Below are 72,089 nucleotides of genomic sequence, written 5' to 3' on the forward strand. Positions count from 1 at the left end.
GCACAGCATTCTCTCTCAAGAATCTATCCACGCATTACATGACACCGCACAGCATTCTCTCTCAAGAATCTATCCACGCATTGTATGAAAAAACACAACTTTTTACTAAAAATTTGTCATCACTGATGCCATACTATATGGAAAAAATAAGCAAACCTACTAGGGGTCATAGGTGTTAGTCTTAGCAGTGCACACTCGTGGCACGAGTTATGGTTGCTTAGCTTACAATAACTGGTGAATTTCTGGGGTTTTTCGGTTTTTTCTTGTAACCATAATATGTTGTTATTAGTGCAAAGTAAATATAATGTCCCTTTAACAAAGTTTTTGCACGGAATTTGCTAGGTTTTTATTAGGGCAAGTGAACCATAACGTCCCTTTAACAATGTTTTTTCACTGAATTTGATAGGTTTTTATTAGCGCAACTTAATCATAACATCAGGTTTTTATTAGCGCAACATAAGAATAACGTCTCTTTAACCAAGTTTTTTCATTGAATTTCATAGGTTTTCATCAGTTCAACTTAACCATAACATCCCATTAACAAAGTTTTTTCACTGAATTTCATGGGTTTTTACCAGTGCCTGCTATTTCCCTACAACTTACTAATATCATACTTACCCCAATATAGCAACACTTCTGTCCAATGTACAATGTTTCACCTTAAAGCTCTGCCATTTCCCAACTTCTAGCATCATTTTTTACAGTTCTATACACGTTTTGCAACTCTTTCCACTGTTTTTGAATCTGTCAATGTCCACGAACGTCTGATGTCATCACAGACCTTCCAGACAGTGCCACGTGACCATGCGCTCGCACGCAGCATGATGACGTGTCTGCGAAGGCGTCCGCTCTTCGCGATCGGGTCCATGCTTTGAGAACTGTTTGGAAATTAATTGTTCGACTGACCTAGGAACTTTTAAGCTCAAAATGTACCCTTGCACAGCTCCTAGACCTATACTTACTCATTATACATTAACAATCTAGTACAAAGCACATACTTGGAAGAATAGTAGCAAAACTGCTATTTCTTTTAAAAATGGCATCAGCTTTGGCCATCCCCCCTCCCCAAGAGCAACCACCACCACCAGCTGGAGGACCTACACAACAAAAAAATAGCAGTACTTCCAAAGACGATGAAGAGGAACAATAAGATGAGGTAGAGGAAGTGCCTACCTCTACCACCCAGAGAGAATCATGGTTGTGGCAGTTCTTTACCACTGTTGGGAGTGTACCAAAGGCTGAAGCTGCCAAAGTGAAAAGCACTGAGTACAAATTTTTACTCAGTCGTGGACTACCTGGAAAGTACTCGTACGGGACCACCTCCATGCACTGCCACACTAAATCCAACCACTGCAATGCTCCGGAAAGGTTGTTCCTTTCTCAGCAAGTAGGCTGTCTTCCTCCACCTCATCTTCCTCACAAATACTGTAACCACACATCCTACTTCTGTGATACACAAAATCCCACCATCTACCTTGCAAGCAATAAACAAGGCTGTTATTCCATATCTCTGGAATACAACAGTCCTCTATATATACTGCAACACACCACTCTGCAGGGGGAAGCAATTTCGACGTGCGTTTGAAACTGTAATCAAGGCGCATGAGAAACACTGCCCACTACCTTAGAAGTAACACACACGCAAAATCTTCCTCTGTCCAGCTGCCCCTCCATGTTAGTGCTTGGTGACTCTTCCCTCATTTGCCTCCTCACCTTATGTTCTAACCTCTCCAGCAAAAAAAAATTCAGAGTTAAAAAATAGAACTAAAACTAAAAGAAATCTCATAGACTCCAACTACTTTACATTTCTCAGTAAAGTACATAGACGCTATACGTTTTCCCAACATTTCCATTAGCATTTTGTGTTATGCTAATGGAAATAATGTGACGTTCATCCCTGTTCCAGGGAACAGAACAGGAGATAACAGCCCGGCAGCCCAAATTATCAGCCCAAGCGAAGTTTGTCTGTGTGTGCCCTGATGTCTGTGGGATTTGGTGCGTTATTCAATTCAATTTATTAATATACATACAGCGAAATAGCTTTGTATATACAACAAAAAGACAATAAACACACAAACAAATACACATTAAAACAATTCATCCCATTAAAAAAGATAACATTTGTTAAAAAGAGTAAAATACTACATGTGGACATGCACATTCAGATTTCAAATAATACTGAATACAGAACTAGACAAAGGGCAAAGAAACCTAACCTTCATGGTTCATAAATTTCAAATATTTCAATACATTTTCTATAAAATCTGACCATATAAAAAATAAAATTCACATCATTACCATCCATAAACATTTTAAACAGGAGTTTGGGATCAACACAATTAAAACAGTTGCAATAGGCTTTCATACATTGATTTCTAATTGGATTCAAGCTTGCACATTCAGTCATTATGTGCTTGAGAGATTCCCGCGTGTTTTCTCCACATAGCCTACAATTACACCTATTACATCAGTAATAGGTATTCTCTGACAAACCCAAGCCTCAGGAAACGCCACAATATACATTGGCGAAAAATTTCTTACCATTATATATTCAGTAAAAGAACCGCCATGTGAATTAGTGCTAAGAAGGACCGTGTTATTTTCACGGTCCTACAATCTGATCTTGTTTTTTTAACCAGTATCTATTTCTATTAGTATTTAGTTCACATCCTTGTTTCCATTTATTGAAAACAGTGAATATTTTCCTCCATTTACCAAATTGGATGAAATTGTCAAGACTTAGAAATGCTTTAGCATAATCACTGGTGATGGTATTATTATTCAAAGTCATCAGATCAACAGCGCACATAAAGGATCTATTGATTACAATAGACTGAATGCATATAAACTCAAACTCAATATAGAAAAATTCTACTGAAACAGCTTGTGGCATGCAAAACAGCTTCCTAAGCATTTTTGCCTCAAATATTCTTAGCTCCTTAATTAAGCCATGACCCCAGATCTCTATCCCATATGTCAACACAGGTACAATTTTCATGGTATAGAGCAACAAAACAGTTTTACCGATAGTCCCCTGTTTCTTCCAATGAAACCACTTACTAAACCAACCAAATTCAAGCATTTAGTCTTGGTTCTTTCCCAATGAGCCTTCCAATTCAAATTCTCATTGATAAGCAGCACAAGATAGATATAGCTGTTAACATACTCCAATTTCTTCGAGGCTAATGTCCAGCTCAAGGACACCTTAGATTTTAAGTTTCCTGCAAATCTCATTATTTTGCTTTTTTCAGTATTTATCTGCAAACTATTCTCTTTTGCAAAGCTGCTTAGGCCATCTAGCAGGCATTGGAGTCCTTTAGGTGTATAGTCGAATAATAAAACATTGTCTGCATAACCAAGCCAACTAATACTCTGTGTGCCAACCTTTACTGGCTGTAATAGCCGTTGGTTGAAGGACAATGCCAAGTCAGCTAAATAAAGATTGAAATAAGTTGCTGCAACGATGTACCCTTGTTTGACTCCTGTACCGGTTGAGATAGATGCAGAGGGTAATCCCATACCATTTAGCCGAACCTTAACACTTGTGTCAGTATGCAGAAGGGTCAACATCTTTATAAGGCCACAAGAAATATTCCAATTTATTAATTTGCGCCATAGAATATTCCTCACTACAGTATCAAAGGCGGTGCTAAAATCTATATAAGCAGCATAAACCTTGGTTTTTTGACACATCCAGGAGTATTCAACTGATGATACTAGGGTCAAGATGTTACGACTTGTACTTGACTTTACTCGAAAGCCCGTCTGGTATTTGCTCAATATATCATGGTTTATTATCGATGTGTTTAACTCGGCAAGTAGAACCCAGGGTGCTAAAAGATAGATTTTTCTTCCTACAGCATCCCGCTGTAGGAAGGAAAATCCTTTTCCAAGATGGCCACCATTGAAAGGGAAGGTGGGGCTCTGTAAAGAGTCCCTCTTCCCTTTTCATGGCAGCCTGCAGAAACCTATGACCATATTACCACAAGCACATGTTTTTCCCTTTCAAACCGATACTACCTTCAAATAACTTTACCACATAGCCAGTCCCCGGGGGACATGGTCACTTTAAGACCATTTTTCTTCCCTAACGGTCATGGCCAGTAGCCAGATTGTCCACATCATGACCTTGTAACATGACCTCGACAATTTAGCCGCTGCCCATGGCCACAGGCTATTCCTCAGTCACCAAAGGTATATCACTATTTTTTGTACCTACATTACGACACTTGTCAAAAAATAAAACACGGGCACATTTGCAAAACCATGCTTTAATGTCCTTGCCAATGCTCCTTACACGAGTTTGCTTGAAATCCGCCTATGTTTTATTTTTTCAAAAGTGTCAAAATTAATGTGCATACAATAGTCATTTAACTTAGCTCCCACTTGTCAAAATCCATTCTGTCTTTACACAAACATTGAAGGTTGGGTCTATAATCTTTCTCAAAACGTTTGTCCACATTCATCAAACATCAACAAAATTATAATCCATCTAAAAATGTTGAGACCCCTCTCTAATTTCACCCCCTCTTGAGAAAATCCAACCAAACTTTAGAAAAACATCTATATCTCGATCAAAACATTTTTTGCAAACTTTTGTGTAGATTCGTCAAATAGCACCACATTGATAAGCCTTTACAACATTGTGGGATCCCCCCTCTAATTTTGCCCTCTCCTCACAGAATCCCACAAAACTTTGCAAAACCATTCAGAATTAGGTCTAGAATAAAATTCCATTACATGCAGTTTCATTGAGTGTCGCCAAAGTAATAAGCCATCCAAAAATTGCTTTTCACCAACCCTGCAATACAGAAATGGGCATAGATGTTGTAAGAGATTTCAATCCGGCACACACCCAAGTCTCACCCAGCGTGCAGTGCACAATTGAAACCCTTATTTATTTTATCTATAAGTTCAATATTCTGAACGATGTACCACTCATATCACACCCTTCTCCTGAGACCCCCTCGTCACACTGAACCAGGAATCAGGCTAGTTTGCACAGGTAAATATTTATTTATGTATTTAAAATGTAATCACAACATATTTTAATAGGTAACAACAATCACCAATGGGGTGACAGAACACTGAGTAATATCTTTAATAAACTAGGAATCAAGGATGAACATGAAAACAAATACAGCACAGAAAAGAATACTTTGGTTTGGAACAGATAGCACTATGGTTAGAGGTTCCCCCTGCAACACCCATCAACCCCACAATAGGCAATGTAAAGAGATGGGAGGAGAGAGCAGGTATTCAGGAATAGCACAAATCAAACCGAATATCAGTCCCACCTTCCCCGTTCAAACACAAGAGAAAAACGGAATTGACTTTTCACCTGTCAGATGGCTCTGAAATTGTCTTTGGAATTGGCTGAGCAAAAACACTAAATGTAGTCAAAAATACTTAAATTATTATAAATTCCTATGGGAGCCGCTTTGCACAGTTGCAAACAAGCACAAGTAATGATTTAGTCAGAAGTCCAAGTGGGAAATAAATTAAAGCTATTTCACATGTGTAAAATTCCTCAGAATGTAAAATCGCAGCAAACTTTTCCTTATGCGATATTCGCTATAACAGGAGAATCACACTGTTTTGCAATTCAGTTTCTATGGATAGCTAAGGATGTTAGGTACAAGTAGGAGTTGAAATTAGGTTTCTATCATAAAAACAGAAGAAGTTATAAAGGTTTTAGTGGGAGGCGTTTTTGCAAAATAGGCGCTAGAATGGAAAACAGAAATGCCCTTTGAAAATGAAATATGAGTTTGATTACACTATATTATGACTGGGAAAAAGAGGATGCCACACATGAATCTCCACAGTTACGTGGCCAGCGTAACCCTTCACGTGGTGTATAATTTCTTTCTGGGATTCACTTCAGAAAGGTTCTGACAATACTATGATTCTGAATTTAAAACGGGATGCATTGAGAAGGGGATAAGACAACGCAGATATATTAGGGCCACTTTTCTTCCTATTAATACTCACAGAATAAGTTATTAAATTGGACCGTCAGTTCTGGTCATGGATTGGATCTGGTCTAGGAAGAACAGCACATCAGGCACGGGATCGGATCAGCTAGGCCGGTCACTGGATTTGCACAGGATCTGTCCTTCTTATTTGTGGGTAGTTCAATCAGCTGTATAGCGGGTTCCTCAGGCAAGCCTTGTGGTAGCAAGCCTGAGAATTTCAGGGTACTGGTTCAAAAGTCCTTCTCACACCACAGCGCTTCACTGGGTTGCACGAATAAATTTGAGGATAAGGCCTTGCAGAAAGTCAATAGTTCTCTACTGCTTGCAAGAGTCTTGGCATCTGGATCTGGAAGGATGTTAAAGCTGGATGTAGAATGCTGGATCAAAGTGCTACGCCGGAATCAGGAAAGTGAGTGAATCAGTCAGTCCCTATGTGTTGTCAGTTGTCTCTATCCTTTAAAATGACATCACAAAATGGGTGTATGGGCCTGCTTAGCTAAGCTTGCCCCTGTGAGCTGGGTTTGGATAAAAACTCCATCTCCGCCTTGTATTTGAGTGATTGGATCAAGGCCGGATGATGTCACATTTTATGGTTTGCTTTACAGTTCTTAATGACCTCCCTTTAGCCACTGGTCTCATAATCGGATTTTATACTAAATACACAATTCTACATTGGTCACCTTTACACAAATCACACGCAAAGATTCCATATTGTATGTAGCATCTGTTCCTCAAAACCCTGCGGCTGTGGGATCTTGTTCCAGCTTTCTACAGAATGTTGTCCTTTTCGCTATGAACACAATTTCCAAACTTTATATACATTTCCACAAATGTGTGTGTTTAACCTAGGGATGTGTGTGTAAATTTTCACAATTCTAGTATTAATACATTTCACATAAAACCACATATATTACCTTTCCTGTCCAGAACATGTCACACAGTTCTGCCGCCTCTTAAAATGTGCAGCCAGAACCTAGACTAACAGATCTGTCCTTTGTATATTTTTCACCACTTTGAATCACAAGTTATGAGTCTCTGAAAATTGTTCATTGTTCATGTTTAACAGCAAATGGTCGCTTGGCTCCACCCCTTTGTCTCTCCTCGGAGTCCAGGAGCAACCCCCTACTTGGAGAACTTCCTTCCAGGAGCAATTTACAACCCTCTCACACCTTCATTTCCTTCGCTGAAGGGCCTGCTATTGTTCATTCTCTTTCTGTAGACAAAAGTTTGGGTTAAACCACATTGATCATCTCCCCGTGAATTTCAGCTGAGAGGATATTCCTCCCCCTGGGAGAAACCTGCTTGTTCACTTCCAAAGGGCTGCAGCTAAGACAAGCTAATTTATTCTTAATTAAAGATCCAGGAAACACCAAATGTGTTGCATCAAACATAAATACATTACTTTCTTAGCTTTAACTCTGTGGGATAAAAAGCAACTGAGATCTGTATTCTTTTTAGCCACAATCCTTTTTATGTTTGCTAATATGGCAGACTTTTTAATTTAGATCACTTTGAAGTTTCATCAGTAACTCATCGGACAGCTGTCATTCAGGTAGCCCAAAGTACTGCACCCAGATTCTGACAGGGGCTGTTAGTTTACAGACAATCCAGTTTTTCTGAAGAAATATTTTGCCCTTCATATTAGGACTTTGTATTTTCACAATGCTTCATTAGATTACAAGAATTTTAGCGCCAATCAAGATTTTGAATGTTGAAAAGTGTTGTGTTATGGGCATTTTGGAATTTTTAGCAACAAAGCACAAACCATTTATAGGCACAGTTTGGAGTTTCATTTGCCAAGCGCTGCTTCTATCTCTGCACTTTGTTCGCTGGTCACGGAGCCCAATGGCACATTTTCTGCAGGTTGTGCTCTATTCCACCACACATGCACCCTGGGTGTCCGGTTGTGCATCCATCTTTTTGTGTGTTTGAGAATGCGGCTTTTGTATGTTTTTGGCGCGCACAAGAGTTTTGCCACCATTGTTGCAGTTCCTTGCACCATACTATCAGAGTGATGCCGCATTGCATAGCGAAGTGGGTCAATACATCCCACAACGTCATAGGACATCTGAAGTGTCCGCGGCCACCACAGGACTGTCCCAGGACATTTGGCTTCTTATGGCCATACTCCATGCCATCCTCATCCCCCACCTCCCTATAGATTGTTTTTTGAGTTTGACAAGTGCAATATTGCATTTTTTTTTTCAGTGTGGTGTCCGCGGACACCGGCAAAAGTCTTTGAATCCAACATTGCGGGGGATTCAGGAAAACTGACGCATTTCATGTTTTTTCTCCATCCAAACAGCAGGTCCGCATGATGTCCGCGGACTTCACGCCATCCGGTGGGCCAATCAGATGGCAGTCCGTAGACCGAACAGGAAAATGGGTCTGCGGAGCAGAGCAAGATATCACACATTTTTTTTGACTTACGTTTAGCCTGTTTTTAAGAAAACTACTTGCCAGATTTACACCAAATTTACCAAAGCACGCTTTTGGGACCAACCTGCAGCTCTTACTGCATATTTGGTGAAAATCTGACAAGCGGTTTGGGCTGTAGGTGTGAGCAAAGTTTTTTCCCATCATGTCTATGGAGAAAAAAAAAATGTGGGACGCCCCAATCACTTTGCCTCCCTTTATGAAACCTCACTAACCTTGGCAAAGGAAGTCAGAGCAGGGCATATACTTGCAAAGTTTGGTGGGGATTCGTCCAGGGGGAGCAAAGTTATAAGCCACCCAAAAAGTGCTCTTCCTATAGGTTTAGCTAATTTAACCATAACTACTGGGCCACTACCGCAGGCCCAGTAATATTGGTGGCACCCCCTGCAGTCTATTCACTACGTATAGCCAGCCTTATGATTACTTTGTCTACTTGCGTTACTGCATCTGTACATTTATGAAATGGCTTTGCATTTTCTTCAGTGCTTCTTTGCACGTGCAATCTTCATTCCACACATGAAACGTTGCTCAATTCTTTACTTCACCATCAGATTCTATAAGGTCTATATTCTTTCTTCATTGGCATCTCTTCTGGGTGCGTCATTTCTGCTTCATGTGACGTCACCAGTCTTCTCTTTAATTAATCTTCCAACTTCTTCCGGAACTTCCTTCAGTAGACCGTCATTTCTCTGTGGATACATATAGGGTTTTCTCAATGGATACCTTGTTTCAAGGACTCTTCGTGGTATAGGTACCATTATTAGCTTTGCGCATGTCACAATTTACGGCTGCCAACATATAGGCAGAAAGGGACTTCTAGTAGAGGTGCTTGGCTCCTCCTCTAAACTATTTAAATCAGAATCGAGTGTGGGAGATTTGCAAATATATTTGCAGCCATTGCTCATTGTATAAAACTTCTTATCCAAGGTTGTAGGTCCCCCTTGTAAATTGCCAATTCAAAGGTATAGCAAGTATGTTCAAAGTCGTGGTGTCTTGTGTCGTTGGCTGGGGGGAGCTTCTGTGAACAGAGCATTATGCATTTAAGGCAGTTTTGTTCATAGGTATCTGTCTTTTCTGACTGGGTTGCTTCCAGGGATTATCTTGTAAATAAATAGGTGCCAGGGACCAAACATTGTTTAGCCTCTGCATACACCTAGTGACTGTTCCCAACTGCAGAGGTGCAGCAATCCCAGCATCATCCTGGCACTGACACGTATACATTAGCACGTCGAACTGCCTGCTGAACTAGTGAACTGCATCTGGTAATATGGCTGTAAGGTGGCTGGATGGCTGATGTCCCCACCACATAGCTAAGCCACCACCGTGCTGCAGCAGTGCTGCCAGTTAGCTAGGCTGTTTAGGGCATTTGGCTGGCATGACCTGCATGAGCACCCAACACTGTCACCTCCCACCTCATTCTTATCATGAAATTGAATAACTAGCACAGCAGCACTGGCAATGCACACACAGTTGTCGCATGTTCTGTGATAAAGAATGACATAGTTAAAAAATAAAGTTGCCCAAACACAACACTCTAATTGAACTGAATCTGAGACAATATATGTTGGTGCTCAGAAATAAGTGTCGGGGCTCAGCTCTGGCAAACACCCTCACACATTAAGCACTGGTTGCTTCTTAGAATCTGGCTTAATTTCAATGTTCCCTGCACATGCTAGATGGTGCTGGACCAAGAGATCAGTGCACCTGCTGAGGAGGCTGTCCAATTAATTGTATGAGAGTCTAAAAGAATGTGGAGACCCATATGATCAAAGCTTAGTGCCTGGATAAAGAATGCTTAGAACTGTTATTAGCTTAATGAGCTACAGGAAGATTTGCAGATTTCTAAATAGCAACTCCTCTTAAATGGCAGTAGGACTGGAGCTTAGTCAGTAATGTTTAAAACACATCTCTTTGAAAAACTGATGTTGTCCAGTTCTAGCTAAACGGATCAGATAAAGCAAGGGTAGGGTGAGTGGGTGGGGGGTAGAAAGTGCAGGGGTTGGGTAGGGGTAAAGTGTATAGGGGTAGAGTGCATGGGGGTAGGGTGTGTGGGTGGGGGTAGAGAGGATGGCAACAGGGAGAGTGAGGATTTTCAGTGAGAGAGCATGGGGTAGAGAGAGTAGGGGTAAGGTGGGTGGGCATACAAAGAGTAGGGGTAGGGTGGGTGGGGTAAACAGAGCAGTGTGGGATAGATGGGTGGTGAGCAGAGAGAACAGGGGTAGGCTGGGTGGATGGGTGGGGGCAGATAGAACAGGAGCAGGGTGGGTGGACAGGGTCAGAGAGAACAGGGGCAGGATGGGTGGGTGGGGGAAGAGAGGTCCAGGGTAGGATGGGTGCATGTTCATAGAGAGAACAGAGGTAGGGTGGGCCAGTGGGGGTAGAGGGATCAGTGTTGGGTTAAATGACAGCCTCAAATGACATGAACTTAAAGGCCAAGTTGGCTGCTGCTGCCAGAGGCATTGAATCTACTGGCAAGGCATTCTGTAGAAAATTACAGTCCTAAAAACAGTACTACAGTGAATGGGCCTGGTGAATGAACATATGTGTCTTGCTGAAGGTGACACAAGAAGCAGTGGATTAAGGAAAGTGTGTGTCTTTCTGCAGTTGAACCCAAGAGAATAATAATAATAATAATAATAATAATAATAATAATAATAATAATAATAATAATAATAATAATAATAATAATAATGCTGAAAAGTATAATCAGAGTGCAGATTGGAAAGGCACATCACATTTCTGACTGATAGATCAAATCAGAATTTTCACTGAAACTGCCACACATTGAAATGCAGGTACACTGAAAGGTAGGGGAATCTGGGTGTTGCATGTGAGAGTTAAAGCCAAGTAACATGTTCATGTAAAGCGAATAAGGCTCACCTGCCAATACAGAATACCTTCATTTAAAGTTTGCAACATTAATAAAAATTGCTCTGTGCCAATCAAGGGACTGAAACTGAAAAGTCCTGAAGTGGGTTTATTTTGCAGTTAAATCAAGACATGAAGCAAAAAGCGCCCTTGCTAAAATAGGAATATCAGTGAAAATACTTGGTGTATGTTGACAAGATGCGATGTATTGAAAAATGTATATATTATGCTTCACATGCAAAATACTGATAAACAATTGAAAAGAAAAGACCACTTTGTTTCCATGGTTCACATGTAAATTTCATTTAGGCCCAAGACAGACCCTGCTGCTTGTTGCTGGGCAGATCTTCAAAGGCCTGCCTGGCAACTTATCTGCCAGGAAAATCTCTGTGGAGCTAATGTACATTTCAAGAATTTACCACAAGGCCTGATCAACACAGAGCCAGCCCTGTATGGGGAATAATACAAAAAATAGAAGGTTTTGAGATCAGAATTGTGGTCATCTTCAGATAACAGGACTACGTGCCAGATGTCAGAATGGCCCTATAGCAGCACAGGGCTGAGGTGAACTGTCTGTTGAATGATAAGGATCTCCTCTGCCCACCAACTTCAAACAACAAAGAGGCTAATTGCTTTTACCACAGCCATTAAAAAAGACATTCAGTCCAGGAGGCTATGGTCACATGCTTGCCAAGAAATTAAACTGTCCTGGAAAAAGGAGAACTAAGATTTGCATACATGTAAAGATTTCCTGTTAGTTTAAATGGACTATCATAGCTAGTAATTTTCTCGGCAACAATAAGTCACACTGTGTCTATTCATTGGTCATTTAAAAGGTAGTAACAAGCTAGTTATTCTGATTTAAATGTGATCTACATGCTATTTTTGGAAATCATGTTATCATCTGAATTCTGTTTCTGGCTGCCCTGAAAATTTCCTGAATTTAAGAATTGGTGAGCTGATGGAGAGTAGAATTAGATATCTGGAGAGTAAATTGCATGTTCATAACTATTATACTCTTTGTATACATGGCAAAAAATGGCCATGCGCCCAGGCAACCTGGTGCAAACATGAGCAATGTCTAGCCAGATTTGTCACGATGAGAGGAGCACAATAATATAAAGATAATGATGGTTCTTTGTAAAATAAAAATAGCTATCATGTAGGGACCTTTTTAGGTGACATTTTGCAAAGTAGCTTACAAAAAATAAATGTCACTCTAGACAGTGGAGTTATCTCCTCCCTTATTTTTTTCCAAAATTCAATGTCACCGCCCCCAGAACCTATCAGTGGTCAGGGGGTGCAGAGAGAAGGGTAACTGCCCAATCCTGGTTGCAAGATAATAATTTGGCACCTCCTTAGAATATTACGTTTTTGGGTGTGATGAGTGGTATATGAAGTGAATGCACTATGAGAGAAGGGGAGAACTGCTAAACAATTACTAACTGACAGCTGCCAAAAATCACCAAAGGAGATCTGCTGAAATTGCATCTGTATGAAGCTTGGAAGAGGGCTGGAGCTGTCTATTGCTGGGGAGGCCTAAAAGCTGACTGGACCCTATGGCAAAGAGCTGGGGACCATCCTTGACAGTGGTATCACCAGGCCCCTGCCCTGAAATGTAGCTGGCTTTCCTGAACTTTAAACAGATTTTTTTTCGATGTAAGTATAATTGAGCCATTTCAAACCATATGTGCGGGGCAATATGCTTGCCTTAACTTGTTCCCTTAATAGTTGGTGGGGGGTGGGATTAGACCTTGAAGATCCTTACCACATTTTAATGAATATTAATGTAATTAATTCCCTTATAGCAGAACACCACAGGGTGATTTTTGTTCTCATTTAAGAAATTAACAAAGCTCATTCCCAGTGTACGCTAAACACTATTGCCTGTAATTTAATTGGGTAAACCTATTCTTCATTTTAACACACACTTCTTTAAAGAAGAGGGGTGTCCTTGTCCCTAAACTAAAATCCCTAAAACTGTCCACATTCCCCAATATGGACCTTTAAGTGAAGGGGGGTCTGAAAAACCAAAATTCATAATCATCCCCATGTTACTGCCCAACCTCCCAAACTCTGCCTTTAAGTGAAGGGGGATCTGAAAAAACAAAATGTATATTCATCCCCATTTTACTGTCCAAACTTCCCAAACGCATGCCTTTAAGTGAGGGGAGTCTGGACCATGAAATTAATAACTGTCCCCATTTCTTAAACCTGGCCTTTCAATAGCGGAGTGCTGTAAGTAACTGACTATCTTGTCTAAGGGTTGGGGCAGAAAAAGTGTTTCATCAAGGGTAAATTGAATAAAGCTTCTGATTAGAAAAGTGCCCTGTATACTAAAAGTGGGTTCAAGTAAGAGTTATATTGCTGAGAGCGCAGCAGCAGTCTAAATTTGTTTTAAATGTGACCAAGTTGAACCAAATTGCTAGCCTTTTTAAGAGGGGAGGAACATAAAAATTGCACAACAATGTATATGTAAATTGATTTAGTTCATTAACCAGTGTTTATTATTCTTCATATTGAAATCCGCAGAAAGTAAAATGTGCAACTTGTCATGTTTCCAGGTTCTGGTGTGCTCAATGCTATAGAAAAGTGAGCACCAGAAAGGATTGTGATTTGGGTTCTCCAAACCAACTTGTGCAAATTATTTATGTAAAAAATAAATTTCATTGTGAGCCACAGAGATGGTGGCACGTGCAGTTTTAGTGTGATCTTCATTAAAACTATAATTATACATATATGTATATACTTTCTCTACACCATCCTGGTTCTTGGCCCATTGGTTGCACAGGGTAGGGCTCTAAATGGCATGATATTAGTCTGAAATCTGACTGAACAAAGAATCCATTAAACCGTTTCTTGTGTGACACCTTGATTGGGGAGAGAAGGAACTCCCCGTTTTGAGGTTGGCCTCTCAACAAACCATTACAGCAGGGTGGGTGGGTTGGGGTAGAGAGACCAGGGGTTGGGTGGGTGGGGGTATAGAGAGCAAGGTTAGGGTAGCCAGGGTAGAGAGCGCAGGGGTAAGTGGGTGGGTGGGGGTAGAGAGTGCAGGGTTTTTGCATAGTGAGCAGGGTTATGGTGGATGGGGGCACAGAGAGCAGGGGTAGGGTTGGTGGGTATGGGTAGAGAGAGCAGGGGTAGAGTGGGTGGGGTTGATGGAGTAGGTTTAGAGTGAGTGGGGATACAGAGAGTAGGGGTAGGGTGAGTGGGGATACAGAGAGTAGGGGCAGGGTAGGTATTTGGGGTGGAGAGTGCGGGGAGTAGGGTGGGTGGGGGTAGAGAGGGGTGGTTAGAGAAAGTGTGGTTAGAGAGAGTGAGGGTAGAGTAAGTGGGTGGGGTATAGAGGGCAAGTTTAGGGTCAGTGGCAGGGGTTAGAGAGAGTAGGGGTAGGGTGCATGGGAATAGAGAGGGCAGGGGTAGGGTAGGTGGGTAGGCGTAGACAGTGTGGGGTAGGGTGGGGACTAGAGCGAGCTGGAGTAGGGTGGGTGGGGGTGAAAGAGCGAGGGTAGCATGGATGTGTGGTGGTAGAGATAGGGCAAGAAATAAAGAGGGATTGTGAGAGGTAGGATGAGAAGGGATGAATTGATCGGCAGTATTATGTTGCTGTGGATACTGGGGGGAATCGAGGTTCTGGGATTCGATTTTTGCCCCCATATCAGCACCCATGTTTACAGGGGGATGGATGCCTCATCCGTTTTCAGTAGTAGATATGTGTTAATAATAGCCAGTCATTATGTCTTTTGAGCCGCCATAAGAATATTTCTGAAGAGTGGCCCATAATACCCCGAAAGGGGTGTACAATGGTGTACAATGGATGAGTATAGATTGCTGATACTAGTGTGTGTCTAGCCGAATCCTAGAGAGTCAGCCCACAATAGTCAGGGAATGCTGGTTTACAACATTTTGTAAGTCCCAATTCATTGGATTTCTGTGCTCTTCCTCATAGTGTGTTTTCAAAAAATACGCTCCTCTCCTTTTTTCACTACCTGACTATTGTGGGCTAAATCTCTAGGACACGCCTAGACACACACTAGCTCTTTGAGATCCTAAAACCTCTTGAAAGCCCCAGAGCTTTAGTCCATCCCATCTGCCCCAAAGACCAGGACTGTGAGGATGTCCATCAGGCCTTTGCAAATAAACAGAGGATTGCACATAACAACATTGAAAATGAGCTGGGAACCAGCACTTCACCACCGATACTAGAATTTAAAGAACTACAACCTAAATTCTCATTTAAACATACTTTGATTGCCAAGATGGATAGAATCTTCACTGCAATACACCCCACCTCCTGCCGAGAAAATATCATCCCTGCGAAACTGATACTGGACAATAAAAAAGTCTTTACTCCATTTCTTACCAGACTGTCTGATACCTCTTTTGACCATAGCTCAGTTCCTGATGCCATTAAAGTTGTTACCTTCAACCCTTTGGTAAAGAGGCCGGACTGCATCCCAAAGATACAAATAACCTAGGCCAATTACAAATTCAAATGTTCTCTTGATAATACTAGACAAAGTAGCCACCAACCAACTGCAGGCCCATCAAGACTCATCTTCTATCTTTCACAGTAAACAATGTGGTTTCAGAGCCTATCATAGCACAGAGACTGCCTCAATCGACCTACAGACCTACATGCTTGAGATTGTGAACCAGGGGAAAACAGGGCTCCTGGTCCTCCTCGAGTTGTCTACAGCCTTCAATTTGCTTGATCATGATAGTCTGATTCATACCGTATCTGATATAGGGAATTTTGCCCCACCGATGCAGAGGTTGGATTAAATCATTTCTTTCCCATAGACAATCACTTGTAAGCAGAGTTCCACACGGGGCGTGCAATTCACCGACACTTTTCAATCTATATGTCCGACCTCTTTGTAATCTGCTAGAGACCCAAGGAATCTCTTTTACAAACTACACAGATGATACTCAACTGATCTTCAAAATCAGTGGGGATCTTGACATAGACTCTGTGAATGTGAATGCCATCTATGATGTGATAGAACGCTGGTTGACGGTAAACTGGCTCCGTTTAAATGGATCAAAAGCGAAACTCTTACTATTCAGGAGCCCTCCGGCTAGAACAAAACTAGGGAAGGAGTACTTGTGTTTCAGCGTTAAGGACTGTTCCATCCCTGTAGTGGGGAAAGTTAAGACGCTGGGGGTCTTTCTCGATTCATCTCATGATGCTAAGACCCAGACTAATTACAAATAAAATAATATCCACTATTACCAAAAACATCTGAAGAACATTAAGCCTTTTATCTCTGAGGGAACTGCTCCTCTTTTGTTCGTGCCATTATTATCTTACGTCTTGATTATTGCAACGCATTGTTGGTGGGGGCCAGCATAAAATCCATGCAACAACTACAAACCTTTCAAAATGATGCTGGTTGCATTGTTAAGGGTATTCCCAGGTGGGAGCACATATTGGCTGGTAGGCAATCCCTACATTGGCTTCCCATCTCTGCTCAGATTCAATTCAAGACAGCCTGTCTAGTGCACAAATGCCTGCAAGGTGCCGGCATACTTGAAGGATCGTATCACCCTCTACAAACCCAAACGCCCTTTTCTCTCTGCCAACCAGACACAGATTAATACTCACAGATTCAAAAGGGCTAAGGGCGTAGGGAGGGCTTTTCCCACACTGACAGCACAAGTATGGAATTCACTGCCTAGCAGACTACGTTTGGACAACAAATGTGAAGACCTTTGGCTCAGCACTGAAAATTCTACTTTTCATCTAGTACCTCTCCTCTGTAATAACAATCCTGTCATTTGATCATGAGTACTGTCTTATATGTTCCTAAATATGTGTTTGTGTGCGCCCAGATGCCTGTGGGTTCCCGGCGTGTTATAAGTAATAAAAAAATAAAAAAATAAAAATAAATATTGTGGGTGGAAGGAATAGAGGGGGTAGGGTGTGGTAAGGTTGGTGTGGATATAGAGAGAGACTTAGGATGGTAGAGAGAGCAGGGGAAGTGTGGTTGGGGGTAGAGAGAACAAGGGTACAGTGAGTAAGTGGGGGTAGAGAGGGTGAGGGTATAATGGGTGAGTGGAGGTAGATAGAGTGATGGTAGGGTGGGATTAGGGGTTAGAGAGAGGGGAGGTAGAGTGGGTGGGTGCCTGTAGATAGTGCAGGTGTACGGTGGGTGCATGGGGTAGAGAGAGCATGGGTAGGGTGGGTGGGGGTAGACAGTGGTGGTAGGGTGGGTGGGTGTTCATAGAGAGCGTATGGGGAGGGGTGGGGAAGAGAGCAGCAGTAGAGTGAGTTGGTGTTGGTGTTGGTAGAAAGTACAGGGGTAGGGTTTGTGGGGGTGGAGTGAGTGGGGGTAGGGTATGTGGGTTGGGATAGAGAAGATGGGGTAGAAGGAGTGGGGATTCTGGGGGAGAGAGGGTGGGGTAGAAAGAGTGGGGTAGGGTGGGTGGGGGCAGAGAGAGCAAGGGTAGGGTGGGTTGGTTGGGGTAGAGAGAACAGGTGTAGGGTCGGATGGGGTATAGAGAGCTGGGATAGAGTGGGAGGGGATAGAGAGAGCAATGGTAGGGTGGATGGTGGTAGAGAGTGGGGTTGGGTGGATGGGTGTAGAGAGAGCAGGGGCACAGTGGATGAGGTGCAGAGAGTGGGAGCACGGTGAGTGGGAGCACAGAGTGTGGGGGTAGGGTGAGTGGCATTAGAGAGAGTGGCGATGGGGTAGGAATTTGAGGTAGAGGGCATGGGGTAGAGTGGGTGGGGGTAGAGAGGGTGTGGTTAGGAAGGGTGTGGTTAGAGAGAGTGAGGGTAGCGTAGGTGGGTGGCGTATAGAGTGCAGGATTAGAGTGGGTGGTGGGGTAGAGAGAGTAGGGGTGGGTGGGGGCAGGCAAGGCGGGATAGGGTAGGTGGTTAGTCACAGTGGGGGTAGGGTGGGGGCTAGAGTGAGCTAGAGTGAGTGGGTGTAGATAGAGTGGGGTAGGGTGGGTGGGGGAAGAGATAGCGGGGTAAGGTGAGTGGGGGTAGCGTGGGTGTGCGGTGGTATAGATAGGGCAAGAAATAAAGAGAGACTGTGAGAGCTAGGATGCGAGGGGATGGATAGGGGTAATATGGGGGTAGGGTGGGTGTCTGGGGTTAGGGAGAGCAGAGGTATGGTGTGTGGGTGCCTTTAGAGAGAGTGGGGGTAGGGGTAGAAAATGGTGTCAAGGTGGGTGGGTGTTCGTAGAGAACGCAAGAGTAGGGTGGGTGGGGTAGAGAGCAGGGGAAGGGTGAGTGGGTGTTTGTAGAAAGTGAAAGAGTTGGGTGGCTGGGGGTAGAGTGAGTGAGGTTAGGGTGTGCAGGTAGGAGTAGAGAGAATGGGGCTAGAGATGGGATTTTGGGGAGAGAGGGAGGGTTAAACAAAAGTGGGTTTAAGGTGAGAGGGGTGGAGAGAGTAGGGTAAGGTAATTGGGGTAGAGTTAGTAGGAGTAGGGAGTGTCGGTATGGGTAGAGAGAATAGTGGTCGGGAGGATGGGTGGGGTAGAGAGAGTAGCAGTCAGGAGGATGAGTATGGGTGATATGATATGATAACACATTTATAACACGCCTATACACAAGTGTTTCAAGGCGTGACGAGGCAATGGAGGGGGAACAGAGGGAAGACAGACAATGATCCTACTAGGCCAGGTGTCATTCAGATCGCGCAAGTGCATGGGAAGGGGGAAGTAGGAAAGTGGAGGGGGGAAGAGGGAGGGGACAGTGTAGTACATGGGATAATAGAATAATTAAACAATAAGTAAATGTTCGGCCAGCAGGTGGCAAGTGCAAGGGTAAGTGCAGACAACAGGTGTCAAGTGCTCGTAGTGGGACTGGAGGGATACAGAAACAGTCCCATAGTGTGGGGGTTGCCAGGAAGGTAGTGCCGGGGTGCAACTGGCGGGGGAGGGGTCCTGGGCCCGAGATCAGAAGGTGGCCAGTTAACCAGTGCAGTTTCAGTTTCAGCCAGGAAGTCAGCAGGCGAGTGGACGAGAAAAAGCAGAAGCAAAGAGAAAGGTTTTGAGTGTCTTCCGGAACCGGAGATGATTCTCCTCAAGTTTCAGGGAGGCATAGAAAGAAAGAGATCTACCACCAACTTGTGGCTTGGAGAAGCGACTGACCCTGAGGGAGTTGGAGGCAGATGAGCAAAGAGCTTGGGAAGGAAGATATTTAGGAAGAGAGAGGTGAAGGTAATGAGGCCCCAGGCCCCAGAAGGCCTTGCGGACAATGTGGAGGGTTTTGAACTAAATCCTCGCAGCCACTGGGAGCCAATGGAGAGATTTCAGTCCTGGAGAGATACGATCCCTGGGCTTGAGGCCAAGGACAAGTCTCATAGTCCTGTTCTGGATGAGTTGCAGAGGGCAGAGAGTAGAAGCAGGCAGATTTAGAAAGAGGCTGTTGCAGTAGTCCAGCCTAGAGAGAACCAGAGCTCTGGAGACAGTGCACTTCTGGGGGAAGGAGAGGAAAGGAAGACTAACACTGAGGAGGTGCAGCTGGTAGTGTGACTTCTTAGAGATGTCAGAGATGTGAGGAGAGAAGGAGAGTCTGGAGTGTAAGATGACCTTGAGGTTCTTAGCATCACAGGTGGGAGCAGGAAGAGGGCCAAGAGAGGCCGGCCAGAGTGTGGCAGGAAAGGAGGGAGCGGGTGTGTCGATGAGGAGAATCTTGGTATTACTGGTATTAAGGCAGAGATCATTGGCAGCAAACCAGTCCTGGATGGCGGACAGTCAGAGATGAGAGAGGGAGAATAGGTGGCTGAGGGTAGCCTGAAAATGAGCTGAGTGTCATCCGCATAGCACTGGAAGTTGGGGCAGAGCGCGGCAATGCGGTGGCCAAGAAGTGCCAGGTATTGGTTGAACAGCCAGGGAGAGAGGTTAGACCCCTGGGGAACACTGCAGGTAGAGATAGAGATGGAGGAGAGGAAGGACCCAAGTTGAACCTAGGACGGTCGATCAGAGAGGAAAGAAGTCAGCCATGCCAGGGCCTGACCAGTGATACCCAGGTTATCGCGGAGACAGTTGAGCAGGATGGCATGGTTGACAGTGTCAAAGGCAGAAGAGAGATCAAATAAGATGAGGACACGGGGGGTTTTGGAATCAAGGTTGGAGAGCAGGTCTTCACGGATGTTCAGGAGAGCAGTTTCCGTGTTTTTGGCAGCTCTGAAGCCAGACTGATGTTCATGGAGACAACCAATAGATTAATTGTGAAGATTGAGCTGGGAGATGGGCAGCTTTTCCAAGAGTTTACCCAGGAAAGGAGTGATGCAGATTGGGCGATAGTTAGCCGGGCAGGATAGGTCGGCAGACGGTTTCTTAAGAAGAGGATGCACAAGGGAGTGCTTCATGGGGGCATGGAAGACTTCAGTGGCGAAGGAGTGGTTGCAGAAGTCGGCCAGAGCAGGAGTCAGTGAGTCAATGTGGTCCTTGATGGTTTTGGAGGAACAGGGATGAACCTGTTTTGATGAGACTTTCATAGATCAGACTTGTCTAGAAACCTTGTCTGGGGATAACAGGGGAAAGGCAGAGAAGGAGGGAGGAGAGGTGGCCGAAGAATTGCCAGAGCAAGAGCAGGGAGTAGAGGGAGGTAGGGGAGAGGAGGAGAGAGAGGACAGGATGTCCTGAGTATCAGAGATGAAATGAGAAGCCAGTGCCATGCAGAGGGCCTGGGAAGGCACAGGAGAGGTAGAGACTGCAGCAGGATTGGCTAGTTCCTTGCAGATTTTAAGAGTTCAGCCGAGTTGATAGATGTCACAGAGACGCGGGCTTGGACGTGAGCTCTCTTCTTTCTGAGGACAGAGAGCCGGTATTGCCTTTGGAGCAGGTGGCAGGCTAGTTTGTCAGAGGATGTACAAGAAGCACGCCATTTCCTCTCAGCCACCCTGCACTTCCGTTTAAGGGTGACTAGGTTTGAGTCCTACCAGTAGTTGCACTTGGCTTTGGGCGTCAGGCGGATCCTCATGACAGGGGCAAGAACATCGAGAGTATCAGATTTAGCAGAGTTGAGCATGGTCAGGGCTGTGTCAGGGTGGGTCAGCTAAAGGGGGAGGGTCAGAAAACAGTGGTAAAAGCCTCAACTGACACGCACTTCATGGGTCGGATGACCGAGAAGTTGGGTGGCAGTGATGGAATTGGCTTGGCCTGAGAGGTAGAGAGGGTGAGGTGGGAGGAAAGGAGAAAGGATCGCTCCAGGTGAGAGGGGTAGTGAGAGGGATAGAAAGGGGAAGGTCTGAGGAGATCAGAACATCCAGAGTGTGCCCTGCAGAGTGAGTCGGGCCAGAGGGGAGAATAGAGAGTGAGAGAGAGTCGCAAAGGTCGTGAAAGAGTCCAGAGGAAGGACAGGAAGCATCCAGGAAGGAGGAGTTGAGTAGTTGATGCCAGGAGGGAAGAGGAGAGGTCTGCCACTCAGAGAGGATGGAGGAGATCTGCCCAGGTGGCTGATAGATGGTAGCCACGGAAAGGGAATGGCTAGGAGAGAGAGAGAGAGCCTGCAGACGAGTCATTTGAAAGAGGGGTAGGCCTGCATAGGAATGACAGAGGCAGTAATACACTCAGGGAAGATCAGGCCTACACCCCTTCCGGAACAGTTGGACCTCGGCGCAGAGAGGATCTTGTAGCCGTAAGGAAGGAGAGTGGCAAAGCAGGTGAGATGGAGGACATTGAGGTCAAGTTCCTCCAGAAGGTGGCAGATATAGGAGGAGTGTTTGACAGCTGAGCGAGAGTTGAGAGTGGCAATATGGAGAAGGTTGCCATCCTTGAAAGACTTCCGGGGAGGGTACAAATGAGAGTTACGCCCTGCAGAGTTATAGAAGAAGCCCAAGGGGGGGCAGAAACGGAAGGTAGCCAAGGAGGAGTTACAGGGGGAGGCAAGGAAGCTGTTGGGGGGGAGGGACAACAGGAGAAGAAAGGAAATTGATGAGGCACAGGAAGCGTCTATCGAAGAGCAGAAGGTTGGCCTGAGGGCCTTGGACCAAGACGGTACCATTCAAATAAACTTTAATGATGACCTTAGAGGAGAGGAAGGAGGCCAGGAGGGCCTCCCACCGGATGCCACCATTCATGGGAGAAGAGAAGAGGAGAAGAGAGAGAGCACAGAGACAATATGTAGGGTTCATAGGTCTGGTGAGCAGGGCTTTAAGTGGGGTAAGAAATCGAGGAGGGCCTCATTTGGGGGCGTGGCTTGTGCGAGGGGCGTGGCCTAAAATGTACGCAAATCGTAAGGTATACACACAAATATATATAAATGTTATATATTTGTGTGCGTACCTTACTATGGTTTGTGTACTATGCAAGCCATCTTTTCTAAACATAGAAATATGTAACATATTTCTACATTTATAAAAGATGGCTTGCAAAGTACACAAACCATAGTAAGATACGCACACAAATATATAACATTTATATATATTTGTGTGCATACCCTGCGGTTTACCTAGTTTTCAGGCCATCTTTTTTAAACATTTCGGGTTTATAAAAGATGCCTTTGAAAGTACACAATTCAAGCCATCTTTTATAAAGCTTTGACTACGGACAAAATTGTCCGTCAGCAAAGCTTTATAAAAGATGGCTTGGAATGTGTACTTTCAATGCCATCTTTCATAAACCTCGAAAAATGTTGAGGAATCCCCAGGTTCGCCGAGGGTTAAAGACGCCTCGGCGACCTGGAAAAACAAAGGGACAGTTACTGCCTCTGGTGAACTCTCGCGTGAGGGGTCACCAGACGCAGTTACTATGACTGACGGAAGTGACAGCCAGCCAGGGATGCTGTGGCTGACTGCCACTTCTGTCAGCATGCCTGACTTCATTGCAGGCGCATCTCCCATCGCGGCTGCGGGATAATGCATCCCGCGATTCCCGCCAATGTTGCGGTAGGACGGGGGCCCCGGCAGGGCCCCGGCTCAGTCCCACTTTTTTGAGACTGCTGGGGCCCGGCCCCGGCAGGCCCCGGCCCACTTTAAGCACTGCTGGTGAGGGAACGAGAAAGAGGATGTCGGTGAAAGTTTGCCTGGAGGAGGCACTGGTATAGGTGTCAGCGATAGGGAGGCCTGGGTTGGAGACCAGGATGTCCTTTTTAAACTTCTTCCTACCAGTTTTAGTGAGGAGAGTAGGATAGTCGATAGAGAAGCTGTTGGAGAAGAAAGGAGAGACAGAGAGAACCATAGAGTAGGTAGGGAGAGGAGAGAAGAGGAAGGGAGAGAGAAGGGGATAGCACTAGGGAAGGGACACAGGGAAGGGTGCAAGCGGACGAGACAGAGAGAGGCAAGACAAGTTGAACAATAGGACAGAACAACAGACACTCAGATCAGAAAGACTGTCACAATGCAATTTTTTAAAACAGGAGAAAAACACACCTAAGTTTGAGAGTCCTGAATAGAGGGGAAATGGCCCAGGTTTCACAATGCAATTTTAAATACTTTCACAGTGCAGTTTTAAAACTTTCCAATGCCATTTTTTTAAAACAGAAGAAAACACACCTAAATTTGAGAGTCTGCTAGATGGATCGGGGTATGCAGGGGAGCGTGTGTGTCAACCCTGGTAGATGGCTGGCAACTGGCTTCTCCTGTGGACACCTGCAGACACAGACATGAGCCACCTCTATGGGAGCCACCCTTTGTCTAGGGGCCCTTAGCCATGGGGGCTGCCAGGCTAGCCAAGGGAGAGAGCACAGAGACCATATTTAGGGTCCAGGTTTCAGGTGGGTGGGTATGGCTAGAGCGAGTAGGGTGGGTGGGGTTAGAGAGCATAGGGGTATTGGTATAGAGAGTAGGGTTAGGGTGGGGTGAGGGTAGAGAGCGTCAGGTTAGGGTCATGTTAGAGAGAATGGGGGTAGGGTGGCTGGGAGTATAGAGTTTGGGAAGTAGGGTGAGTTGGTAGGAGTAGAGAGAGTGGTGGTAGAGAGAGTGGGCGTAGGGTGGCTGGGGATAAGGAAAGTGGGAGTAGAGTGGTTGGGCGTAAGATGGGCGGGTGGAGGTAAGGTGGTTGGGTGAAGAGAGGGTGGGTGTGGGTATGGAGACTGTAGATAGGGTGGGTGGGTAGTACATAGAAAGTGGGGATAGGCGGGTCCTACTGACGCAGTGCCTGCTCCCCTTCAGGATAGCTCTGAGACCTGCAAGAAAAGGAAACTCCATGGGAGACAGGTCTCAGAGGGCAGGGTGAGGAGGGGCATCGATACAGCAGAGGGAGGGACAAGTATCCCGTGGGTCTGGTTTTAGAAGTTTCTCTCAGAATGTGAACGCTCAGGTTCGCTATCAGAACTGTCAACAAGAGTTGTTTCCTCATCGGTTTCCTCACCTGATATATCCTGGGTGTACTTGAGAAAATGGCCCTTCCCCTTCTTCTTCCTAGTGTCCTTGCTTGTCTTACGGCTGGAGAAGAGGTAGGGTCTATCCCCCTTAAATGCCACAGCACCCAGATTGGGAACAACCACAGAGGCGTGGACTCTCGGTGAACAGCCCGTAGGGAAAAAAAGCCTTGCGGCCCCAAAAAAAACATGGGTTTTGACTCTAGGACAGGTTCTTGTTAGTCCTGGGCACAGTAGTAGAATCCTCAGATAGGTGGATAAATTCTGATAGTAGGAACACAGAGAATGCTTGAAACAACCCAGGTTTTCAGGTCCGGCATGAGTAACCAGAACCACTGGGAGCAGGAAGATACCTGGGTGGAGAGGATAGCCTCTAGAGGGGAGGATAAGGCAGTAGCCAGCAAACAGAAGAGGGAAGAAGAAAGGCAGAGTAAGAGTACTCACACAACCGTCAGACCCATCAAGGTAAGAGGCTTGCAAAGCAAGGAGCCGGTAAACTGAAATGTAATTACAGGTGATGGCCATCTTGGGAAAGACTAGACCGATCGTTAAGCTTCAGTGTTTGCGTGACGGTCTCAACCCAGAAGAGAGTTGCCAGCGGCTCCAGACGCTCCTTCAGGGAGTCATGACAGTTGCTGATGCCCTTGATGAAATATCCCAGAGCAGCAAATAGCTGCTTATGGGGTGAATCACCTACACACTTAGCAGGCTCTGAGTTTTGACTGCAATGACAGTTGCATAAATAAACACTGTCCTTCGAAAAAAGCTTTTCAGTGCAGTTAATGCACACATCCAGACAATCACACAAAAACAGCTTGTTCAGTCATACTGCTTCCTATCCATGGATTCTCATCACAGGATAAGAATCAATTTTCTCCAAAAAAGAAAGCAAACAAAGGGGCAACTCAAATATATCCCCGGCGCAATAAAGGTACATTGAAGAAGAGCACACAGACACAGCTTTACTGATAAAGTAGTAGAAAAAAGGTTGGATGCCAATGTTTACGCAGGATAAACATTACATTGTTTTACCTCATGCTGGAGCCACTGATCAGCACTAGAGTAGGCAGCCTCGGGAGGAATTTAAAAAAACAAAAAAATGTGTAGTCGAAAGTAGGCCAAAAAATCCCAATTGTACGTGAACCAGCCCCAAATAACCCACTCAATACACTGCAGGAAAATGGGAAGCTTAACTGACTTGCTTCTTACAAAGCTGCCGATTGGAGCTTCTCATTGGGTAATACGGTGGAGGAGTTCGGAAAAAGAGATTTTAGTGACTGTTTCAGTGGCATTGCTGGTTGCTATGCCAACCAGATACTCTCAAGAAGACAGAGTCCCATTTCACTCTCTCTTTCTCTATGTTGTTGCAAGGGTTTTGGCAAATTTGTGGCTTGTGCCACAAAAATTCGCCAAAATCAAAAATTACTCAGCAAAGAGACTATTGAGAGAGATGGCGAAGAGAAGTGCATCCATAGCAGTGAGAAAAGGTGGGTGAGATGTGAAAGCTAGAGATTATAATTAAAAGACAGGACAATTGAATGATATTTGCGAAGAAGCAGATACATTGGTAAACAATAATTGAGAAAAAGCAAAATTGTCCGTGAAAAATAAGTGAAAGACATCAGATAACCTTCCCCAAAATAAAGCAAAAGAAGCAACAATGCTTGGACAAAGCGTGAAAAAGCAGAGATGATGATGAAAAACAGCAAAGGGGGGGGGTGAGAAAAATGAGAGAGAAGCTGCAAGCACCCGCATTTCTTCTGCAAGTCTAGGAATGAAGAGCAAAGATCTTTACGCGTGTTTGCTTTGGCGTTTTGCATAATGCTCATGCTGGTGGGTGGTGCTTCAGAGTAAGGGGGCTGGGCTAGGGGTTAGACACAAATCCAAAGGTATCAAAAGCAAAACAATGCAGAGGTTCGCTCTCAAAAAAGTAAATGAGAAACAACAGAAGAGATTGTGCAAAGGAAGTTGGAAAGTTGATGCAGAGCTGGCACATCTGATAAGCTTGCACCAATAAGCTGATAAACAGAACTGGTGACCCATACAATGAATGCTAAAAGAAGAGTGCAGTGGGCATGTATGAGAGTCTGGTAGCTGTTGTATAGTGAGGTGAGTGTGAGGTAGAGAGGGGTGAGAGGTGAGGGTTTGAGACATAGTGGAAGTCGGTGTATGGTATACAGCTGGGTGCATGAGTGATCGGTGAGTTTGAGAGAGACATGGATGCGAGAGAGTGGCAGAGATGTGAAAAGGGGCAGGGAAGGATAAAGAGAAAGACAATGATGGAAAGGAGGTGGAAAGAACAAGGATGAGAGAGGTCAGAGGTTAAAAAGAAAACATGTGTATTTAAGATCGAGGAGTGCAAGAAAAGAGGAAGAGAGAGTGAGACAAAGGGAACCATTGGAAGAGAAGACAGAGGGCAAAGAGAGAATAATAGCATGATGTGAACCGAGCAAGGAGGTGGAGATGTTTATGTAATATGCCTAATGTGTCTACGCACGTAGATATATTTAATGTGATACTGTACTATTGCTTGCAAAACCGTTTTGTTTGTTTTTGGCTCATTTTGGTGTTTCACCACCATAACGCTGAACCCAGTTCTACTAAGAAAAGAGTAATCGATGGTGTTTTGGAACACAACGACTCGCTGTCATGGCAACTGGCAATGCTTGTATGCAATGGCCAATGCACAATTTGTGACTTTGAAAATGCCTTCCGCCATTTAAACAAAAGATTGATGGTCGTATATGCATTTGGCCAACGTGAGTACAGTTTGCTGTCAAATGCTCGCCGCCTCAGCAGCATGCAGTGATCTGGACTTGTGTGCCTCCAGTTGCTCTGTTCATGGCAGGTGGAGGCAGAGTAATGGAGCTCTGTCTCTGACTGTTGTGAAACGAGCAACTAGAGGCACACAGGGGAGGATGAACACATAAAGGAGTGTAAAAGAATGAGAGGTGGTGGTGGAAGTCTGGCCCGCAACCGATCATTATGGCACATAGACGCGCTGACTGAAGGAGTCCTCTCCGGAGAATCAGTGTGTCTGCATTGTGGAGGATAGGGCCATCCGGTCTTCATGGTGGCACATGGTGAGGGTGTGAGCAGGTAAGTGTTTTTTTAGTTCTATATGATGGGGCTCATTATGAGTGTGCCAGTCCAGAAACAACGGTGCCGGTAAGCCTACCTACTTTGTGGAGGGGAGTTCCGTCCGGCCATCTGTGACGGCACATGGTGATAGTGCGAGCAGGATTTTTTTTTTAATTGTATGAAATGTGCCTTTTCTAATGTATGTAATGTGCCTGCATGTATCCATATATACAGACAACAGATTCCATCAAATAAAAAAACAACCTTATCTGATCACACTCTCACTGTGCCCTGAGCTGCCACGGAAGTCCAGGAGGTGACCCTCAGCCTCCATGATGCAATGCAGACACGCTGACTAACAACTGTCAGTCAGCATGTGCGCACCGAGGAGGAGAGACCCCTCCGCGGACCAGTAGGTGCCTCCCTCTGCAAGGCAGAGCCAGCTTAATTAATCCCATGGTATTAGTACTAGATACTTATGCGGCCAATGCCATCAACCCCAAAGAGTTTCTTCTGCTGATTGGACCCTGGAAGAAATTCACAGGACAGGAGACTATGGCCATCTTGAAAATGAATGAGGGGGTGCGAGGTATGATTCCAAAAAAATCGGGTACAGCAGGATGCAAGTGAACTCCTGAAGTGGGCACTTACTGCCATTGCCTGTAATAAGGGTAGTTAGCTCACGAGCAAATCACTGATCAGTGACAACACGGCAGCCTGCCTAAGAAAGCTCTAATTCCGCCGCAAGATTGAGTAATACTAACACATGTTATGGCAGGGCTTAGAAGCAAGCTGAGTCACAGGAAGCACTATATAAGAGCACAAAATCGTATTATGTATTGGTCCTAGGTCTGAAGTCGCTTTGCCCCTTTTCCTTGCGGTGGATCTCTTGCTCTTTTCGGATTTGTACTTTCCCTTCGGGGTACATGAAGGTGGGCTTTCCTTAAATCTCTCATGATGTCGCCACCTTGATGCAGAACCGCTGAGCCGCTCCAGAAACACTTGACAAACCGGACTTCTTAACAGTCAGTTGCAGCCAAAGAAAATATATTATATCATATCCGTACAAAAGTTAAGGGGGGTGGTTATACATGGGGGTTTTGACGAAAACCAAAAGGGGGGATGACAGCCAGCTGATGCATTTCGTGTTGTGATTCAATTTACAGCTGCCAGTGTACATTGTTCGCATTTGATGTATGTAACCGGAGACTTACACGCATTATTTTTTAATTTTGGTGCAAGTTGGTAGGCATGTATAGAGCTGTCCCCGGTTATTGTATTTCTAATGGCACGTAGACACCAGGGAGGATGTTTCATTCTTATCAAACAGGGTCATAGGGTGCTGATGGGAAGCTGCACTGGCATATGAGCCTACAGTTATTGCACGCCCTGAAGGCTGGACGCATACATACATAATGCATGAGCATTCTGATTAAGAGCTGCTTTGAGAAGGTTATAATTATTACTTTGCAACTTAAAATAAAGGCAGCTGTAATTTATGTGCATCAAAGGAACACGCAGGGCAGTGAACTTTCCATTATTGTAGATAAAGGCGCTTAATTCATTAAGGGACGTTAATGAACAAACAGCCATGCAGAGGAAAGAGATGGCAATGAGCGTGATCAGTGAAACGTGGCAGGTATTGACTGCCGCCACACACTGTAACACATGCTCTGGATAACGGCGACAAAAGCCAGCACAGCAGATGTTTCCCCAAACAGACAGTAGCTCAGGATACATTATCTGGCGGATTGGCAGCATAAACAACACTCTGGCAAGGCTGCCAAGCCGCTGTATAACGGGTCACGCTCAGATAATTGTGTAGTTCATCAAAGCCAATAGTTAGCTGTGGATTACAAAGCCTTTGCAGAGGCAGCATTTCTTGTCTTGTTATTCCCTTGCATTCAACAGTCAGAATTATTACTACAAAGAGAACTTTCACCCAAGCATTCAGGGTAAACTGGAAGAAAAATGGTTGTATCTGATCACACTTTCCTTGCGAAACCCTAGTCATGTGTGTTAGTTTGTAACCCGCATTGCAACGTGGAAGCAGTAATTGGAGGAGAGGGGGGCTGAAAGCAGAACTCATCAAGTGACAGGATTGGGGACTATACACCAGTTGTGCAACTGCAGCTAACTATGCCTGATTTACAAACAGGGGAAATTACGAGGATGCCGCAGGATCTTCCAGATGCTTTGGTGCAAATGGGATTCACAAACATCAGAGATTCTCCAGGGATCTCGCATTCACTCCTGATTTGTGCTTTGTGAATCCGGGCGAGGGTAGCAGGTGCAATTCCGAGATACTAACAGACATCTACTTGTATGATCCAGTACAAATCTTTGTGATTCAGACACATGGAGCCTGACTTTAAAAACCTTTTTCTATTGGATTTTCCCCATTGAAAAAAGCTTTGGTAAATCAGGCCCACAGTATTTAATCTGGAGATGATTTTAGGCCCTCAAAGTGGCCGTTTGTACAACTCACAACACTATATTTTCAAAAGAGGCACTCATTTTCGGATTTGGACTAATTTCCTATTGTAACAACAGCCCGTGCTTTTCTTTTAGACCTTTTTGCACTCAGTATACTGCCACAATCTGGGCAATGAGGCCTGAGGAAGATCTTCAGGCCTGAGAACATGAAGTAAGCAAGGCTGTGGTTACCTGTGTAGGCTCCGCCTCCATCCGGCTGCTAGAGGTTCTCCTCCTCATCCCAGCTGGTGAGCCATTTAGCACCAACATGTGACTGTAAAGCCATGTTTGGGAGCTGAAACAATGAAGCATGTGGAAATGCAGATCTACCATTGAGACGAGACATGCCACCCTGAAGGATTGCAATGCCCTGATGAAGGCCTAGCCACTGAAGGAACTAGTTTATGAGTGGCCGAAACTTAAGTTGGCAAAAACAAAGACATTATTGCATTTCGAGTTTGCCCCAAAACTCTGTGTCTATATATGGAGGACTAGTGAACACTGTATTCATAAACAAGAGCACATGCATAGATTAAAGTGCTATATATAGACACATGTCCGGATTTATTGGGGATAGTGTCAATATACTCCTTTTGAAGAGTTGTTTGCATTTTCTCTCCGTGCATTTGTTTGTCATATGGTATATGACATAATTTAGTCCATTATACAGTGATATTTCGTCCTGGATAGAGGACGACTACTGCTGGCAGTTGAAAGGACATCTATTCACATTTGGGGAATGCTCACCAGTGAACCACCCAAAAACGACCCAAAACCTGCCTTTTGCAAGCAGCAAGAGATGTGCATCGAGCAAGAATACATAAACATGGTGTAAGACCTAAGTGCTACGTGCCATACCAAAGACAAACTGGCAGCAGCCATATGCATTTGTTTTTCCCCAGTCGGCAACGATATCTCCTGGAAGGCTAATCCCAAGTTAAATTATTTGGGACCAGGCGAGCGCTCACATGACACATGACGAACCACAGCAGTGGCATTTTGTTTGGGACTCAGTTCTTGGGCACCAGCTTAAGCAGACTGGTTACACGCCAATCTCTCCCCCCAGACTGGGAGGAAGCTCAGAGCTTTGTGAGTCTGTTTTCTTTCCTAATGTGTTGCTCTAACAAAAGGCACATATTGGGTAAACATTCCCTGGATGGCGAATCCTCATCTAAATCCATCTATTGGGGAGTGCATGAGAAGTCACGTGATGATCCACAGCAGTGGCCATCTTGTGGGAGACCTGGTGCTTGGAAACCGAGGCCATTACCTATTTTTAAGGAGCACTCCAGGGATGCCTACCACCTGCACATCTCTGGTAAGGGCGGACATTAAAAGGCATTGACCAACCTTCTGACAAGCCTCTTTGCCTCTTCGCCTATGCTCCTGACCCCTACCTCAGAAACCCCTGCACCCTATATGCTAACCTTTATCTAAGGCAAGTCTCAAGCCCCCTAAGGGCCCCTATCATATCCCCATTTCCCTTCCCTCTCTGTAGCAACCATCGCACCATCACAAACCTCCCATCTACCTTTCTACTCCTCCCTTCATGATGCCAATCCCACATGTCTACCTATAACCAACCACATAAACAACCTCCCAAAAATCACCAGATGAAAATATTGCAACACTTCCTCCACAACATAGACAGCAACACACTGGCACCTACCAGATAACACAAAACTAACATCATACTAGCCTCAAAGAAACTCAAAAACTGGATCAAAACCTTCACCTCTGTGTACATCACGCACATAATAACCTTAAACTCTTGCAGCAACACCATCACAATGTTCAGACCTCCTTATTACACCCTAACCACAAACCTCTACAAAACAGGGATCATACACCTCCAAGTTAAACAAACCTCTCTAAAAAAGAATGTTGATGGATACTCCAATCCCCACCCTACTACGATTTATCACAGTATCCAAAAAACATCAATAGCTCTTCACCCCACGAATCCCATCACACTAACTCAATACCTCACAACTCCTCCTGCCCACAATAGCCATTCAATACCCCCAGTGCCCTTCACTCACACCAGATCAAACACAAAACCACTACCACCAGTCCAGATCTACAAATCACATCAGAATCATACACAAAACACACTGTACACCCCTCTACAATCCAGCAACCTATCTTGACCAGACACCAGATCAGCATTCAAAAACCCATACAACCTCCAGCCACTCTTCCAAAATCCATCAACTTGATGGCCTAACCAGTACTGAAACATGGTTTAATCACGACCATGCCACCATCCCAGACACACTTATCATCCCCTAACTACTGCATACAAACTGCAAGCAGACTCACAAAGAGGAGAGAGAGCTCTTGTATCTAGAGGATACCACCAAAAAAACAAATACAAAAAAGCTCAATTTCATATCACGCATACATCAAGCTAAATTACAACGTTTCAAGCTCTTCGGAATATACAGGGAACTCTCAAACCCAGAAGCTATAAATAACCTCCCTGTGCCCTCAAAAACATGGACTGAAGAAATATCAACAACTTTCCAAACAGAAATGCAGACCATTGAAACTAAAATAAAGAATATTAATGCACAATCCCTAGACCGTACCTAGAACCTACCTACCCCCTCCTCCACTACAACCACACAGTATTTATGGCCAACACTCCATACTCTTCCAAACCTCTCACTTGCTACAATAATCTAAAACTACCTACCGAAGCCAACACCCCCACGTCTCTAAAACCCACATTCATCAACCTTAACCCTAGGACAGCACACAAAACCTGAACCATCATTGCAAACAGGAATCCCTCCTCCACACACACTTACTAATGCCCCCCCCCAATTTCATCAAAGATAACAGGGAAAGCCTTTAAACACTATTAGAGCACCTATGTAACACCAGCTTTGATGCTGGAATAGTACCCAATGACTTAGAAAAAGGTCGCTGTGCTCCCCTTTAAAAAAAAAAAACAGCCAAACACCTGACAATTATAGACCAATCTCCAACCTTCCTTTTGAGGCAAAAAAATATTGAAAAAGAAACCCGCATTCACCTAACCAAACTCGCAGAATTCCACAACCTACTTCAATCAAGCAATGCGGCTTCAAACATGAAAGAAGTACTGAAACGTCACTATTCTACATTACATAATACATCCTGCTCCCCTTAGACACAAATATCCCTGCATGCCTCATACTGCTAGATCTCACAGCCACCTTTGAAACGGTTAACCACAGCATCCACATCACCCATCTGCAAAACCACATAGGCCTCCAAGACGCAGCTCTCATATGGATTACATCCTTCCTCTTTGGCAGTACTATCACTATCAAAATTAAGGAATACCAAGCCACCCCCCTCAACCACTGCAGATAGTACTACAAGGTTCAATATTATCCCCCTCGATTTTCAATGCATATATTAAACGCCTCACAGACATCACTGAAACATTCACCAGCACCCAGCCAGGCCTTTGCTCTATCCCCAGAAACTAATGTCAACAATACCATTACCAACTGCCTGCTCACAATGCAAACATGGATGGGCCATAATAACCTGTGTCTCAACGCAGGCAAAATTGAAATCCTAGTTTTTAACCAAACTCCCATCCTCAAACTGTCCTTCACCTGGCTAGAAAACTTAGTACCTCCCTCTACTTTAGCACCAGAAGGAAAACTCATAGGCATATTTGACTCCGAATTTAAACTCACCCCTCAAAACCAATCTATCACAAAAAAGCAAACACACACATCCTCACAAAATCCGCCCATACTTAAAATTGAACCAAATGATTAACATTACCGTAGCTCCCCTACTATCAAAACTAAACTACTACAACACGATATACATGGGCACCACCAAGGAGAATATCAATGCCCTTCAAAGAGCACAAAATAAAGCTAGCAGCCTTATGATGGGACTAAGACCACACAACCACATATCATTGGGAAGCCTGAAACCCCTCCAATCCTCAGTGAAACTAAAATTACAAACCCATACATTTTGGCAAAAAAAAACCCACCCAGGAACACACCTTTCCACTGTTGCCCCCTCCCTCTGGTATTGCCCTCCTGACCACCTGAAACTGGAATCTAAAACCTACACTTTTAAGAAGCACTTAAAATAATTGTGTCTTCACAAATGGTTACAGGAATAGTTGAGCCGTCTCTAGAAGCTCCTAATCACACCTTTCTCCTACACTGCACATGCTGTCTCTACACAACACTCTCATCTTCCCCTGCCTCCCCTCCTCCCCTCTAGCAAAAACCCTAATTCCCCACCTGCCTCTCCTTCTAGCACTCACCCAAACCCAACCCATTATCCATCCACATCCACACTCCTAAGACCTCTATCAACGATCTTCTTCCACCTCCTACTAGCATGCAATGCTTTCCCCTCACCTCCTCTCCTCCCGCACTCTCCCTCACCTCCTCAGACGCCACTACATATAGACGTACTAGCCCTTTTCTAGGCCTAGTCACCCCTTTGCCCCTTAAGCACTTAAACCATGCCCTTACCAAATCCCCCTCACTTTCACCATGTGTCACACTACCCTCCCACCCCCTTCTCCTTCCTTTGCTGGAGAGTACCTCTCCACACCAAGAAAGCACCTGCCCCCTTTCTACAACTCCCTTGCTAACCTTTTGACTAGTTTCCCTCTACTACCAAAGTACCTGCTTACACCTACCCTTAAAACATTCACTTTTTGTATGGGCCTTTTTGCATTTTAATATACCTCTGAAAGACACTTATACTTGACCACCTGTTCTTTCTGACTACATATAAATGTAATGTCTAACATTTGTATGGAGCCTCTTCTCCACCTACACAAAATCATATGTACCTTGCATGGTATAACATGATGCAATACAAACATTCAAGCCATATGAACATTATAAATAAGCAATTCATTAAGTTTGAGAAAACCTCTAGTCAAGACGTTACCGAATTATCTACTGTTGTTCTTGGATCATAGGACCAGAACAACATATCTTCGATTCAGTTCAAAATTACTATGTACCCTTTGATGTGATGGGACCCCGGCGAGGGTTATCTCACAGGGATAGACAGTGTTGACTCTGCAAGGTAAAAAGGGAGTCTTGGAGACATCTTATTGTACAATGCCAAGAACCCAGTCTCCTTAAGGATCGATGGCTTCAGAAACTTGTATATGACATACCAGTTGATCATAATGAATCGTTAATGGGCGTTTCTGTTTTCTGGAAACAACAACCATACGATTATCAGGCTTGTGCACTTTATTAAGGGGGAATACCAAATGCTTGGTGAAGATTTTATTGATGGATTTTAGATATTGTTAACAGATTGAATGTATGTACAGTCATCTTGCCATGAAAACATGAGTTGCATTTGGAAGTGTAGAACATGTAATTTGTAATATACAATTTGTTTATCGTTTTTATCGTATCATGGTTAGATTATACCGGTAGTGTGAAGGCAGACGTTTGGATGCTCATAAACTCAACTCCTCAAACTTAAGGGTCCCTCAACTTGTGTCAGTTGTGCAGCATCTCACTGCTGACACTATTTGTGAAGGCATCATGAAGTAGGCATGGATAAGAGACGTATAGTTTTTGCTATATACATTTATTAAATGAAAAGAAGGTTGGGGAAAAAGACCTAACTTGCCCTAAACCAGGGGGACGTTTCCCAACTAACAGACACTAAGAAATGCCTGTGTCAGGATGTCCACATTAAATGTTCTGCTGTGGCAAAACCGAACCTGGCCCTCACTTAATACTTGGAAACATGTGTGCCGGTTTAAATATCTAAATAATAAGTGTTCAATAACTGTTCAGAGCTTCTCCCAGCTCTGGGCTTGCAACAGGGTTCTCTGTTCCACACTTCAAGACAGTTCACAATGTCAGAGGATTCCCTTCCCCAGGTTTCAAGACAGTTCACAATGAAAAGTGGTTCCTTACCCCAAGCTTTCAAGTCTCTCAACTTCATCAAAACACAGTTACGAGAGATGAGTTCCGGCTACTATGATTTGGTTACTTTTCACCCGTTTCACAAAGGTACATTTCACCGGATTCACAAAGCAAATGTTTCTTTTCTTGAAACAGAAAACTTCCTTTATATTCAACCACAGGTTTGTCTGTCATTATTTGAGTGGCTATTTAATAGGTATCTGTCCTCGGTCTAGGTGCAGTTGTTTCACCACACGGTCCACCCATTACACGTCACACAACTGATACACATTAGTTGACACTTCTCATCTGTTACTTGTATACCCGGTACCACTACTTTGCCATCTTTCATCTGTTGCTGCTTTTATGCATTCATATGGCTTTTGGCAATGTTCGTTCTCACAACTCATTCCTTCATAGATTTAGAAAAGGCTGTTTTCCCAAAAGTCCCCTTTCCATTTCTCATGGGGTGTTTTAAAAGGTTTATCAATTGCTCTTTAATATTTTCACTTCAATTTGGTATTCCAAAAGTAATTGCTTTGGTTGACATTGTTATTCAAAAGTACTGGCTTTCATTCATATGGGGATTCAAAAACAAATGGCCTCACGGATTTTGAGCCCATCTGCTGTGCCTGGTGTCCCCCTTATAGGCTAACTCACTGGTTGTTGCATACAGCGATGAAGCAAGTTTTCTGACCGCAATGATCAGGGCTGGACTGACCCACTGGGACACCACGATTTTCCTCAATAGGCTTTGGGTTAAGGGCTTCTTTTGCATAGCTGAAGGATCCAAAATTAGGCGACCGAACAATGAAGTAACAAACACATCATGAACATCAAGCCAGCCTGGGTGGTTCCCATTGAATTGGCTGCACATTTGTTTTCTTCCCAGCGGGTCTGGGATGACGCTGACCAGGCTCACGCCTGTGCATGGTGAGGGGACACTGCCCAGGAATCGCACGTGCCCTGCTTGCTGGCTACAGCTGGTGGTGTATGCTCGCAGTCGAGTCTGTACACACATTGCGCAGGTGCAGCAGGGTGGCTAACGGGCAACGGTAAGTGGCATTTAAGTTGATTTCAGGTGACATTAGAATTAAGAATGGAATAGATTGATTGGTGGTGGTTCCGGAACGAGGTGTGAAAAAATTCATTTATTATACATCGATTATCGAAGTATAATAAATGCAATTATTCACACCGTTCACACGTTGAAAGAGAAGGAAGAATCAGGAAATAGATTGCTTGGTGGTGGTTCCGGTGGGTAGGGCGTGGGGGTGGGTGTACATTGTACTGTTGTTGGCTGGCCTGGGCTGGAGGGAGCAGCCAGGCTGTCCAGGCAGCTCAGAGCTGCTTTCCTCACTCAGACTGGCTGTGGCATGGGCGTAGGACATGGGAGACAGGGGGGACAAATCCCCACCACAATTTTGAGTGGGGGGGATATAATGGCATTTATCCCCCCCAGAATATGTCTGTGAATCTTTTAATGGAATTAATACATTTTATGTAATTAATGTATAAAGCGCCAGAGGGCCCTAAGGCGTAAGGGTGTTGATCTACAAACACTGGTGTAAGAGGGATCCCCACATCCCCTGCGATGCGGGGGGCCCCACTAGCCCAGGTCCTGGGAGTGGGCCCCCACCTGGAGAAAAAAAAAAGAAAAAAATATATTTTTTCACATTTATTTTTAAATGTTTCTTTTGAATTCACTCTGCCTTCATAAAGCCATTATTTCTGTTACAGACAGAAATAATTTCTTTATGAAGGCAGAGAGACTACAAAAATAAAATTTCTTTTTGAAGTCCAAGTTCTCCCCCCGCCTCATGACATGGAAGGCCCCAGGATGGAGCCCTCCATGTCATGGGGCCGGGGAAGCCCTACAACTTCAAAAAGAAATTGTTTATTTTTGAAGTCACTCTGCCTTCATAAGGAAATTATTTCCGTTATGGTTCGGTCCTTAACGGAAACTATTTCTTTATGAAGTCAGAGTGACTTCAAAAAGAAACAATTTCTTTTTGAAGTAATAGGGCTCCCCTCAATTCCATGACGGGTGCGTGTGTGAGTGTATTTAGAAAGGGTGTACACTTAAATGTGTAGGCGGCTGCCTGTGTAAGTGTATGGTGAAAGGGTGCACACTTAAATGTATGGGTGGGTGCCTGGGTGTGTGTACCTCTATGGTGAAAGGGTGCACACATAAATGTATGGATGGCTGGGTGTGCATGTGTGTACATGGTGAATGGTGTGTGTGCTTGTGTTCAGGGGCGCAACAAAACCTACATTTTGGCGGGGCTAATCCTTCAAATGTTTGGGAGAGACGCTAACTTCAAGGGCGTTGGGGAGGGGCAAACTTATTTGTGTGGGGGCATCTAACTTCTTTATGCATTTTAATGAGACTGTTCTAGTGCAGTCTCAATGTTACAAGCAGTTAACTCTCTCCTTTAAGTCTGAAAGCACCCCCTTATGGACTGCTGTGAGATTGACCGCTCTCATGCTCCCTCTCTACCCTTCCAATCACTCCCCTCACATGCAAGTACTAAACGAGGAGACGCGATCTATGCATCTATGCAAGCAGAGGTAAATTATGCTGTTTTCAGAAAAAATCTGAAAACCTCTGTTTGAATAAACCAACTCCCTAGACTCTATAATTTTGATGTTTGTATGTTTTGCGCCCTGATGCCTGTGGGCCATGGCACGCTAGAAATGCAGGTACTAACAGTGAAATGCTTTACGTTAGTAATTGCTGGGCCCTTGTTAACAGTGAAACCCAAGGTGCCGTTTAACATCTGTGTCCTGTTCTGTTCCGGCAACTGCTCTGAAGGTCAGCCAGGTGGAGTCAGCATAGGCCAAAATTTCAGAGGGGGTGGGGAGGTGCTGAAGCCCAATCAACTCAATGGTGTTACTCCACTACTTGTGTTTAATTCCTTGATTGCTTATTGGTAATCATCATTACTCCTAGCCCTATTCTTCCTCATCCCTGTACTTGTGTATGAGGCAGTACTTGTGTATGAGGCACTCTGCCTCATACACAAGTACTGGGATGAGGTGCAGGTACATGGAGGTAATGCCTGACTTAGCTACCTGTAATCTTCATTACTCCTAGTCCCACTCTTCCTCATCCCAGCACTTACGTGTGAGGCAAGGAGCCTCATACGTAAGCTTTGGGACAAGGAAGAGGAACGTGAAGGTAATTCTGGGCCAAGGAGCTGATTTTGGAGGTTGGGGTAGGGGGTGGGAGCGAGAGGGGTTGTTTGGGAGTGGGATTGTGCGATAAATCATAATGGTCGTCCATGTCCAGTCTAAGCAGGCACAATATGTGGTATTAGAGGCTAAACAGGCATTTTGGTGCAGCCAGTCAAGTAATTCCTCAGTTTGGTATGACTTTTTTTTAACTGCGCATTTCTGTTAAAGCAGTCCTGCTAGGTATAATTACCTGGCTAGACTGGCATTTTGGTGCTGTCAGTCAAGCCGTTTCTTACTGCGGCATTGTTTATTGTTTCATTTTTTTAATTATTTTTTATTTTTATTTATTATGGTTTTTTCAAACCTTTAAAAAAAGAAAAGCAACGACCAAGAAATGTGATACGCACAGCAAGAAAATACATATTTTACATCCACATCCATAGATGAATCACATCTTTCGTCGGCAGGGTGCACTTCTAAACATCCCCCTCAATTAGAGGGCAGGCTTTGTGTCCAAACGATCTTTTATGACGCGAAGAAAGGAGACCAAGGCATATAACACAGATCTATTTGACCCGTCAAACATGGCTCTCCACCAATCTTCCCGAGAAACAAGCGTAAATCTCTCTGGTACTGGGCCAAAGATGATGTTTCTTTCTTGTTCTAGCCCAGAGCACGTCATTGTCATATGCTTGAGATTTTCATTTGTGGTTTTGCAGAGTCGACACACTAGATCGGAATCATTTGACTGGGACCAAAAGCATAGTTGCTCCTTGGTAGGCAGTACATTGAGCCTAAACTGTAAGTATATCGTTCTAGACCACTGATCCAGGAAACAGGCCAAGTATTCTGGGAGATGGCCATAAGTTCTCGCCTCTTCAGGAGCTTCTTTCATTGTTCGTGATTCCGATCTTAGTTTACAAGTGTAGATCCAATCTGTTCTCCACAACTTCAATTTTGCAGAGTCAGGATCTTCATTGATACAAGATTGTTTGGGCTTTTTCGGAATCTGGATTGTGAAGTATTGCAATTTGTGAAGGCGGATTCATTTGTATAGTTTTCCTGAAAAGACTTAAAAGATTCCAGGCAACTCTTGCTTGAATTGAGATGTACCTGAGTTTGTATCTTACACAGGCTGTGGAAGTCCCCTTAGGGAGGTGTAGAACTTTGGACCAAAAGGTGTTTTCAAGCGAGTTCCACACCTCGTGCCCACAGCCAAATGAATTTTCTCCACCATATATCAAGGATGGAACCACCTTTTTTTTGGAAAAAGGTTACTATAGGTTTTAGGGAGAATTTACCAAATTTTTTGTTGATCAGCGACGCCTGGCATGCCAACTGCCAGCATTTGCTCTTCGCTCTCTCTACCCAGGGTGCGTCATTTCTACTGGCACTGATTCTCATCCCCAGATAGATGGTGTTCTTCACAATCCTGATAGGTTCTTTGTCCAGGTACCAGTTTAATTTCTTCTTGTTTCCTTTGGAGCCCTGCCGTTTTTCCACAATGCTCTGTTTACGTTGGAGTCCTATTGCTGTTAAGTCCAACAGAATAATGTCATCTGCATAAACCAGGTAGTCAATGTGAGTACCATGTATTTTCGGTGGAAACGTAGTCAGTCCTTTGAAAATGTCTTTGATATCTGATATGAACAGATTGAAAATGCTCGCTGCTAGGGGACAACCTTGTTTAACACCTGTAAATGTGTCAATGGGGCCAATAGATTACCCTTAAGGTCTAGTCTGACCCTGATAGAGGTGTTTGTGTGGAGTTCACGAATGGCGGCAAACAGGCTAGGTGGACAGTTCCACTCGCTCAGTTTCCCCCATAGTACGTCTCTATGTATACTGTCAAAATTCTGAGATAGATCAATTAGTGCCAAATAGAATTTGACCGGTGGGCTTCCATCTTCAGTAAGTTTAACAGTAGGAGGTTAACGCAGCATCCCACACCCTTGACAAATCCTGTCTGTCTCGGGTCCACACAATTACATTTAATAGACCATTCCAGGAGTTGTTGTTGGAGAAGGGAGGCATACACTTTCCCCAACACGTCAAGCAGGGAGATGGGTCTATAATTCTTAGGGTTTCTACGGTCTCCTTTTTTGAAAATCAGTATGATCACTGCCGTTTTCCATGATTTAGGGGTCTTACAACATTTGATAATTCTATTGAACAAAATCTCGCAAAAGACTGACCATTCTTCCGGGTGACGTTTGATAGAAAAGTTTGTGAGCCCGTCCGGTCCTGGTGCTCTAGAATCATGCACGTTCTTAATGATTCATAAGATATCTTCATAGTCAAAGGTGAGTTCCCAGTGTGTTAGTTTTGGGGATATATTGTTTCTGGGCATCTGTGTATAAGTCTTTCATAACACGCCTGTACACAAGTGTTTCTAGCCGCGACAAGACAAAGGAGCAAAGATAGAGGGAGGACAAGACAAACGATCTTACTATGCCTTGTGTCATTCAGATCGTGCCCGTGTGAGAACGAGAAACGCAAGGGGAAAGTGAGGGGGGGGAAGTGCTCTGAGTAAGTGCAGCCAGGGCAGAGTGGTTCTAGGTACTGCAAGGAGAACAAGGGACTGTAGGGTTACAGTTACAGCCCCTAAGTGCGTAGTAGGCCCAGAGGCAGTGCAAGGGTGACTGATTAAGAAAGAGCATGGACCCAGTGAGACTCTGAGGGTAGCCAAGCAACCAGTCAGTACAGCAGACTGGTAGGTCAGCAGCAGAGAGATAGAAACAGAAAGCATAGTAGACGATGAACATTCTGAGCTGCTTCCAGAATTTCAGGTGGTCCACTCAAGTTTGAGAGGGGCAGGGAGGCCATTTCAGAGGGAGGCACCTGCAGAGGAGGAAGATCTACCCCCCACTTTCTGCCTGGAGAAGCGTCTAACCCTTAGAGAGTTTGAGATAGCTGGGGGAAGGGCTCGAGAAGGAAGGTATTTTGGAAGAGAGCGTTGGATGTAGTGTGGGCCCCGACCCCAGAAAGCCTTGTGGACAATGCAAAGGGTCTTGAAATTGATCCTTGCAGCCACCGGGAGCCAGTGGAGAGATTTCAGGACTGGAGAGATACGCTCCCTGGGCTTGAGGACAAGGATAAGTCTTGCAATCCTCCTGTGGATTAGTTGTAGCAGAGGGTGGAGAGTAGAGGAAGGCAGATTGAGGAAGAGGTTGTTGCAGTAGCCCAGCCTAGAGAGAAACAAGGTTCTGGAGACAATGAGCTTCTGGGGGAAAGGGAACAGTCCCTTTGAGAAGGAGCAGCTGGTAATGGGACTTCTTGGCGACATCCGAGATGTGAGGAGAGAAAAAGAGAGTGGAATCGAAGGTGACACGAAGTGTTTTTGCCTCATAGGAAGGCGAAGGAAGAGGGACCAAGGTGGGTGGCCAGAGTGAGAGAGGGAAAGCAGGGGCAGGAGTCCCAATGAGAAGGATCTCTGTTTTACTGGCATTAAGGCAGAGATCGTTGGATCGTGAATAGTCAGTCAGGAATGCGCGAGAGAGGAGAGGAGCCCGAAGGAAAGCTGAGTATCATCCGCATGACACTGAAAGTTAGAGGAGAAGGTAGAGATCAGGTGGGCCAAGTAGAGGTGGAAAAACCAGGGTGAGAGGATAGAGCCCTGGGGAACACCACAGGTAGCGAGAGAGGTGGCAGAGAGAAAGGGAACCAGTTGGACCTTGTAGGGGCAGTCCAAGAGGAAGGAGGTCAGCCACTCCAGGGCCTGATCCATGATGCCTAGGTTCTCACATAGTCAATTGATCAGGATGGTGTGGTTGACTGTGTTGAAAGTAGAGGGAGGATCAAGGAGGATTAGGACAGAAGGAAAGCTGAAATCAAGGTTAGAGAGACGATCTTCACAGGTGTTCAGGAGAGCAGTTTCTGTGCCTCTGGCAGCTCTGAAGCCAGACTGATGGAAATGGAGGCAAGCAACAGATCCAGTATGGCGAGTAAGCTGGGAGATGGCCAGCTTTTCCAAGAGTATGACCAGGAAAGGGGTGATGAAGATTGGGCAATAGCTTGCCCAGCAGGGAGGATCGGCAGACGGCTTCTTGAGGAGTGGGTGCACAAGGGAGTGCTTAAGGAGAGAGGGGAACGTTCCAGTGGCGAAAGAGTGATTACAAAAATCGGCAAAGGCTGTAGCGAGGGTATCAATATGGTCCTTGTTGGTTCTGGAGGAGCAGGGGAGCACCTGTTTGGACGACACTTTCATAGATCAGACTTGTCTAGAAACCTTGTCAGGTGTTGTCACTGAGAAAGAGGAGAAAGGAGGAGGAGAGGTAGAGATGGCCAAAGGGGGGCACTCTCTGGTGTTTTCTTAAAAAGTGTGCTGTATATTGCTTTAAAACACATATTTATATCTTTCTCCTAGTACAGTGTGCTGCATAACCTTTCAGCAGCAGGTTTGTACGTATTGTGCAAGCGTGATCATCTAGGCCGGCACAGAGTGTGGCACGACCCATGATTTGTTCCGAGTTGGGGGGGGCCCTCAGCATGGCTCGGGGGGGGGACCACACATCTTGTGTTACGCCACTGTCTACAAACATGTGCCACTGGCACCATCTGAGGAGCACAGTGGCACAAGTAAATGTCTCTTCCGCTACTAATGAGGAACAGCTCTTCGATCATGTTTTGCACGGGCTCTGGCATGTGTATCTCATGTCATTCAGCACCTCTGCACTATACATGGAAGACATTAGGTACCACAATGCTATACGATGATAACTTAAAGCAGTCATATGTTTATGATTTTACACCACATTGGCAACTTGGGATCTGTGCAAGCTGCCCTATAGGTCGCACTACCTTCAAGACATAGATACAACCTAGAAGGGACCGTGTGATGAAGTCACTTACACGAGAGAATTGTTTGCCACAGACATGTATCTTGCAGATATGCATAATGTGCAAAACGTTTCATTTATACAAAAAAGTCAATATGGTTTATGCGCGTCAAAGAAGCAGAAATAAAGCAGTCCATGTTTTAAATCTTTTAAAAATAGGTACGAACTGATAATTAAACATGGGGCTTTGAAGAGCAAATTGTCATTTGAACTGCTATTGACCCAGACTTCAAAACTTAACCAAAAGCAGATATTTACATAGACAAGGTTACTAGAACATTCTTTGTGGTGTTAACTGCAGCCATTTCAACCAAATATTGTGAACATTGTGATTTTCAGGCCCTCTTGAGACGGGTCCACGTCAATCATGTCTCACACTGTGGCAAACTGCACGAAATGTAACAGGCAACACTGGCAGTATTGAGTGAAGGTACCGACTATCAAGCTGAAGGCTGGAAAAGGTGCACAGCATCACAGAAGGAGGCGCAAGGCAAGTTTGGCTCTGGTGATCATCTGAGGAAACTCTACCAGTGAGAATAGGTATGAGGCTTAAACATTTGACAGGAACCCTTGGCTGCCTGACGATGGCAGCCAGCCCCTCTGAAGTCTGGTGTGGGCTTGGGGAGCTTTTTCCTTTATGTTCTGCATGGACTGCGCGCACCACATGCTTCAGTCATCAGCAGCGTGGCCACTGGGGACACTTCGAGGCAGTGTTGGGGGACAGCTGGCTGGAGGTGGAGTAGGAGCTAGGATAGCATTCTCTACCTTCCTTATATCTCCCTTTTTACCTTTTTCCTTCTCTCCCTCTGCCCTCTCCCCATAGTTTTGGTGCCTTCCTTTGTACGGTTTGCATATTATTTGTTTCATTTTCTATAATGTTGAAAATGTTGCATCAAAAAGCATTCATCAATCCTCATAATACTTTGTTCTCTTTATTTCCCATTCTCTTGCCCCACTTCCACTCTTCAGTGATTCACATCTCGTACAGAGTATCAATTCTGGCCTCTCTGTTTCAGAGTAAACAACATTATCTTCTGGGGGCCACACCGCTCTATCACCATTCTTCTCCCCCTTTTTGCTTCCTCTCCTTACCACCTTCCCTTTCTCCTCTCACACGCCACCCTATATTTGCAAAATGGCTTCTGTCATGCTGCAGGGCCATGCATTTGTTCGGTGTTCACTCCGACTAATGGAGCGTGACACCTGTGTTTGCATTTAATTCGCATATAATTTCCACCTGTAACTGTGAACCAGTCAGCAATTAATTGTACACACTGGCTGTAATGTTACTCTAAATGCACGGTCGTCGTTTCCTGCACAATATAATATCCAGGTTAAGGAATTTGTCTATGGAAGAACACCAAACTGACCAACCAGGTTCAAAACCCACTTACATATAAAAAAGAGGTATAATTGTTTGTCATTGTAACTTTCATATTTGATGTGGTTTCTCGCCATGTTCTTTAGGGCAGATTTGTGATAATATTTTTTTCAGCTTTTAGTCTGGGCAGGGTCTTTTCTTATCTGGTTTCGTGGAGATGTAGTACTTACCGTGTTTACCTGGGGCTACAGAATCTAACATCTCCACCAGTGCTAAAAATTGGGCAAATGCTTAATACGCAATGGAGCAGACAAGTTTTGTCACAATACATATTATCTAAAAAGAAAAGTACTTTACATTATAACAAAAAGAATCTGACTGATGTGTGCACTAGTTTGTTACATGACATAAACGTGTATGCTACATTTGAAATTAGACAGCAAATATCTACAACAATACATTTTCTTTCATTTTAACCCTAGTGAACAATGTTTAAATAATAGGGATTGGGGCTCAACCTGTTTGCATCATGTCACTTTTTGTATACTATATTAATTTGCTCTGTGTTTTTGCAAAAGAGCAAACTTTTGATAATCTGGCACCAGATTTTTGCTTCGCAGTGCATATGATAAAACAGATGGAGGGTGGTCAGGCCACAGGCGGACAGCAGTACATACCATGATTTCAGGCAAAACTCAAAATGTAACGTTGCACTCTCTAGAATTGTGGAAGATAAATGAGCACAGAGCACCGTTTCATGAACCTGCACGGTGCTTCAAAATTATACTACGTCCGTCGTTAATTTTCCAACAAAATGCACATCAGCTAAGTAGAGCACGCATTAGGAAACAACTCAGACAAGCTGCAGACAGTGCAAAGGATTAAACGATTCTGGCACAACAGGCTTCCTCTTATAACTGGTCTGAAGTCGGACTGCATGAACATCTCACTCTTTAGCAGGGCATTCAAAGTTAGTTTAGGTTTTCCAGCCAAATTAAAGGATTTTATACTCTGAACTGCTTTTCTTTTTCTTAATTTTCTTCTGTTTTCTTTTCTTCTTTTCTCTTGTTTTAGACAGTGATGATATATCTAATTTAATACGCACTGTTATTTGAATTCTGTAATTTTGTGAAAAGTCGAGTTCGTTGACTAAAACACAATATATATATATTATTTTGAAGCAATGTCCCCAAGGTGTCCCCAAGGTGTCCCCTGTCCCCCCCAGATTGTATGTGTCTCCTATGCCCCTGGGCTGAGGTCACTATGATGGTCCTGCCGGTGGGCTGCTGGCGCTACACGGCCCTCAGTGTTGGGTTTCTAGTTTACTTGCTGGTTTAAGTTGTAAATGATAGCACATATATAGCATTTAACATACCAGAAAACCAACACTGAGGGCAGCGGGCCACCGGCAGGACTGTCTGTGCTATTTTGAATGGTGTGAAAAAATGCATTTATTATATGTCGATTATCGAATATCGATGTATGTATAATAAATGCATTTTTTCACAACGGCGTTTACACATTAAAAGCCGCATGTAGCTGGAAGATCTCATCTTAACAGTCATACGCAGTTGAGTTGCGTGATGAAATGTTTTGTGAATGGGGACCCTAGTTTGTCTCCTGGCACGTAATTATTAGATGCATACTCATGTATTTGTTGCTGCAATATGGCAGGCAGTGTCATGAGGTGTCAGGTTTGCCCTACAAGCAGCAAATCCTACCTTATTGCCCGAGGGGAGATGCCATTCCAAATGGTACGTTTTTGCAGCGGTAACAACCTGCCGCCAGCACTATCCCACAGAGGTCCTAGGCTAGCTGACTCACAGTCGAGGCACCTTCATGCCTCAGCTATATTTAGTCACAAATAACAAGATGCCAGACTCATGTGCCCAAACTAGCCAGGACAAAGTATTTTCCAGAGAAAGTCATGCGGAAAGGTTCTGGGGTGAAATTGCTTGAGAACATAAATCAGTCTCTGAGTCCTGTCCCTGTCCCCAAAAGTCTAAAAGGAGCGGTGGGTGGGCCTCAATTGCTGCGGTCCCCTGGGCCCCAAGGGACCCTTCTGTAGCCCAATCAAGCATCAGGGGATCAAATCCTTTGATAATCCAGGCAGGCGGATTGGTGTTACATGACCTGTCCACCTTGGTTGCAATCTTGGCTCCTCTCCCTGAGAAATGTTTTAATGATTGTTTGTTCATCGTCTCCTTTAAAATCATTAACATTGGTGCACATTACTGTAGAGGACAGGCAGCTGGTAACAACAGGCACTGGAGAGGCACATGTGTTCATTGCACTTCACATTCTATATCCTGCTAATGCAACCACCCAAATAAAGTGATTAAGAAGGTGAAATTCTCTGGGCCTGAACTTTTTACCTACTAGTTCTTAAACCAGGCAGGACAACTTCAGAAAATGTTGCTGTCAGCTGTCCCTCATCTTTCATTGAGGGAGAAGCAGTTTGCATGTGTGGCATCACTGAACATCAGGTCAGCGTGAGCCAGCCAGGGTGGTTTGCTAATCACTGACTGGTTGGCTGCTGCATCACATGATCACGTATGCATCACATGGCATGTGCATGTGCAGGCTGCGGAGCCCGGGCCACTCGTGCCCGCTCTGCTGCTGCCTGAAGTGCTGAGTGATCACTGCTAGACAAGACGACGACTGAGTTGAGGCACGCGCACTGCCATTTCAGGTGCGAATGGATTTGTTTTTGATTTTCGGTAATAATAATCTTCATTCAATCAGAGCTAGTGTACTCTTAAGGTGTTTCCCATCAAACCTCGGGTGCCTTGGTGGTGTGGTGTGGCTGGGCGTAGGCGGCGCAACTGGTGGTGGGCATGTGGGGGTGCCATAGATATGTTTTTATTTTTGCTAATCTTCATTCAGAGCTGGCGTGTTCAGGTGTTTGTATTTCCAAACATCGGGTGCCTTGGTGTCGTGCCCTTCTGTTTTCGTTCATGAATTTGGTGAATTTTACGTTTGCATTTCTCTCACATCATGTACATTGCACACATTTAAAGTAAGTGCAAGTGCATATGGGAGCAAGCTTTCCTCTTGTGAAATTGTCGTCTATGTCTGCAATAAGAAGAGTAGCGGGAGCATTAGCCTCTGCACCCGTAGCACAAAGTTCTTCTTCTTCTTCTTGTTAGGGTGACTCCAGAAACCCACAGCCAGCAATTTCCATCTAACTAGATGATGTTTGCCAAAATATGCACCAATCAGCCAACCATCACCACTAGATCCCTTCCCACTTGCCAGTCTCCCACACAAACTGAAGCAGGAACCTACACAGTTTATCCTCCACCCCTCTTTCCCAACAGAATTGATCAGGTAACCCCAGTACAACCACCCCAATGCCACTCATCTTAACTCTGACAAATAACCTCTGCACATGAAACCTCACACAATCCAACAAATAATGAGATACCGTCTCTGGGCACCCACAAGCCTCACATGCCACTGATGCAACTTTACCCATCATACACTTCCACCCCGCTAACCCTGCATCACCCACCCTAAGGTGATTCGAAATAGTTTCCCCCCTCTGTTCCAATGCTACACCCGCCTCAAAATCCTGAACCTGCACCTCCTTGCACACTGCATACAACTACCTTCAAACTCATACCCCACCGATCCTGCCACATATCTTAATCTTGCCACGCACCCTCACCTGTACCTCAGCCACACTCAACAGGACTTCCACATCCACCTCCCCCCTCAGCGTGGCCCCATGTGCAGCCTGATTCACCAACTCAATAACCAAGACCCCATAATGACTGGGGACCCAAGCAAATTCCACCACACTATCCCCGCAAAACACTCAGCCCGATAAGCTGCATAGTTGCAGAGTGGCTTCTTGTCTCTCAACACCATCACCTTAGCCAACTCTTTCCCAATAATCCGAAGCACTTCCATATTAGCAGCCATCAACTCGGCTGTGCAGACGGACACATTATCCGACAACCTAGCCACCCAAAACTACTCATCTGTCCGAAAATAGCAGGCCATACCAACCCTGTTCCTCTTCAGGTCCCTGATACCATCCGTATATACCTGAGCGCCAACTTTCCCCTCCACATACTGCACCGCCAATCTCTTAATCACCCCCGATCACCACTTTTCTTGACCACCACCGTTGCCAAATCCAAACAGATAATTGGATCATGTTGCATCGAAACTGGCACCACCACCCTATGCACATCTTCCGCCATACACAAACCCTCCACCCCCAATCGTTTCACCAGCCTGTCTGCATGGAACCCAAAAGTCCCCCCTTAACCCTCCCAACTGCTGCTTCAAGACATTGTGACTTGCAAAGCATTTTACTGTGTTCCCCAGTTTCCTCTTGTCCCCATCTGGAGTTCTCATATTCCCAAGCAATGCCAGTCGGGGATAATGGCGTACCCAGTTTGGCTGGGCCTAACTAGTGGTGGACGTGTGGAGCTGCGGAGTGGGGCCATGGGCCAAAGGTGAAGAAGACCGGAACAGTGCTTGAAGTTGCAGAGACAAGCAGCCGCTCTGCAACTATGCTGCAAGCGTAGCTTATCGGGATGAGTGTGCTGGTGAGGGGAGTAGCAGGATGGGAAGGGGCACCATGACATAGAGAGCGTGCTGTTTGTGGGAGAATGGGTTGGGGCAATGGCTGGACAGTCTGTCCACAGAGGGAGGGGGGATCACCTGCTTGAAGTGGATTTCTGCTAGGGGACACCTGGGGTAGGTCTGGTGAGAGGAGCTAATTTGTTGCAGTCACGGTGCACAGGGAGATGGGTTGTTAAGAGTATGGGGCTAGAGCAACAGTGAGGGTTATAGCTGAGTGATTATTTTTAGGTCGGGCTTATTGTACCAGGGTCAGGGGAGGGTTTATATGTTAAAAAAAGGACATCAAATAATATAAAAACAATATAAATTGAAAATGTGCATGTATTTGCCACGCTATGTGAATGGTTACTGCTGTATATGTCCTGAGTGCCCGGACCCTTCTCTCTACCCTAGTCTGCACTCTCCCCCCAGCCCAAGGAATAGCAGCAGATCTAGAAAAAGTGCAGGAGGAGCAGTTCATGAAGGCAGAGAGGGTTCATGGCCGAGAAACTTTGACACTGGTCTAACAAGCACAAGAGGCTTAAGGGGCTAGATGCAGGGAGGGCAACTTTGTGCAAAGGAGATGCGAGTGCAGAGGAGAGAGTGGTATAAATTCAAGATTAGAGAATTTCAAAACTAGCAATGTGTAGGCTGTTGAGGGGGAGCAGGGAGTGAGCTACAGAGAGGTGGATGTAGGGGATGGAACCTTTCACTGCTGCTGCTTATGCGTCTATGTTCTGTGTTTGACAGAAGCATGCTTACATGTTGCTTGAGCTGTACTAGTTCAATGTGAATGAAATTTGCTCTGCTGCTGGTTATGCTGAGCTGTTCTGTCTTTATGTTTTGTTGGGGGACATGCCCAATCCCTTCATTGAAGCGTTGGGCTCACTTTGCTCCTTAGGTGAAATATGGGGCCACTTTGGAAACTTTTCCCAGGTCCACTTTTGCTTCCCAGTCCAGCCCTGGCCACGATCCCTCAAACTCATGCAGCGCCTCACTTTTCATCCACAGCGGCTCTCGGAATTGGGCATATTCCCCAACAAAACATAAAGACAGAACAGGTCAGCATAAGCAGCAGCAGAGCAAGATTCACTCACATTGAACTAGTACAGCACAAACAACATGTAAGCATGCTTCTTTCAAACACAGAACATAGCCGCATAGGACATATACAGCAGTAACCATTCACATAGCGTGGCAAATACATGCACATTTTCAATTTATATTGCTTTTATATTATTTGATGTCCTTTTCTTTAACATATAAACCCTCCCCTGACACTGGTACAATAAGCCCGACCTAAAAATAATCACTCAGCTATAACCCTCACTGTTGCTCTAGCCCCATACTCTTAACAACCCATCTCCCTGTACACCATGACTGCAACAAATTAGCTCCTCTCACCAGACCTGCCCCAGGTGTCCCCTAGCAGTATTTTGGAATGGCTTGAGGAAAATTTCCCACGTGAGAAATGTCTGAAGATAGTGATACTAATGGTAGACACTTCTCTATATAACCAAATTAATAATCATTACTTTATGTGCACTTAACATATATATTTCTTTTTAACAGACCATACAAACATTGAAAATAATACACCAAAAGTGACATTAGAAAATACTCTGCAGCGCATGGAACAGAAAAATGGACATGCTCATGGAGAATTTCAATCTTTTGAAACATTTTGTGGAGGACCACATAAAAGAAAAAAATATATATCATTGTGTGTTTTAATTCAGTCATGTGTGTTTTATTCTTTTTAAAAGGCAGTTAAGATGTCTGCAGACAGCACAGGTATCCTGGATGTCCGTAATTATCCAAAATGGGGTGTCCTAAGGACCCTGAACCTGTCCGTACTGTCCGCAGGCAAGATGAAACTGTTCTTAGAACACACTAGGTGTTCTGTATGTCCACAATTAACCAAAATGGAGGTGTCCTACGGACATTATACCTGTCCGTACTGTCCACAGGCAAGTTGAAACTGTTCTAAGAACACGCGCAGTGTCCGGAATGTCCGTAATTAAACAAAATGGAGGTGTCCTAAGGACTCTGTACTTATCCAGATTGACTCTAGAATATCTACGCACATGTGCACCACACCCATAAATCCTACGAACATCGCGCCTGTCCGTAACTGTCCGTCTCACTTGTCTCATACTTTTAATTAGTTTCAGGACCCGAACACTGTCCGTAGAAAACCAGCGCATTCCTGTGCATTTGGTGTCCTGCGGACACCCATTTCCTACGAGGACGTATTCGCGACGTCATCATGTGACCGCACCCATGCTGAGCGTGTGTCCTGAAATACGGACACTGTCGGGTCCCTGAACATTTTAAAAGTCCTTTTTCAGACAATCCAAAGTATTTTATAGTAAAAATTCACCATTGCACATGTCCCAGACAATTACCCTGACTTTCTACATACTTTCTAGAACTTTTTGAGCCTTTTTTGGGTGTTCGATCTGTCCGCACCCCTATAAAAGGCCACACCCCAGAGCTCATTCTCATTGTGCTTGTGGCTATCTGACAGAGCATTGTCTACTTTGGCTGCTAATCTTCCAGATTTTGCTGCGCTTGCTGCTTTCCATCAGACCTGATGGCATCTATGCTTGCTGCTCCAGATGGTGATACATCTGTCTCAGCACCACCCCCAACCCCTCCACCACCACCTCCCCAAGGGCCTGAAGAGGGGAACAGGTGTGAGGATGTAGAGGAAGAGGATGAAGAGGATGAGGTGTTTGAAGTCCCTACTACCAGTACTCGCCGTGAGTCTTGGGTGTGGCAGTTATTTACCATTCATGGTGACGTACCAAAAGCACGTGCAAACAAGGTCACCTGCAACCAGTGTAAAATGGTGCTGAGTCGTGGGAGGCCTGGTGCATACAGCTTTGGTACGACATCTATGAAGAGACACCTAAGGTCATTCCACGATGGGGCCATTCGCAAGGTAATACCTTGTGATCAATGTAACAGGTTGAGTTCCTCTTCCACATGCTCTGTTTCTGCTCCTGTCACCACAAGAGACACTCTTGTGAGACAGCTCATCCCTCCAGCTGCTGCCTCACAGGCCATCCATGATGCTGTTGATCCTTACCTTTCGAGGGTCACGGTTTTGTGTATGTACTGCAATGCAGTACTCTGCAGGGGGGAGAGTCTTTGGAGTGCTTTTGAGACTACGGTCAAGGAGCATGAGAAGGTCTGCCCACTACCTAAATAAGGCCCACCCTACATCTTCCTCTCTCCACATGCCCTTTCTTATCCCCGTGGTTGGTGTCCCTTCCTTACCCTCCTTTCCCTTCTCTCCTAGTGTGTTATGTGTAAAAAAACAATATAAAACACCAACAATCCCAAAAAAAGGCTCTTTTCAGAGCCACCTTTCACAGTCTTAAAAATGGAACTGGCAAATAAATTGAGCCAGACCCTGTGCATTTTTTAGAAGTCCGCAGATAGTTTGCGGACATATAAAATATTGGGGTGCTGCCCTATCAAAACCATTGCACTTTTCTCTGGGAGGAAGTGTTGGCTCTGAAAAGAGCCTTTTGGTGGTGTTTTTTGTGTTTGAAAAACTTGAAATAGTCATCACCTACTTCAAAATGGATGGCTGTAATTCCAAAAAAAGGTTGCAATGCATTTTGTACATTTCTCAGAAAAATCTGATTACCAGCATAAGTACGATGGATTCCATCTCTGCGTAAAATGTATGTGCTACGAAAAATAATATTTTCATTGTGAAAAGAGGACATGCCAACATCTCTTAGAAAGGCACAAACAGCCTTATTGTCATTGCAACTAGCTTTCTCCATTTGTGGACCAAATGAAGAAGAACGCAGCCACATTTCTCTCTGCGTAATACGAGAAAAAATTACTTGGGAATTTGGGAACATGTCCATGACCTTCCCAAGTCCTTCTTTCTTTGCAAATTGTAAAGAAATTCTAGACACATGTCCTAAACTGTTCCCTCCACAATGAATTATAATTATGTCTGGATGATGCTCTGTCTCCAAACTAGCACAGAGAGGTACCAAGTTCAGCCACTTCATTCCACGCACTCCATGCCAGTGCACCTTCACATGAGGGAATCCGAGATCTGCAGCTACTCCACAGCGTTCTGCATGCACCTCCAACCAATGTATCCATGAGTCTCCCAAAATCCAAACAATCTGTTTTCTGAAACACACAGCCATAGGTAACTGTTCTTCTTTCAGGAAAAAGACTTTCTGACAAACTCTCTTCTTACACAACACACCCAGTAAACTTTACTGACCAATCCCTTGCTCTGCTCATTCTCATTTGCATGCCTCTCCACCATAAAATCCCTGTATGTAATACGCGATGTCCGCTGGCTACCGCCATGTCCGCGGACATATCGAAAAATCTGAATGTGCTCAATGTAAATTTAAATAGTGTGCCCCATTTCCCCTTTGAGGTTGGCTCTGAAAAGAGCAGATTTTTTGTTTTCTTTGCAGATGCTTGACAAACACCTGTTATTTTGTATTTTTTTGTTTTATTTTTCTTACTTTACTACTAAAATCTTCACATAACCTTCTCCAAAGCAACCCTTACATTCCAAAACAGCATGGCATTTCCAAAAAAAGAAAAGGAAATGTCATCTTCTTTAAAATAAGCAGCATTACTGGAATCAATATTCTCATTATTACAGAAAAACATACCAGCTCTAAGCATGAAAGCACACATGCCTCGGTTGATTGCACACCTAGCAATGTTTTGCTGAGGACAAAAAACAGAACTATTGTCCCATATTGCCCTAGGTACTAATCCAGAAAAAAAATGTTGGCATTTGGAAGGATGTTCATTACTGCTTGAACCAAGTGTTCCAGATCTGCCAACAAAGTAGGGGCACTGACATAGTCCAAATGGAAAGCACCATAATGCAAAACTACCACATGGGGGCTGTTCATCCTACCCATATCTTCACAAACATCTACAATTCCCTGTACATTGCAATTAGGCACAGTGTTCCACATCACCTCCACTCCTTTAACATCAAAATTGTTTGCCGCATGCCTGCATTGAGCATACTGCTGTAAACCATACACACACATATCTCCATGAACAACACCCTGACTTTCTCCACCTCTGCCATCTTCACTACACTCAGTCTCTTTCAACACAAATCCACAACCTCAACATCTGATTCGCTGATCCCTAGAGTCCCCTTTCCATGCTGCATTTGATAGAAAACCGCGGATGTGGCACACCCTGTCCATGGACAGCCGCGGTGTCTGTGGACCGTGTAACTCTTGGACAGCCCTTCTACCCTTTCCACATCACTCTCTCTGCCATTCCCTCAATGGATTCAGCTAAGCAGTCACACAACCATCCACCAATCACACCCAAGACCTCTACATCTAACTCCATCATCAGAGTTCAGCACTCTGAGCACAAGTCTCATATCATTGGAAAACACCTACTACAAAAACTACTCTACAAGTCTCCAAGATTTCTACTTACAGCTGCATGCATATCCACATGCATGAATACAAACTACAGGTATGCATATTCTATTCAGAGTGCATGTACAACTCTTATGAATGCATATGAACAGAGTAATGCCACTTAACCTGTATAACATATAAAATGAACTTATTGTAATGTTTCCCATCTGCTAATCTGCTATAATCAACTGTCACTTACAAACCTGTCTGCTATCTAAAAAAAAATTACAAACATCTATCTAAAAAATTACAAACATCGATCTAAAAAATTACAATATTAAAAGATGAGAGAAATAACAGTATAATTGTGGAAAAACACTTAGTAGTGTATTATAAAATTACACACAGCCAGGAAAAGGTCATTCATCTTCATAAACCCACACACATAGACACTATCATTGAAAAGCTCCCAGCTGCAATAACACCACTGCCTGTAAATCACATCCTTCGGCTTTATTACCCACACCTTCACAAATGCATACATCCCATGCTTTTCTATACAGTTTCTGCCATTTAGCTTATAAAAAATGCAAAATAAATATATTATTATTTCTTCTTTCTCCTCACATTCTATAACACAGCTTTAAAAAAGCAAGTAAGTTTGATGCACTTAATATTCTACTCATTTGCAAAGCATGTTGAACTAACATATTGTAAATAAAATATAAAGGCTGTGCATAGTCAAATGAACTGCATGCATAAACTATGTTCAGATATCAATCAAGAATACTACTACAAAAACATAAAAATCAACATCTAAATTACATCAGTGCTATAAACGCACAACATTACTAACTTCTTTCTTTTACAATTGCAGTGAAGACCACTCTCCTGAAAAGCAGTAGCATCTGAACTACAAACAACATCTCAGAAGAAATCTGCTCATTCCACAAAAGAAGAGTAAGTACAATGCTACCTTAATATTCTTACTGTTAGTCAAACACACTGTGTGGTTGATTCATGTAATTTGTGCACCAACAAAAAATGAGTTTTCTTCACCATTCTGCCCACAAATCCCCATTTATTAAAGATGGATTAGCAGGCAGAAAGGCACACAAATCCCCATTTTTTGGAACACAAATAACATAACTCAGCCCCTAGAATGTTAGTATTACAAAACAAACAACTGTTTTAATTTTATACCATTAGATTTACTATTGGTGTTTCTCCTCACCACTAGCTCACTTTCTACTGTCATCTGAACTGCAGTATAGTAACATGCAAATAGAAGAATAGCCTTCCCAACTAATTGTAGCTGCCCAATGCACAATCACACACCACCACATACATCTTTAGCATCATACTCTAACACTCATGCACACAGCACACATACATTGCAGAACAGCCCAACCCATACCTTCTTTTTTTTTCAACAAACCCCAAAGAATGCCTACCAAAAAGCAAGTCTGTAGAAAGCAACGCAGAAAAAGAGCAAATGAAAATAAAAGTGTCCAAAATAAGCATCCATCTGTAGCAGAGTTTGTACAAAAACTTCAAACAAAACAGCTAAAACAGTCGTTTAGCGAAACAAAATAAGCTTCCAGTACAGAAACTTTGCATCCTCTTTCAAAATGTAAAACGAAACAGAAAATGATCAACAAGAATTCAGCTACCACTACTGCTAAATCTGATCATATAAACCTTGACATAGTGGCAAGTAACCATACCAAAAAAAGTATTTTAGCAAAAATGTTCCGCCACAGAGTCCTTCAGAATCTTATAAAAACAGGAGACAAATCATGCACAATCCTTAAAACCTACAGTAGAAAATTAATCTTAGAAGCTTTGATAGAAAGTGCAATCCTTCTCAAAAGAAAGTTTTTTATTTTACTGTTAAACAGAATGAAACCACTAACAAAACTAAGTACTAAATAACAAAAAAGACTTCTCAATAAATGGAATGTCAACACAAATAACTTCTTAAATATCTGTGGAGGCGAATGGAGTCACACCACGAGCACACAACCATATTTTAATGAAGAAGCATACAAACAAAAGCAAACAAACACAATTGCCATACATACCAGTGGATGAGGTTATGAAAAACCTAACAATACCATCATTCAACAAGAAATATTGCTTACAAAAATATCCCCAGAAAATTCAGTATCATCTCTCCATTCGACTGAACCAGAACGTCCAGTATTCATATGGCCATGCACATCAATGTGTAACATTGCTAAAAAATCTTTCAAATCTTTACGCCAGTTCCTCAATCAGTATGTGAAAAGCAAAGACAAAATCAAAATGAAACTGCTGCAAAATATGGATAACTTTTCAGTGCGCAAATACACAGGACTACAAGGACATTCATTAGCCTGCATTTCAGGACCTATTTGCAAAAGCAACTTCCATCATATCAAAATGATATCAACACATCATTCAACTATAAGAAATCTAGTCTATAAACTGTACTATGCTAAAAGTCCTGCTTTAGCACTAGCCAATTTAAATAACAATCTTCTACATGGTACAGCCAAAGACCTACTCGAAGAAATAGAGCATATCCAGAACAAATATTTTGGTAGTGAAAGCCACTTGCAAAATGCAGTAGCTATACAACAGACTAGCAACAATTGTACAGATGGCAACCTTCTACAACACACATACAAAAAATAAATAGTAAAATTTAAAACTACTTCCGCTGAAGTACCAAACCATGTGTCTGTGTGTTGCCGCAGAACGTTTTATAATAGTAACACAAAAGCTATAGACGTAACATGCAAAATAGAAAACAATGAGGATCCTAAATGGTTTGAATTAGCTCTCTACCTTATAGCAGAAAACAAATACGAAATAACGGACCCCTTAATACTTTGCAGTTACTGCACTGCAAAACTTTACAACAATCAAACTTCTTCATGTGCAATCACAAACAATTTGGAATTATTCCCACTACCAAAACCCCTGCAATGTCTCAATTTTTATGAGTGCATCATAATTCAAACATTGGACCCATTTCAAGCAATAATACACCTTCAACCAAAAACAGCAAAATTATCTCCCTCTGAATTGGTTAAAGGCATTCTTTGCAAAGTAGTTTATTTACCATTAGATCTAAAATAAAATATGCATACTCTGGGAGTGCAAAGTCCAATAGAGCAATCCTTAATTGTCTTAGTAAATGGTGTACCTACAAAAGACAAAACAATTTGGCAACAACTCGTAGACTTACATAAAGTTAGACAAGCCTTGCAATATCTAAAAGACAATAATGAATACTACAAAGAAATGAATATTGAAGAAAACTTAAGGGAAACAACTGAAATAATTCAAGAGTCACCAGAAACAGGTCAATTTCTACTTCTAGATCCTGCTACAGTATCCAACATTTTAGACCATTATACAATTCATCCATTACACTCTAATGACACCATAGATGATGCACTAGAAATGTACCAAATGCGACAAACCAAAGGATCACCAATCAGCATTTGGGAAAAAAATATAGAAGCACATGCTTTTCCTCTACTCTTTCCAACTGGGAAAGGAGGAAGGTACGATGATAGACCTATTCAGATAACAGCATCAGAATACCGCTCATCACAAATGTATTCTGAAGATCCCAGATTTAGACAAAATGTGCAATACATATTCCACCTTCTCTTTGAAAGTGAACTAGCAACTCTATGTTACGGAGTTGCACACACATTGAAATCAGGAACCCACTTTCAGAATATGTCAGCTATGCAATTACTACAAAAAAGTGCAAGAAAAAGATGAGGTTTTACAATCAAGCATTACAAATCTGTTAGCAAACATGCGTGGTACTAAAGAGTACTGGTTCCGACGTCACGGAGATGTACGTTGTATGATAAGAAACCTCGGCCCACCCACTTGGTTTGTTAAATTAAGTTGTGCAGAATATGCATGGGAAGATTTACATGATTTCCTATTCATATCAAACAAAAACAAAACAATCATAGATATACTAACACCTGGAGAACTTTGCTCTCTAGATCCTGTTAATGTTTCAAGATATTTCCATCATCGTTTCATTGTTATGCTACACTTTATTTGTAATAAAACTGTTCCTCTGCTCGGAGAAGTACAACACTTCTTTTGGAGAAAAGAATACCGAGCAAGAGGAGCACCACATATCCACATGTTTTTATGGATTAAAGATGCTCCTAAATTTGGTCAAGACAGTGATGCCACTGTTTTACAGTTTATTGAAAAATATGTCACTTGTGAAATTCCATCAGAAGCAACAAATAGTGATCTTCATGCACAAATTGTACAATTTCAAAGACACAAATCTGGGAAATATTGTTGTCGCAAATACAAAAACAAAGGGAAACACTACACCAAATGCCGCTTTGGTTTCCCTGGATCAGTTACTGAAACAGGTGTAGTGAACAACTTTGTGTCCTCAGTTAGACATAGTGTTAAAGGTAAATCACGTAAGAACACATATTACATAAAAAGAACAGAAGAAGCAAAATATATAAATGATTACAATGCAATCATTGCCCTCTTATGGAATGCAAACATAGATGTGCAGTATATTGCAGACAATTCCACTGCAGTTGCAAGATATGTTACAGCCTACTTAACTAAAGCAGAAAAAACAGAGCTTCAAGACTTCTGGAATGACCTATCATCAGACACAACACTGTCTCAGAAATTGTACAGCTTAGGCATGAAAATGCTCTCTCATAGAAAATGTGGCTGCTATGAGGCTGCAGATCGTTTTAACCGGTACTGCTTTGTATGGAAAATCAGAAAATATAGTATGGCTAAGTCTTGGTCCTGCTAAATCTAGAAAAAAAGTTCTCAAATAGTACGACGACATAGAAACAATAGTCCAAAATGATCCCAACATCCAAGACATTTTGAAAAACAATTTACTGGACACATACTACCCAAACAGGAGTACCACTTTGGAAACCATGTGTCTATACCACATAGCGCAAAACTTCACATACACAAATAATATAAAACCCGATGAAAAGAAAGTTAGATATAGAGTGACAAATTATGAAGGCAGCTTAGTGAATCTTACCAAACCAAGCTTAATTAATCATATCAAATTGTCATTAAAAACACCTCAACATAAATAACTATATTACATGTCCCTGCTACAACTTTTTAAACCATGGAGAAAAGAAGAAAAGATACTAGATGACTATGACTCCTACAAAGACGCTTTCAAAGCAAATGAAAGCACTATAACCTATGTAAACTTTACACAGTACAAAACAATGTTGCACAATGAACAGCAATATGAAGAAGAACTCCAGGCCCAACTAGATAAGGACACTCCCGACAGTAGTCAACCTTCGGTAACAGGAAGCCAAGAACCACTGGGACAGCCAGAGCAAATGAGGCAGAATTAGCTATGACAGAAGTAGAAAACACCATGTGTCATTATGAAGAAGATAAAGAAGACTTAACTGTACTCCAATCAAAATTGAACAAAGAGCAGCGTACCATTTTTCAAGAAGTAACAACAGAAATTGCACGTGGTGTACAACATGAAAATAAAGAATGTACCTGCCAAAATTACAAACCTATACTACTATACTTCAGTAGTGAAGCTGGTTCAGGCAAAACATTCTTAGTCAAAATCATCAGCAAGTTCCTTCAACAATTGACAAACAACAAACTGTCAGCTGTTGTAACTGCCCCCACAGGTTTAGCTGCCTACAATATAGGTGGTGTCACTTTACACCGATTACTACTCCTTCCAGTAGAACACCAAAACAAATTGGAATATTACAAACTTTCTACAGAAGCTGCAATGGAACTACGCAGAGTGTTAAAACAAATTAAAATGCAACTAATAGATGAAGTGAGCATGGTCTCCAACCTAATGCTGGCTTTGATTCACCTAATATTACAAGAAGTACTTAAAACAAACTACGAAGAGCCCTTTGGAAGAAAACACATTATTGTTTTTTGAGATCTTCTTCAATTGACACCAGTGAAAGGTGAACCTATTTTTAAAACCTTAGGACACAAACTCTCCCGTAAAACTGTTGGCAGCATAGGAAATGTCAACCTTTGGCAACATTTCCAATACAGAGAATGAACAGAAAACATGCGACAGTCTGCAGACCTCACATAGGCCAACATTTTAAAAAGTATTAGAGTTGTTGTACTATCACAGGAAGCACAAGCAATATTAAAAACCCAGCACATCCATGCACTTTATGGCCATAACTCATGTGCTACTGATGTTATGGAACAATTAGCGCATAAACATGCCAATTGTATGTCCTTAATGCCAACTCTTGCAAGCTGTTCCAAATTCAATGAAACAATGTTGAAAAAAGAAATGCAACCAATAATTGAAATTTGCTCCACAGACAAACTTGACATACGTGGTATGACACTACCCATGTGTCAACAAGCCACAACAAAACTAAATACCTTAGAAAATTCAATCTCCAACACAGCTGGTTTGAAGAAAATATTAAAATTATCCTTAAACTGTAGAGTAATGCTTAAACGTAACCTTGACGTAGAACAAAGGCTAGTTAATGGAGCACTGGGTACAGTTGTTGGTTTTCAAACATACCCACGTGACAACAACATTCAGTTTGTCAATATTCTCTTTGACAAACTTTCAGCTTGATTCCTTCTCTTCAAAGACATGTATGTACGCAGAGAACAATTTTTTCTAACTCTAGCATACGCAGTCACCATTCATAAATCACAAGGTCTTACCCTAGACAAAGCATTGATAAATATTGGTAACAGTCTTTAAAGAAGGCATGAACTACGTAGCACTATCACGCTTACGTACACTTGACGGTCTATTTCTAATTGACTTTGATGCAAGTAAAGTAAATGCTGATATTCCTTGCCTTTTAGAATACAATAGACTATGTTCACTATACACCCCCCATCTAAAAACATATCCTGTTCCACAAAAAGGAAAACGTTGTAAAAGAAAACTAATTCAAACAGAAATACAACAGGATCTCAATGCAAATCCTCCAAAGAGAGGAAAAGAAGTTAATACTTCATCAACTACCACAACCAAAGAAGAACCTATTACTCAAAGTAACTCAGGTACTTCTTCAAAGAAGCAACACACACTCCGAAAAAATGACTTGGAAACAGACCTATCTGGTCCATTCAAATATTCAAATATAACTGGTGTAAATTGCTACGCAAATGTAGCAATAAATATTCTATTGCAATTACCACCAATTGTTGACAACATTTACTTACAGAGTACAGACCAATTGTGTTTGCAAATGTTAGTACTTCATAGAAACACAACAAACAATCCTGACAACACGCATAGTGTTCATGGAATAAGACAAGAATTGGACTACTGTGCTGGAATGGTGAAATTCACTATAAACTCACAAGAAGATCCACAAGAATTTCTAATGTACTTACTACAAGTACTGGAAAACAAAAATATACCTATAAATGAAATCTTCCAGATTTCATACATGTGGAAACATACATGCACTCTCTGAAATGATGTGACAGAGGAACAAATCCCTAATGAGCGCTTCGTGTATGTATCCACACCTAATTGTGAATCCATTCCATTTCAGCTTGTACAAAATGCAAACCATGGTAGATTATGTACTATCTGCAATTCAGATAATCGCTCCACCTTACTTATACAAACACATAGTAAATACGTAACACTAATGCTTCTACGTTACAATGCAGATAGTACCAAAAACAACTGCAAGCTGACTGGATTCACACAAGGTCAAGTATCACTGGGTAAAAAAAACCTTCACAACAATAGGTACAATCTACCACGCAGGAGCCACACCAATGCAGGTCACTACAATGCATATATTAAAAAGAAATGTGGATGGTAGTACCATTACTCTAAAGCAGAGATTACCAGCAAATCTTACAAACGCTTATTTAATCTTCTTAAAAGCAAAATTTAATAAGTAATCTGTACTTAAACATTAATAAAACTTCAATTAAAAAACTATAAACTGTTAGAATACGCCAACAGGTATCTAACTGCCGCAAGATTCTATAACAACCAAACAGATAAATGAATACTACTAAATTATAACAAGAAATAAACAGTTAGAATACGCCAACAGGTGTCTAACTTCCCCAAGATTTTGCAACAACTATACAGATAAATCAATACCACTAAATTATAACAAAAAATAGTTAGTTAGAATACACCAACAGGTATATAACTGCTCCAAAAATCTGAAACAAGCCAACAGATAGCACATTAGCCAGAAACAACAAGTGAACACTGAAAACAAACAAACAAATAGACTGTAGCATAACAAAAAAGGATTTGTTTAATTCGACATGGAGATTATTTTTTCCCACAGACCCAACGATTTGAAAAAGAAACACAGGAACTGAGCAAATTGCACAGTACACTGGTTTGTAATCTACTAAATATCAGGGCCGAAATGAATAAAGAATGTCTATTATTCAATTTTGTAAATCCTTACAAACTACCAATACTAACATGATCTTTTCTTTTATCACAGAAATTGACAAAGAATATATGTACTCCATTTACCAAACCAAACAGTAAGTATATTACAAAAATAACAACTCATAAATAATGCTCCATAACACAACCATTGAAGCAAACAGTGCATATAACTTCAGGCTACGGCCATGCACCCAAGACTCTAGGCCCTGGTCACATCCACCGCAGCATATCACACCCATAGATCACACCCATAGAATCAAACATTTGAACTATACCATATGGGCATTTTTTATGTCCGCGGACACCGGGTGTGTTCTTAGAACAGTTTCAACTTGCCTGCAAACAGTATGGACAGGTATAGTGCCCTTAGAACACCTCCATTTTTGTTCAATTACGGACAGCCCGGACAGCGTGTGTGTTCTTAGAACAGTTTCACCTTGCCTGCGAACAGTACGGACAGTTATAGTGTCCTTAGGACACCTCAATTTTTGTTTAATTGCGGACATCCCGAACACTGTGCGTGTTCTTAGAACAGTTTCAACTTGCCTGCCATCAGTACGGACAGGTATAGTGTCCTTAGAACACCTCCATTTTTATTTAATTGCGGACATCCCGGACACCGTGCATGTTCTTAGAACAGTTTCAACTTGCCTTTGGACACTACGGACAGGTATAGTGTCCTTAGGACACTTCCATTTTTGTTTAATTGCGGACATCCCGAACATTGTGTGTGTTCTTGGAACAGTTTCAACCTGCCTGCGGACAGTACGGACAGGTATAGTGTCCTTAGGACACCTCCATTTTTGTTTAATTGCGGACATCCCGGACCCTGTGCGTGTTCTTAGAACAGTTTCAATCTTCCTGCGGACCGTACGGACAGGTATAGTGTCCTTAGGACACCTCCATTTTTGTTCAATTGGAGACATCCCGGACACTGTGCGTGTTCTTAGAACAGTTTCAACTTGACTGCGGACAGTACGGACAGGTATAGTGTCCTTAGGACACCTCCATTTTTGTTTAATTGCGGACATCCCGAACACTGTGCGTGTTCTTAGAACAGTTTCAACTTGCCTGCGAACAGTACGAACAGGTATAGTGTCCTTAGTACACCCCCATTTTTGTTTTATTGTGGACATCCTGGACACCGCACGTGTTCTTAGAACAGTTTCAACTTACCTGCGGAAGTACGGACAGGTATAGTGTCCTTAGGACACCCCTCATTATTGTTTGATCGCGGACATCCCGGACAAAGCGCATGTTCTTAGAAAAGTTTCAACTTGCCTGCGGACAGTACGGACAGATATAGTGTCCTTAGGACACCCCCATTTTGATCGATACGGACATAAAGGACAACGCGGCTGTCTGCGGACACAACAAACACAACAAGGGTGCTTGCCACATAAATAAATACAACATTTGACCCATCTCTTACTCCCCCACCCTCCTCAAACAGTCTTAAATGCCAACACACTTGCCAAAATTGTCTTTCTTCCCTGTTTATCACTGCACTGTCCACAGATGTCTGTGGATCCAAGATGGCGGGCGCATCGAAACAATCTGACGCACTCCACGCTCTTCACCATCCAATCAGCGAACACATTGCATGTCCGCGGACATGACGCAAGCCGATTAGCCAATCAGGACACTGTCCATGGAGCGAACAGGGAAATGTGTCCGCAGAGCGGACATAGCTAGCACACATTTTTTGTGACCTACTTTTTGGTCATTTTTAAAAAAACTACTGGATGGATTTTCCCCGAATTTACAAAAGCACGCTTTCGGGACCAAGCCGCTGCTCCTGCCGCAAATTTGGTGAAAATCCATCCAGCGGTTTGGGCTGTAGGCGTGAGCAAAGTTCTTTCCCCATTCAGTCTATGGGAAAAACCGAAATTTTGGGACCCCCCCAATAACTTTGCCCCCCCCTGGACCAAACCTCACCAACCTTTGCAAAAAAAATCAGAGTGGGCCATATACTTTTTTTGCAAAGTTTGGTGAGGATTCGTCCAGGGAGAGCGAAGTTATAAGCCACCCAAAAAGTGCTCTTCCATTGGATTAGCAACTTAACCATAACTACACAGCCACTACCGTGGCTGTGTTATATATATATATATATATATATATATAGGATTTTTTTAACAAGAGACCTCTGGGAATGTTCTGAAATTCTGTGCTCTAAACTCATTTACATCGGGTCTAGATTGTTGTATTCAGTTCGGAATGCTGTATCGACAGAACTCTGGTCCATCAAGAATATTCTGGGTTAAGTACAATTGTGCGGGAAAAGAGAGTTAACCTTTCCTGGATTCCTTTGAATGTACATTTATTTAGAAATATTAGTTGTTTCTACGTTTCCATTGGAGGAGCTACATTGCTTGAATGAATTCCTTTTCTTTCCCTCTTTTCCTCAATATTACCGTCCCCCTTTTTCGACCCTCCCCTTTCTCTAATGGGGGCGTCCTCCCATGCCCGCTTCCACCACTGCCTTCTCACGCCACCCTACGGACACCTCTACCCTACACCCATTTATGTATTTGGCCACCTCCCAAAAACGTAAATTAGAGTAGATGTTGTTTCTCAATGAGCCACATTTGGAGAAAAAACATATTCCACCCTGGAAGTAGGCCTTATACAGCTGCAGAACTGTTAGCAAGTCACTCCCTGATTTGGAATCAGTTATTTGCACCCAATTTCACAGTGATTTGGTTGCATTTCAGACATTATTTTTCCTATAACATATGTGGACCATCATGAGTGGCTTGGGATGGTGCCATTGGTTGCTGCGAACTGGATTGAGCAGGAGATGACACTAGTTGTATCGGTGAGCATTGCCCCTGCACCATAATGAACGAACGCCAATCAATCCACTAGGTTGGCTGGTGAAATATGGGAGCCCTATGCTCTTGAGAGGGTTTTGTACTGCAAGGCACATATGTGAAATCTGCATGCTTTTCATTTCTATAATAGGATCAGGCGCACTTTATGGTCCTACTGACAGATTCATAAAGAAGACGCCTAGCAAGAGATTCATTGATTCACAAAGAATTTTAAGTAGAATCCCAGAGTTACTGTTGATTTACTCCTCACTTCTAGGAGTAAGTCAGGAGTAAGTGAGGGTTCTTTCTGATAACTTCTTTGCAAATGAAATACTCTCTTTCCAGGAGCAAGTCAAGAGTGAATCAGAGCTGCTATCGGTGCTATGCTTTTGAATTGCCACCACTCAAGTGTCTGGTGGCATCTCACGTGATCTTTCGACATATGATCAATGTATTCAGAAGAGTTCAATAGACCTGTGAGACTGAGACTGTGAGCCTGATTCGCAACAGTGTTCTTCAATGGGAAAATCTCATGTGTTCTGTGTTCTGTGTCCAGATGATGAAAAGATATGTAGTTGGTCTTTTCTGGGAAACATGGCAAGAAAGGAATTGGTACATTTAAATAAATATGATTCTGCTATTTCTGATAACGAATTTAATTTAACGTGTTTTCGGGAACGGAGACAAGGCACCTTTTGTAGAGATTGATAGCCCCAAAAATAAAATGCATGTATCTAGAAGGCAGTACTATTCTCCTGCAGGCACATTAGAATTGCACCATGCTCCATGGGTCTCTTAGCAACACTGATGTACCTTCCCCCCATGCAGATACGCGCTGTCAATGTGTTTACTTTGGAGGTGACGCTTCACCTTACCCCAGGTGGGACCCATTAGATGTCCTGCAGCTCTGCCATACAAGTGTGGACTGTGCACATACAGTAACAGCACTGTACAGGTGGTTCTATGTTGTTTCATCCCCACTTTTCTTTCCGATAATTGTTTTGCCAAAAGATTTTTTACAAAAAAACACTCATTGATACTTTTTGTATGTTTGGGGAGGCTCCCACCAAACCCCTCTCCCATTATATGATCCCTGTTCACCATCCCCCTAACCCCTAATATCCCCTAACCCACCCCCTATATTTTAGGTGAGTTGTTCGTTGAAAACCTTTCAGCAAAAAACGAATAAAAAAACATAGATACAATGAAACAACTGTATACCTTACAGGTATGTGGCACGTTATTATTAGTATGTCGTGGTTTGATTTTAGGGCTCGCTGCCCACTTAAGCCATATGCATGCGTTCCCTTCTTTGGTTTGTGGATGCCTGCAGGCTGTACGTTAGTAATGGATTCTGCTTGGGTTTACTGATGTTTACTAATAGCGATTGCCAGCCTCCCAGGCTGCACACTTTCATATACGTGACGTCCTTGTCCACTACAATTGCCAAATGGTTTGGACTAACACTTCCATCAGCTCTTCCCAGAAAACCTCTTGAGACTAGAAGGTTGCTTCGTCAAACCCTGTTTCTCTGGCTTCTGTCTGCATGCATACAGTATGGGCACTGTGTGCATTAATGTGTACTGTTGTTTAAGTAATATTTAATAATGACAATTGATGTGACCTTTTAACAAAAGTACCTATTGTTTTGAGTTGTTAATGTGCTAATATCGATGCATTGAGATATTGAAACAAACATCCGTTCATCTCAGGGGAGTTCTGTCTGTTTCACAAGGGGCGCTTTAGTGAGGTCCGGTGGGCAGGGTGTCAGTGAAAGAATGGGGAGTGTAGGGTGATTGCCCCCCAAAGCCTGTGAGGAGTGGAGGCCACGTACAACAAAAGGGTATCCTACCGCAGGAAATATTACGACATTGCATTACTTTTGGTGAACCAGAAGTAATGTAATGTCGTAAAGTGTCCTGCGGTAGGATAGCCTTTTGTTGTACAACCCTTCAGCCCTTCATCCTCCCACATAGAGGGTAGGACCCTTCTGTTACCTTGGAGTGGAGGCCTCAGCACGATGGTAGGTCTGCCGGATGGGGTAGGGAGGAAGGCTTTTGAAGAAGTTTATGATTTAAGGGAGGAAAGTTCATTGTGAAATGTCTGCTGAAGCAGTGTCCCAAGATACATGATGACAAGAGCCTGTCCCCCTGAATGTTCTCTGCCTGTCCCGAAGGAAATTTGAGTTCTGCACAATTTATTCCTATAATTCATAATGTACGACTGTTCTTGTCATTGACATTTGGAATGTCGGCAAACAAACAAAACACCCTTTGCTACAGTACATGACCCACTGATTTAGCAGTGGGCTACAGGGAACTGACTGTCAAGATGAATTTGCTACAGCACGTGATTGTAGGATGAAATTGCAGGTTGCAGTGTGAGCAACAGTAATGCATGCTCGGCAGTGAGCAGTGGCAAATATATAGTTTGACTCCACTACTTTTGATTTTGTTGCTCCCAGTGCTAAAAAGACAGCACCCAGTCAGGAGTGAATGGGTTGGTGAGAGGAGCATCGGGAGAGCCACTTTAGCTGAACACTGCTCTTAAAGAAATGCTGTAGCCAGGGATGGGGTAAGGGTAGCGCTTCAAAAAGGGGGGATTGCTCTCTGCTCAGTCTGGGATGCATCCACATGCCGCCACAAGCTCAAGAGGTGTGTGTCTTGTGTAATACTCTGGAATGCACTCTGGAATATGCACTCCTCCAATGGTAGAAAGAGAGAGTTAAGCCAGCAGACTGAACACCAGGAATAGCCAGAAGTGAAGGTCATAGCTGGAATAACAAAGAGACGCAACACAAGGCAGTTGACTGGCAGTCAGAAATTGAGAGACCAGAGAGCACCTAAGAAACATATGGTGATTCATTATTATTGAGGAAGCCGCTGGTGATTGGCGGATACTGACCTGATAATGGAAAGGGGGCCGGAGTGAATCAGCACTGATGCCAGATGTCAAAGGGCGGGAGAAACACAGAACAGTCCTGAGAGGGCGTATCGGAGGGACCCCAGAGCCAGGGACACAGAGAGTCTGATTCGAGAAAGAAGAGACCAAGGCATCAGCGATTCTGCGGGTGGCGAGTTGATGAGGGGAACATACAAACTGGAGACATGTGAGGGAGACAATGGAGCCTGAGAGAGGACCCAAGAACCGGATAGACGCAGTCAAGTGAAAAGAAATGAAGAGACGGGCTAACAAACCAGAAACACATGAAGGAGGCGATGAAACATTGAGGAGAATGAAATACCCAAATGCAGTAAGGCACAGCACACTGCAACATTTATCATTACTTGTGTAATCCCTTTTGCAACTGGCCATGCATCATCCATGACAAGAGCCACATTTCTTGGCCTCACCCTCTCCCTTTGAATTCAGCACAATTGATCATCAGAAGTGTACAATTCCCATAGCATGCATGTGAGACCATCTTAAAACTCAGATAGCTTGACAAATTGATCCTTCCTTATTGGCATTTACTGTCCAAAATACATTTTGTAATATGTTGACCACTGAACACTGTGTTAGGCAAGATTGTGTGCAGTATCCTTTGGAAGACTACAGCAACCTTGACCTCCTGGCAATAGGAACCCAACCTTTGGTATACGTCTGTACTATACAGGTTGGTAGTGTGGCTGAGCAGCCAGGCTTATTTCAAGAGGGGTCAATGTGAGCAGTAGGGTTGTAACCAGAATTTCACAGTGACAGTTATTCAAATAAACACTTACACTCAAGGTTTCTTGATTAAACAAATATTAATTTGTTTAACAGTCAGTTATATAAGCCTTCTTCAGAAGGGATGTATACAACAACAGTTACACCACTAGCTCCCCAACTTCCCAACACAAAGGCCGTTGGGTGAGTACTCCTAGAGTGATAATAACTTACACTCATCTGTAGCATTCAACATCAGTCAGGTATCAAAAAAACATATTTTAATAGGTATACACAATACTATAAAAAAGACCATGTGTTATGAAAGCAATAAGTAGTCTGACTAAAACAAAAGAGACATAGGCATTTGTTTGAAGAATACACCAAAGGGAAGAAAAACATCACATGGGTCACATAGAAGTGGTTGTAACAGCTTCCATTCATCAGATAAATCTGCATGTGACTATTTGCATTCAAACATATGTGATGTTAGTACCATTGGTGAAATTGGTAAACATGAATTGATATCTATTTATCATGGCACGACAATTATAATACACTTCAAAACACACGCTTAGTTTCTCTAAATCAGATGATGCCCATTGGGGATGGCACACAGACACTTCCTGCACCCTCAGGTGACTTAAATAGCTAGAACACTGTGGACATTGATTTATCAGTGTTATTTTTAGAGCAATACTGTGTTTGGTGCAAAAGTTAGATTGGGGAATAAAACAAAGGTTAACAAATAATTCATAAACAGGTAAGTACTTTTTAAACCTTCCAATGTCAAGTAAATTCAACCCTTTCCTGTGGGAAAGGTAAAGGCACAGAGTCAGAGGTAAGAAGAGGCTCTCAGGGAGCCAGGACAGCCAATGTTAGTTGAGAAACGTCTAGGGGAGCTGAAGATCTTCTTTGTAGGTTAATAAAAGTCTTGCACAATGTTTTTTAGAAAGGATTGTAGAAATAAGATTCACTTGAAGGACCACAAGCTAGGAGGCTTGTGGGGGGCAAAGCTGTAAGCAACTCTGCAAGGTTAACCAAGACCAGTCTCAACTGAGAACAAGTAAGGCTACACCACAAGAGGTAAATCCTCTTAACTTTACAGTACCCTTTGTTAGAAGAAATGGTTCCAGCTGTCTTCTGTTCCTGTACAGCTCTGCAGATCCTTTTGTTCCTGGGCCTCAGTCGTGGGGACAAGAGGGAGGACATCTGGGGACTCCTGCACTGCAATGGGAAGGTCAGCGGCAGCAATGAGCAAACTTCAATTCAGCGGCACTTTGCGATTTCAGCTCCTCGTGTCTGACAACAAATAGGAACAATGCGATTCTCGGATACCACTTCAGACTTTCCTTGCATATGGGGTGCAGCACTCTGTTGAGGTGCCTCAGGCTTGGTCAGTCTTGCTTCAAGGAAGTTTGGGGGATCTTCCTGGTGCTCAGGTCCAACTTAAAAGCGATCCACTTGATGGTGTTCCTCCCCCTGGCACTTTGGTTCCAGCAGCAGCAGCAGTGGAAGTACAGCCAGCTCCGAGAGGAGGTCCAAACGAGTTCACTTTTTGGGGTTGATTGGTCCCACCAACCCAAAGGGAGAAGTGTCCTTGCAGGGCTTCCCTAGTCAAAATGAATTCGGAGCTTCAGCACATCAGCAGGGCTTCACTGGACAAACCAACGGTCCCGGAGTTGCAGCAGGCGTCTCTTTCAAGTTCTTTCAAGTTCTTCTTCGGATGCCTATGTCCAGTGGTCAATTCTGCCTTCCGAGCCAAAAAGCCTCACCTGTTATGCAGGTTCATCCAAACTCATTCCAGCCTAGCTGTCAATCACAC

Source organism: Ambystoma mexicanum, chromosome 5q, assembly GCF_040938575.1.
Source record: "Ambystoma mexicanum isolate Mex_15411 chromosome 5q, UKY_AmexF1_1, whole genome shotgun sequence".
Lineage (NCBI taxonomy): Eukaryota > Metazoa > Chordata > Amphibia > Caudata > Ambystomatidae > Ambystoma > Ambystoma mexicanum.